This window comes from Xenopus tropicalis, chromosome 7 (genome assembly GCF_000004195.4).
Source record: "Xenopus tropicalis strain Nigerian chromosome 7, UCB_Xtro_10.0, whole genome shotgun sequence".
Lineage (NCBI taxonomy): Eukaryota > Metazoa > Chordata > Amphibia > Anura > Pipidae > Xenopus > Xenopus tropicalis.
Genome location: NC_030683.2, coordinates 10,519,401 through 10,591,489, shown reverse-complemented (window position 1 = coordinate 10,591,489; position 72,089 = coordinate 10,519,401). Strand labels below are relative to the sequence as shown.

At 37.1% G+C, this 72,089-nt stretch overlaps 3 protein-coding genes and 1 pseudogene across 3 annotated transcripts; 3 read left to right on the top strand and 1 right to left on the bottom strand.

Annotated features, from left to right (window-relative positions):
• Positions 1 to 34,125: 34,125 nt before the first annotated feature.
• LOC116412150 (olfactory receptor 1019-like) lies at positions 34,126 to 35,058 on the top strand. The gene has a single exon (XM_031905779.1). It carries the CDS (start codon positions 34,126 to 34,128, stop codon positions 35,056 to 35,058), a length of 933 nt encoding a protein of 310 aa, XP_031761639.1.
• A 7,548-nt stretch (positions 35,059 to 42,606) lies between these two features.
• LOC116412149 lies at positions 42,607 to 51,028 on the top strand (annotated as a pseudogene).
• A 6,146-nt stretch (positions 51,029 to 57,174) lies between these two features.
• LOC105945325 (olfactory receptor 8H1-like) lies at positions 57,175 to 58,116 on the top strand. The gene has a single exon (XM_012953033.2). It carries the CDS (start codon positions 57,175 to 57,177, stop codon positions 58,114 to 58,116), a length of 942 nt encoding a protein of 313 aa, XP_012808487.2.
• A 9,559-nt stretch (positions 58,117 to 67,675) lies between these two features.
• LOC116412148 (olfactory receptor 8H1-like) lies at positions 67,676 to 68,575 on the bottom strand (the record flags this gene model as incomplete). The annotated part of the gene is made up of 1 exon (XM_031905778.1): positions 67,676 to 68,575. A coding segment is annotated over one exon (900 nt), but the record flags the coding sequence as incomplete, so codon positions are not given.
• Between the last annotated feature and the right edge of the window lie 3,514 nt (positions 68,576 to 72,089).

The window sequence follows — 72,089 nt, the reverse complement described above, 5'->3', positions numbered from 1 at the left end:
TGAATTTTTTTAGGGTTTAGAAAAAATGATCAAATCCACAATATCTTGTGCTAAAAAATATGAATTGTGAAAAAGTAAAAACCCCAACCTTTAATAAATCTGACCCAGCGTATGTTATTCAAAACTAAATTTTCAAAATCAAGCCACATCTAGAAAGTTTAAGTGAAAAAAATGAGCAACCAAAAACTTCCATGCTTCTGTAGAAATCAATGGGAATACAACAAATGCATTTAAGCAAGTTGATGATTCAATATTTTCTTTAGTTTAAGAAAACGGTCACAATTTTACAATCTCCTTGAAAATTAATGGAGCTATCACTGCAGTTTTCACCAGCGATCAGCTCCTTCCATGTAATTATACTGGATCTCAATTAAGCCTTTTGAGTCAAATATGCAGAAAAAAAATTGGTCACACGTCAGTCATAGGCATAATAATTGGTCGTGCCAAAATAGACATGGCAGTGTCAAAAAAATCGTATCGTATGAATCGTATGAAAAATCGTATGAAATACGTATAAAATTTCGCTAATTTTCCAGTTTTGTAAATTTTCAGCTAACTGAAACAGGACAGATTCAGTGTATAGACACTTAATAATAATATTATAACAGTGATGAGTGGATCTGCCCCGTTTTGCTTCGCTGAAAAATTTAAAAAAATTGAAAGATTTGTGAAACAGGGAAAATTGCACGTGTCAAATCCTTTGTTCTCTAGAGGACAGCTCATTTAGCTGATTATCGTTTTTACACTAAGGGGCTGATTTACTAACCCACGAATCCGACCCGAATTGGAAAAGTTCCGACTTGAAAACGAACATTTTGCGACTTTTTTGTATGTTTTGCGATTTTTTCGGATTCTGTACGAATTTTTCGTTACCAATACGATTTTTGCGTAAAAACGCGAGTTTTTCGTATCCATTACGAAAGTTGCGTAAAAAGTTGCGCATTTTTCGTAGCGTTAAAACTTACGCGAAAAGTTGCGCATTTTCGTAGCGTTAAAACTTAACGCTACGAAAAAATGCGCAACTTTTCGCGTAAGTTTTAAACGCTACGCAAAATGCGCAACTTTTTTACGCAACTTTTCGTAATGGATAGGAACAACTCGCGTTTTTACGCAACAAACTCGTATTGGCATCCGAAAAATTCGTAAAGAATCCGAAAAAATCGAAAGGTACCGATCATTACGAAAAAAACGCAATCGGACTCCATTCGACCCGTTCGTGGGTAAGTAAATCAGCCCCTAAGAATATATATATATAGATAATGAGCTGATCATTGTGTATTCCCTGAAGAATTCCCTGTGTCACACTGGTTATATAAACTGTTATTTCCAAGAGAGACCGGCAGACTCTGTGCCCCTGCATGGAACAACTTTTTTGGAACACAAGGAGAAAATCTATCTGATTATGTATAATGGTATGATCAAAGGTAAAATGTAAGTGCAATGTAGGAGCACTGCAAGGTTAGAATTTAGGTAAGTAATGGAGGGCAGTGTGGGTTCAATAAGCTTTGCTTTGGTTACTATTCCCTGAAAGTAAAAGATAGACTTGTGTTGACTATTCTGTTGAAAATAACTTTAGTATTTCAATCTAAAGAACTGTAGGGCAAAACTATATTGACCTAACAGACAAAAGACAACATTTACTCATAAACATGGTCTCTGAGCTGGGATCAGTTCTTATGGACTGGATAAAAAGATCTGAGCACAGAAACAATAAGTGGTACCTGCCCATGCCTGGAACGTAAACTTGCAGGATCAGTTGGGTTAACAGCAATTATTACGATAATTTACTTTCACACACAGTAAAGAAAGACTTGAAAAATGGCCTCAGAAACAAAAGAAAATGTTTCAGAATTCATCATTGATGGGTTCTCAGATACTCCTGAGCTTCATATCTCTCTTTTTGTGATTTTGCTTGGAATCTATCTCATCATTCTGCTGGGAAATCTCATCATATTCTTAGTCATTTCATGCAATCCTCACTTACACACCCCCATGTACATATTCTTGCAGAACCTTTCACTCATAGACATTTCTTTTACGTCAACTGTTTTACCTAATTTGCTACATATTCTTCTAACACAACAAAATAACATTTCATTCTTGGGGTGTATGACTCAAATGTATGTTTTTGGGTCCTTGGCTGGCAGTGAATACTTTCTCCTGACGGCCATGGCATATGATCGTTATGTTGCCATCTGTGATCCCCTTCATTACATTGCCCGAATGAGCAGGAAACATTGTGCTGGGCTTATAACAGCATCATACACCATCAGTTTTGTTGAACCATTTCTCCTTGTTGTCCTTATGTCTAAACTATCATATTGTGCTTCCCATCTTAACCAATTTTTCTGTGATGTCCCACCATTGCTACAACTTTCCTGCAGCAGCACTTTTAGTGTGGAACTTTTCATTTACATTGAAGGGACATTTTTGATTTTCAGTTCCTTCTTCCCAACCCTAACCTCATACATATTTATCATCTCTGCTATCCTGAAAATACAATCCTCAGAGGGGAGACAAAAAGCCTTTTCTACCTGTGCTTCTCACCTGACCTGTGTGATAACCCTTTATGGGACAGTATTTTGCTTGTATATGAGACCCCAAAAAAGTAAATTTCTAAAAATACCGTTTTTTTCACTTCTATACATTGTCCTGGGCCCTGTGCTAAATCCTCTTATTTACACACTGAAAAATAGAGAATTTCAATCTTCCCTAATTAAAACAAGACATAGATGTTTAGTTTTTAGATAATTGTTAGCTTATACAAGTCCATAAACTTTGTTCTGAATGTTAAGGCCCTCAGTATACTGTGGGGCAAATTTACTAAAGGGTGAATTGTCTTTTTCAGGCACAAATACACCAAAAAGGTAGTTTGCAACACATTTGCCAATTTACCAAAAGGGGATAAAGAATTTTTGCTACTGAAAAAAGCTAAGCACCAGAGAATTTTCACATCTCTAGACGATTTTTTCACATAGGTGAAGAAGCGAAAATTTGGTAAATTATCAAAGGGCGAAATTTTCTCTTCATTCTCCTTTTCGGCAAAGTCTATTTTGCCTGGTTCTGACTTTCAAATTGATGAATGTAGATCTGCACAGTGACTGTATCAGTTATTATTTAGAATCCTGCATTCCAACAAAAACGTCATTTCTGGCATCAAATCACATGCATTTTTTCTTAGTTATGTTCTTTATACAAGTCGTAAATGTAAAACATATTTGACAAAATATTTTTCATACCTCCTGTATTAATGACTGCATTTCGTGCTCCCATAAAGATATTTTTTTAAATGCTCAAATTGTTACAAATTAATATCTTAACATGTTAATTGTTTGATTCATTATATTCATTAACATGTCTATACTGTTTGTCCAGGTATTAATGTACTCCCTGTGTTGCAATTAATGTTGTTGAACTGTAACAGTTATTTTTCTGCGTCTAACTTTGTCCTTTTGGCTCCATGGACATTTAGAAAAATTGGCCACTATAACTAAATTCAGTGACATTATAAATACAGATCTGTTCTGTGTATGGCCACTGATTTTTATTAACACTAGCTCACACATGCTAGCGAATTTACTCTGAAAGATAGTGCTAGAGAAAATTTGCTAGGAAAAGTGCACACTGGCAAAAATTCGCGTTTTAGTGAATAAGAGTATTCCTCACCAATTACCGCCTGATCTAGTTTCATGAAGTGTGGCGAAGCTTCCTGAGGCAAAACTTTGTCTTGGGAAATGTTCCCCTGTGAGCAAGGGGAGTCACATACTTTAGGCACCATTGATCTAAGTGAATGCAAGGTAAATATGACTCGACTGTCCTAAAACTGGTTGAGGTTTTTATTTACATAATGTTATAGATTGAAAAACGTAAGGGGATAAGAAAATCCAGACTAGAAATGAGAAATGCTGATAAATCTGTACATTGGAGAAAGAATAGTGATATCTGTAGTCAAAATCAACTGGACTTGCTGTGTTTTCCCTGAAGACATTTTGATTCGGAATGACTTGAGAAAGCCTGTTGCATATGAAACACTCAAAAAGTTATTCCCTGGAAAGGAACAAGTGTTTCTCATTGCTGTACTTCTCAAGTCAGAAATTTCCTTATAACATACTGTACCCAAGTTGCCGGGATAGAATCTCACAATGAACTGGGAGAACACTGTACAGTTCCTAATCACAGCAAACCTTCATCAAGCAAAGAGTACATACTAATAAAGCAACTAGATAATCTATACCAGTGATCGACGAGCCGCAAAGCTTTCCTAAAGTTGGCAATTTTGATAACATTTCCAAAAATCCTCTCAAAGCTTCCAGTTTGCAGCATTTTAACTCCCACGTATCATTTGGTACATTGAATAGAATATATCTTTATTGTCATTGTCACATAGTAAACAACGAGATTTAAAAGAAGCAAGCAACAACTCAAAGCAGTGGCATAGTAAAAGATAATATCAGTCTACTGTTACATATTTAAAGCCATAATTGCTCTTGGATAAAAGCTGTCATTGGGTACCCATCTCTTTCTACTCCAAAGTACCAAGCTGCTAAGTTTTCATAACATTTCCAAAAATCCCCTCAACACTTCCACTATGCAGCATCTTATTTTCTATATGTCATTAGGTACCAAGATAAAACACCCTAAATATGAACCCCAGTGGTCTACTGAACAGTTTGATGCCCACTGTACATAGGTTTATCAAAGCACATGGCATGGAGACCCCCCAAATATACCTTGTGCACACTAATTTCATGACCTTTACCTAATTCATAAACACATGGCAGTTTTATGTGGGATAGAAATTGCAGAAATGTAGGGTAACCCCTGAGAAACCATATACAGGTATTTTTGGAAAGTACACATTCTGACAAATCCAACATGGGTAAAGAGTCTTTTCAGCACCAAAGTACCAATCTTCAAATCTTTCTAAAAATTTGTGGTTTCTATGACATACTGTATCAGAAAAACGCCTAAAAATGTTGCAATTTGCCACATTTATCTCATACAATTTCTTACATACAAAAGCAAATAACCCCAAATAGGAACACCAGAGATCTACTGAACAGTTTGATGCCCTATATGCATAGATTTACCAAGCCATGTGGTTTTCACAAATGATGCTCCAGCTTGTGCAGTTTTTGCACCAGGTAGGTATATTATGTGCTATAAGACCCCCTAACAGTATGGTGACCCTATAAAATCATATATTTACCGAAAATACACATTCTGAAAAAACAAAAATGTGTAAATACATCTTTCTACTGCAAACAACCAAACTACAAAGCTACACTAAACAGAGCGGTTTTTATAACATTTCTGAAAATTGTCACAAAGCTTGCATTTTACGCCATTATGTACCCCCTTTTTGTAACATATCAACATAAAACATTTTAAATATGAACACTAGGGGTCTACTGAACAGTTTTAATGCCCCATATGCATAGATTTACCAAACTATATGGTGTACAGGGGCACCCAAATAAAAATAGTGCATATGAATTTTCACATAAGACGCTCGTGCAGTTTTTGCACCCGGTATGTGTGTATTATGTGCCATAAGACCCACTAACAATACAGAGACCCTAGAAAACTTATATTTTCTGATAAAACACATTCTGACAAAACAAAAATGGGTAAATACATCTTTCTACTGCAAACTGCAAATCTATGCTAAACAGAACATGTGTTGTGTGCAAGTAAGTGTGAGTGCTGTGAATGTGTGAAACCCCCCCAAAAAAACCCAAAATGTGTATGTATGCAGAAGTGTAATAAGTGTGTGATTGTGTGCTTGTGTGTGTATGTGGCACTAACCTGGGGACAAGAAGCTGGAGATCGCAGGAGGGACACAGGAGATTGCAGAGACAGCCGCAGCAGTCTTCTCAGTTGGATCTGGTGAGTGGGCGGTGCTGGAAGGGAGGAGGAAGAGAAGGAAATGGGCACGTAGAATCTGTCTCTGGCTTTTCGTTTGGGGCCTCTGGGCGACCGTTCATTCCCCCCATGTGAACGTTGTCTAGAGGGTTCGTTACCTTGCGCTCGTTCTCTGCACTCTGATTAAGTCACGAGCGCAGAGACCAAGCACAATATAAAGAAAACATAGCTCCTACATGCTTGGCGCCTAACAACTTTTTATAGCAGCACGTAGGAGCTACATCATTGGCAGGGAAGGGGTTTAAGTATTTAAGTGTTATGTAGAAATGGTAAAATGCAAATTACAACAAGTTTCATTTCAGGCTACAACACAACAAAAATAGGAAAGGCAACGAGGGTTAATTTTTATGCATAGCACTGTACATGATAACTGTGTATCCAAGGGCAGAAGATTTTATTTACAAAGAAATTATCAGGGTCATTCCAACCATGTAACCTTCTGTTAGCCAATGATCTACCACACATGTTTATGGGGTGGAATATAAAGTGTGATGCGTCCAACATTTATAGCACTAGGAAAGAGTATGGCAGTGAGTGTGAGAGGTCAAAATAAAGTCTGTTCCCTTTATACCTGACTAATAAGAATGTCAGGTTTGTACACAATGTCAAAAATGAATGAGAGCTGGTCTGAGCCCCCCCCCGTCAATACCAGAACATGCAATCAGCTGGAGAAATTAAGAGATCAAAGTCAAGGGTGGGAGAGACTCCCAAGCAGTAACAATAAACACTACAAGAAAAAAGCAGCTTTGCACTCAAAAACTCAATGTAATGGGTAATGACTTTCCAGTAAGATGGTTCATTACTGCCATTTGTTTTCTGGCCATTAGCGTCTTAAAGTCCATGATAAATTAAGTTTACAGAAATATCTTTTTCAGAGATTTTTCTCTAGGGAAGTATTTCTCATAGGGACAGCTCATTTAGCAGATTGTAGTTTTTACAGAACACCAAGAATATATGTATAGATGAGCTGATTATTGTGTATTCTCTGAAGAATTCCCTGTGTCACACTGGTTATATAAACTGGGTTCCTAAAGAGACCGGCAGACTCTGTGCCCCTGCATGGAACAACCTTCTGCTCCTCAGAATAAGCAAGGAGAAAATGCATCTGATTAAATGTAATTGTATGATCAGGTACCTGGCTTTGCAATGTAGGATCACTGCTAGGTTAGAATTTAGGTAAGTAATGGAGGGCAGGGCAGTCTAAGACAAAGGGGGACATTTACTAATCCACAAACATCCGAAAAGCATCCGAATGCGTTTTTTTCGTAATGATCGGTATTTTTTGCGATGAAAAAGGCCCGACAGTTCACGCAAGTCGTAACGACTACGAAAAAGAACTGTAGGTCAAAACTATATTGTCTTAATTTACAATATTTTCAAAAAAAATTGATATTTTAGAATGCTGCAATGATTATTAGTCACATAATACACATTTTTTACTTTTTCACACAATTTATTGTTTTTATTAAGTGAAGACATGATAGCTAATCAAGCAAAGAATATTTTTAAGCACTAAGGGGCTGATGTATGAATGCTTGAGTATTGTTGACTAAAATCAGCACAAACGCAACAGAAGCTGGCCCCAAATCCCAATGTTCTTTCTCAACTGTTCAATGCAGTAAAACTTCTTGATTCTCAGCTATTCGGCAGACTCTCTTGCTTGCATTGTGCTTTCCATGGGAAGGCATTTACTCATATACACTGTCTGAGCTGGGATCCATTCTTATGGACTGGATAAAAAGATCTGAGCACAGAAACAGTAGCCATGGTACCTGCCCATGCCTGGAACATAAACTTGCAGGACCAGTTGGGTTAACAACAATGTCCAATAGTATGTAAAAACAAAATATAATTGCTGGAATACAGATGGGGGCTACTTTATTAATGTAATTATATATTTACATGTTTGATATATTACAATAGTCTACTTTTATACACAGTAAGGAAGAAAAATGGCCTCAGGAACTAATGGAAATGTTTCAGGATTCATCATCCAAGGGTTCTCTGATACTCCTGAGCTTCATATCTCTCTTTTTGTGCTATTCCTTGGAATCTATCTCATCATTCTGCTGGGAAATCTCATCATATTCTTAGTCATTTCATGCAATCCTCACTTACACACCCCCATGTACATATTCTTGCAGAACCTTTCCCTCATAGACATTTCTTTCCCCTCAACTATTTTACCCAATTTGCTACATATTCTTCTCACACAACAAAATAACATTTCATTCTTGGGGTGTATGACTCAAATGTATGTTTTTTTGGCCTTGGCTGGCAGTGAGTACTTTCTCCTGACGGCCATGGCATATGATCGTTATGTTGCCATCTGTGATCCCCTTCATTACATTGCCCGAATGAGCAGGAAACACTGTGCTGGGCTTATAACTGCAGCATTCACTGTTGGGTTTGGGGAATCAGTCGGCCTTGTTGTCCTTATATCTAAACTATCATATTGTGCTTCCCATCTTATTAACCATTTTTTCTGTGATGTCACACCATTGCTAAAACTTTCCTGCAGCAGCACTTTTAGTGTGGAACTTTTCATTTACATTGTAGGGACATTTTTTACTTGCAGTTCCTTCCTCTTTACTCTGATTTCATACATATTTATCATCTCTGCTATCCTGAAAATACAATCCTCAGAGGGGAGACAAAAAGCCTTTTCTACCTGTGCTTCTCACCTGGCCTGTGTGATAACCCTTTATGGGACAGTATTTTGCTTGTATATGAGACCCCAAAAAAGTAAATTTCTAAAAAGAGACAAGTATTTCTCACTGCTGTACATTGCCCTGGGCCCTGTGCTAAATCCATTTATTTACACACTGAAAAATAGAGAATTCCAATCTTCCCTAAATAAAACAAGACAAAGATGTCTATTTTTTTATTTTTGATAATTGTTAGCTTATACAAAGGCAATGAAACTTTAGTTGGAATGTGAAGGCCCTCAATGCAATGTGGGGCAAATTTACTCAAGGGCGAATTGTGTTTTTCTGGAAAAATTACACCAAAAAGACAGTTCACAGCACATTCACTGGTTTACCAAAAGGTGAAAGAAAAATTTTGTTTCTGAAAAAGCGAAGCGCTAGAGAATTTTACACTTTCTCCAGGCAATTTTTTTCACCCAGGTGAAGAAGCAGAAATTTGATAATTTATCAAAGGGTTAGTCTGTCTTTTGGTTACATGGACATTTAGGAAGATAAATGGGCACTTTCACCAAGAGACATCATTAATAAATACCCACATCTGTCCTGTAAATAGCCACTGATTTTAATTAACACTCACATATGCTAGCAAATTTTCTCTAAATAATAGTGCCGCTAGAGTAATTTCACTAAGAAAAGTATGCACTGAAATTTTCATTTACACAATGTTCTAAACCGAAACAGCTTGAGGAGATAAGAAAAGCCAGACTACAAACCAGGAGAAACACTGATAAATTTGTACATCTTTGGATGAAGAATCGAGTTAGAGTTCTGTCTGTAGTCAAATCAACTGGACTTGCTGTGTTTTCCCTGAGGACATTTTGATAGTCATCCAACCGGCTTTCTCAATTCAGAATGACTTGAGAAAGCCAATTGTATACGAGACCCACCACAAGTTATTCCCTGGAAAGGAACAAGTATTTCTCACTGCTGTACATTGTCCTGGGCCCTTTGCTAAATCTTTTTATTTACACATTGGAAAATAAAAGATTGAAATTCTCTAATAGGATTACTTTTATTTACTGTATTTTGTATGTGTTAGCTAATGCCAATCAATAAAACTTTGATCCGAACAAGAATTTCCTCATCACACTTCTTAGTCAAAGGTGTACTTAAATTTTAATTTTAAATTCATTTTAATTCAACTTCAAAATCATGTAGATAGGGGTATTCTGAAACAATTTCATATTGGTCTTTACTTTTTGTCCTTTTTGAATTACCGTATATACTCGAGTATAAGCCGATCCAAATATAAGCCGAGGTACCTAATTTTACCTAAGAAAACTGGAAAAACTTATTGACTTGAGTATAAGCCTAGGGTGGGAAATGCAGCAGCTACTGCTAAGTTTTAATAATCAAAATAAATACCAATAAAATTACATTAATTGAGGCATCAGTGGGGTATATGTTTTTCAATATTTATTTAAAAGAAAAACAGTAAACTAGCTCTGTAAGTGGAGAAGAGGGTCAACAAAAACAATGAGTACTACCCCACGCTCATTGCACATTGGCAAACTGGCAGCAGACCCGGTCCCGAGGAGATGTAAGGGGAAATAAGTATTAGTATAGTAATAGCTGGTGGGAGCCTAGGCCAGGGCACTGGAGGGTCTGGTTGTGGGTGGCCTAATTTGCACACAAAGGAGAGAGGGTGCTAGTCTAGAGGGACCCATGGCACCCAACTCGAGTATAAGCCGAGGGTGACTTTTTCAGCACATTTTGGGTGATGAAAAACTAGGCTTATACTCGAGTATATACAGTATTTCCCAGCAGCAGCTCTCCAGTTTAAAAATTCAAGAGCTTTCTGGTTTATCTTAGCAACTAAGCAGATGTTAGAATCAGAAACTGGAATATGACCAGGCGTTTTACATCAGAAATCTCTTCATAAGTCAGAAATCTCTTTAATACATACTGTACCCAAGATTCTGGCATAGAATCTCACAATGAACTGGGAGAACACTGTACACCAAAAGTACATATTAAAAAAGCAACTAGATCTAGACCAGTGATCCCCAACCAGTGGCTCGGGGGCAACATGTTACTCACCAACCCCTTGGATGTTGCTCTCAGTGCCCCCCAAACCAGGTAGTTATTTTTGTATTCCTGACTTGGGGGCAAGTTTTGGTTGAATTAAAATTAGTTACTACCAAATAAACCCCTGTAAGCTGATAGGGTGCATAGAGGCTGCCTAATAGCCAATCACAGCCCTTATTTGGCACCTCCATGAACTTTTATGGTGCTTGTGTTGCTTTCCAAGTCTTTTTACATTTGACTGTGGCTCAGGAGTAAGAAAGGTTGGGGACCCCTGATCAAGACAATAGGGGACAACACTGCAACAACTGCATAAGAAGTAGAAAGGTTTAGAGGCCACAGCCACAGAATAGAAAAGGTGTTTAACCCATTTATTTTGGCTACAGTGTGTGTCATATACAGATAAGGCTTTGGGTGAATAAACCTTCCTTCCTCAGATCTGATGAAGGGAGGTGTATCCACCCAAAAGATATCTATTTTTTACACTCTGGCCACAATAAATGGGTTAAACACCTTTTCTATTCTATGTGTGTGGCCTCTACATCTTTCTACTGCTGATTTAATGCCACACCAGATACAGGTATATACAGTAGGGAGCACCTGAACCAACACCCAAACAATGTATTGCAGGCGGGAACCAGTTAACAAACTCAACCGCATAAGAAGCCTACCATATGGAACAATTAACATGATGTAGAGGTGCAACTTTCTAAATAAATATTTGAGAAACCCCCTTAAATAAAGACAGGAGAATCTGGTGGCATTTTTGCATGTCCATTGACCAATCAAAATTTTGACTATTAAGATTTTCATTTTACATTTTGTTTCACTACTCATCCAAGCAGCTTCTTCAGTTCACCTGAAGAAGCTGTTCAGATGAGTGGGTATTCTGAGACAATTTAATATTGGTCTTTTTTTATTTTTTGACATTTTTTCAATTATTTAATGCCCAGCACAGCTAAACATTTAGCATGTGGTTGCTAGGATTCAATTTGCCCTATCAACCAGGCAGACATTTGAATGAGAAACTGGAAGATGAACAGGGGTTTTACATTGCTAATAAAGAAAAAAGACTAGACTAGACTTCTCTTATATGTGTATAGAAAATTAACTGATACAGATCAGAGTTAAATCATGGGAAACATGGAAAAATGAAAAACTGAAGTGGTGTTGCAGGGAAAAGACCAAGAAACCAAGACTCAAAGTGACCACTAAAGCAATTTTTTTGGTCTAAATGATTTGGAACAGGGCCAACAAGGACACAAGATGGAACTGAGATGAGCAGAATGTCCTGCAGAGGAATCCAACAAAGGATCTGTGAATTCAGAGAACATTATCTTAACATATCTCAAATCCTTTTTTTACTTTTTAGGGTTAGTGCCAACTTGTAAACACACCCCACTATATTTCAAATTTCACTTCTTGTGTTTATTAAAACTTACATCCAATTCTGCTCACATCCCAATGTGGCAATCACCATACATATATTTTACCAGTCAGGTTCAGTTATAACATTGCAGGTATATACATAAACATAAAGGGTAAAAAGTAGTATAATACCTAAAATATTCCTATATAAAAATTGGTATATACAATAAGTGTGTACTGATATTGCACCAATATAGCAAAAATATTTAAAATTATATTTTTTTGATGTAGGTGAACATAAATAATATATAAACAGTGTAGTGAATAGTGAGACACCATTGCTCATAACTTATACAACCGTGAGCTGTAATATTTTTCCCTATTTTGTTGTATTTTGTATTAGTTATTGTTTAAATGACAATTATTAAATATACATCATATTCTTGATTTAGATCTATAATTACAAAAAAAAAAAGAAACTGGTTAAAGCCAAGAAGCATTTAACTAACCATAACCATACACAGAATTACATTTTCTTAAGGTAATATCCAAGTAATATAATTGATATATAAACTAAAAGCCCTACGCGTTTCGTGTCACCAGTAGATACTTAATGATTAGGTGTTTCTTACACACACACAAAAGGTGTAAGGTTTTTTTTGTTATATCCATAATGTAAAATAAATCTGAACATTTTAAACTAAAATAAATGGCTCCTGGTTTCAGCTACTTTACTAAAACTCACCCACATTCTATTCATTCCTATGGGATTTTTCAATGTAGTAGTTTAGTAGTATTCCAACTTCCAAGAAGTTAAAACCCACCATTTGATAAATACGCTTCTAAAAATCCCGTAGGAATGAATAGAACGTGGGTGAGTTTAAGTAATTTTATGTATTAAACTCACATTTTGATAAATTTGCCCCCATATCTTTTCTTATGTCTGCTCAGAAATTGCTATAAGTCAATGGGACTATTGGAAAACTGAAGTGTGCAAACATCAGCCAATATACCTAAACAATATGGAAAAAATCTGCTTAAAAAATGACCAAAATTAACTCCCTACAACAATGTACAAAGATGTGATGTTCTTGCCAGAAACAGTTGGCATTGTAATTGCCGGCAAAGATGGAGAGACTGAATTCATTTGTAACCAACAGTTTTTTTTTATTAGCTTATATCTCTAAATAAAAACATTGTACCCATTAAGTATGTTATGTTGAAATGACAAAATACAAATTACAACAAGTTTCATTTCAGGCTGCAACACAACAAAAATAGTAAAGGCAAAGGAGGTTAATTTTTATGCACAGCACTGTACATAACTGTTTATCCATGGGCTGAAGATTTTATTTACAAAGAAATGATCAGGGTAATTCCCATCATGTAACCTTCTGTTGGCCATTGATCTACCACACATGCTAATGGGGTGGAATATACAATGTGATGGGTCCAATATTTATAGCACTAGGAAAGAGTATGGCAGTGAGTGTGAGAGGTCAAAATAAAGTCTGTTCCCTTTATCCCTGACTAATGAGAATGTCAGGTGTGCACGCAATGTCAAAAATGAATAAGAGCTGGTCTGAGCCCCCAGTCAATACCAGAACATGCAATCAGCTTGAGAAATTAAGAGATCAAAGTAAAGGGTGGGAGAGGCTCCCGAGCAGTAACAATAAAAACTACAAGAAATAAGCAGCTTTGCACTCAAAAACTGGGCCAATGTAATGGGTGATGATCTTCCTATAAGTTGTTTCATGGCTGCCATTTGTTTTCTGGCCATTAGCATCTTAAAGTCCATGATAAACTGTTACGTTTACAGAAATATCTTTTTTAGAGCTTTTTCTCTAGAGAGGTATTTCTCATAGGGACAGCTCATTTAGCAGATTAGAGTTTTTACACCAAGAATATATGTATAGATAATGAGCTGATCATTGTGTATTCTCTGAGGAATTCCCTGTGTCTCACTGGTTATATAAACTGGGTTATTTCCTAAAGAGACCGGCAGACTCTGTGCCCCTGCATGGAACAACCTTCTGCTCCTCAGGCTGAGCAAAGACAAGATCTATCTGACTAATGTATTTGTATGATAAAAGGTACCTGGCTTTGCAATGTAGGAGCACTGCAAGATTAGAATTTAGGTAAGTAATGGAGGGCAGTGTGGGTTCATAAGAAGCTTTACCTTGGTTATGATTCCCTGAAAATAAAAGACTCGTGTTGGCTATTCTGTTAAAAATAACTTCTTTATTTCAAACTAAAGAACTGTAGGTCAAAACTATATTGACTTAATAGACAATTTGCAAAAAATCTATATTTTAGAATGCTGTAATGATTATTATTCACATTATACACGTTTTTCTTTTTCACACAATTTATTGTTTTTATTAAGTGAAGAAATGACAGCTAATCAAGCGAAGAACATTTTTAAGCACTAAGGGGCTGATTTATGAATGCTTGAGCATTGTTGACTAAAATCCACACAAAAGTAACAGAAGCTGGTACATTTCCTTATGTTCTTTCTCAATTGTTCTATGGAGTAAAAAATCTTGATTCTCAGCTACTCGTCAGACTCTTTTGCTTGCATTGTGCGTTCCTTGGGAAGGGCATTTACTCATATACACTGTCTGAGCTGGGATCAGTTCTCATGGACTGGATAAAAAGATCGGAGCACAGAAACGGTAGCACTGGTACCTGCCCATGCCTGGAACATAATCTTACATGATCAGTTGGGTTAACAGCAATGTCCAATAGTATGTAAAAACAAAATATAATTGCTGTAATACAGATGGGGGGCTACTTTATTAATATAATGATATATTTACATATTTGATTCGACTTTTATACACAAGGAAGACTTGAAAAATGGCCTCAGGAACTAATGGAAATGTTTCAGGATTCATCATCCAAGGGTTCTCTGATACTCCTGAGCTTCAAATCGCCTTTTTTGTGCTATTCCTTGGAATCTATCTCATCATTCTGCTGGGAAATCTCATCATATTCTTAGTCATTTCATGCAATCCTCACTTACACACCCCCATGTACATATTCTTGCTGAACCTTTCACTCATAGACATTTCTTTCTCCTCAAATATTTTACCTAATTTGCTACATATTCTTCTCACACAACAAAATAACATTTCATTCTTGGGGTGTATGACTCAAATATATGTTTTTGTGGCCTTGGCTTCCAGTGAGTACTTTCTCCTGACGGCCATGGCATATGATCGTTATGTTGCCATCTGTGATCCCCTTCATTACATTGCCCGAATGAGCAGGAAACACTGTGCTGGGCTTATAACTGCAGCATTCACTGTTGGGTTTGGTGGAACAGTCGGCATTGTTGTACTTGTATCTAAACTATCATATTGTGCTTCCCGTCTTATTAACCATTTTTTCTGTGATGTCACAGCATTGCTAAAACTTTCCTGCAGCAGCACTTTTAGTGTGGAACTTTACATTTTCATTTTAGGGGCATTGTTGATTGTCAATTCCTTCCTCCTTACTCTGGCCTCGTACATATTTATTATCTCTGCTATCCTGAAAATACAATCCTCAGAGGGGAGACAAAAAGCCTTTTCTACCTGTGCTTCTCACCTGGCCTGTGTGATAACCCTTTATGGGACAGCACTTTCCTTGTATGTGAGACCCACCACAAGTTATTCCCTGCAAAGAGACAAGTATTTCTCACTGCTGTACATTGTCCTGGGCCCTGTGCTAAATCCTCTTATTTACACACTGAAAAATAGAGAATTCCAATCTTCCCTAAATAAAACAAGACAAAGATGTTTATATTTTTTTCATTTTTGATAATTGTTAGCTTATACAAAGTCAATGAAACATTAGTCTGAATGTGAAGGCCCTTAATACACTATGGGGCACATATATTAAAGAGTGAATTGTCTTTTTCTGGTGAAAATGCACCAAGAAGACAGTTTACAGCACATTCACTGATTTACCAAAAGGCTAAGGAGAATTCTTGCTACTGAAAAATATCATAATAATGTTGTCATTGAACTGTAACAATATTATTTTTCTGCATCTAACTTTGTTCTTATTGCAGCTGATAAGAGAGTGGGTCTTCCTTTTGGTTCCATGGACATTTAGAAAAATAATTGGTCACTAAATTCATTGACATCCTAAATAAATACACACATCTGTCCTGTACATAGCCACTGATTTTTATTAACACTAGTTCATATACACTAGCGAGTTTGCTCTGAAAGATAAAGCCGAGAAAATTTGCTAGGAAAAGAACGCTCTGGCCAAAATTTGCCAGTGTTCTCTTGCTGAAGCAAAAACTAGCGTTTTAGTGAATAAGCGTATTCCTCACGAATTACCACCTGACGTAGTTGCATGAAGTGTGGCGAAGCTTCCTGAGGCGAAACTTCACTTCTTATTAAATGTGCCCCTGTGAGCGGAATCACATTCTTTAGGGACCATTGATCAAGGGTCCCCAACCTTTTGTACTCGTGAGCCACAGTCAAATGGAAAAAGACTTGGAGACCAACACAAGCATCATAAAAGTTCATGGAGGAGCCAAATAAGGGCTGTGATTGGCTATTAGGCAGCCTCTATGCACACTATCAGTTTTATTTGGTAGTGAATCTTGTTTTTATTCAACCAAAACTTGCCGCCAAGTCAGGAATTCAAAAATAACTCCCTGGTTTGGGGGCACTGAGAGCAACATCCAAATGGTTGGTGAGCAACATATTGCCCCGAGCCACTGGTTGGGGATCACTGAGCTAAAGTGAATGCAAGAAAATTATGACTCAATTGTCCTAAAATTAATTGGTTGAAGTTCTCTTTTAAATGTTATAGATTGAAACAACTTGAGGGGATAAGAAAATCCAGACTAAAAATCATGAGAAACACTGATAAATTTGCACGTCTTTGGAGGAAGAATTGAGTTAAAGTTCTGTCTGTAGTCAAATCAACTGGACTTGCTGCGTTTTTCTTGAAGACCTCTCACTAGTCATCCAACCAGCTTTCTCAATTCAGAATGAAATTGTATATGAAACCCACAAAATTTATTCCCTTGAAAGTAACAAGTATTCCTCACTGCTGTACATTTGTCCTCGGCCCTGTACTAAATCCCTTTATTTACACATAAAAAAACATTTTTAACCCTTTCCCTGCCAGCAACGTAGGTACTACGTTGTTTTCAAAAAAGCAATTGTGCCAACATAGTGCCTAGGTTATTGGTACTAATACGATTCTCTCTGCACTGGCAGCTTTTGCAACAAGCCAAGGGGGCTGGCAAGTCGGTCCTGCGATGCGATAGCATCACAGGATTGACCTACAAGCAGCACACGCAATTGCAATGTGTCTGCTGCTTCTCCAGCATCTTCCCCATGTTGGATTTGTCAATGTATACTTTTCAAAAATATATGGTTTTCTGGGTTTTTCTGTACAGTTAGTTATGGCACATAATATACGGTCATTGGGATATTTTTGCAGAAAATATTTTGGCAGCTGAGAAAATTCATATGCGCTATTTTAATTTGGGTGCCTCTGTACACCACATACTTTGGTAAATCTTTGCATATTGGGCATCAAACTGTTCAGTAGATGTCTGGCATTCATATTTAGGGTGATGTGTCATTATATGCAAGAAATGTTGTAAGATAAATGTGGCAAATTGCAACAACTTTAGGCCTTTTTCAGAAACGTCATAAAAAACCATTAAGTTTAGGAAAGCTTTCTAGATTGGTACTTTGATGCAAAATGTCTTCTTTACCCATGTTGCATTTGTCAGAATGTGTATTTTCAAAAAATATATGTTTTTTAGGGGTCATGCTACATTTCTGCCGCTTCTACCCCTCATAAAACTGCAATGTGTTTATGAAATAGGTAAAGGTAAGTCATGGAATTAGGGTGCACAAGGTATATTTGGGGGGTCTCCATGCCATGTGCTTTGATAAACCTATGTACAGTGGGCATCAAACTGTTCAGTAGACCTCTGGGGTTCATATTTAGGGATTTTTATCTTGGTACCTAATGACCTGTAGAAAATAAGATGCTGCATAGTGGAAGTTTTGAGGTGATTTTTGCAAATATCATAAAAATTGTCTAACTTGGGAAAGCTTTGGGGCTTGGTACTTTGGAGTAAAAAAAAAAAAAAAATGGGTACCCGTTTTAGATTCAGGGGAATGTGAGCTTACTATTTTGTAGAATTATCCCACATAAAGCATGTAAATGTGTTGGTTTTGCAGGAGCTGAAATGACAGACATGACAGAACATATGGGGGTATGTTCACATTGGGGCCCCTACATGCCACATACTTTGGTAAATCTATACATATTGGGTATTAAACTGTTCAGTGGACCCCTGGTGTTCAAATTCAGGGTGTTTTATCTTGGTGCCTAATGCTATGTAGGAGATAAGATGCTCCAAAATGGTAGCTTTGAGTTAATATTTGGACATTTCATCAAAATTGCCAAATTTAGGAAACCTTTGCAGTATGGTATTGTGGAGTAGAACGATATCGGTACCCATTTTAGGTTCGGGGGAATGTGTACTTTCCAAAAATATATGGCTTACTGGGGTGAATGTACTTTTTTGTAGCATTATCCCACATAAAATGATGTAAATTTGTTGATTTTGCAGGAGCTGAAATGACAGATCATATGGGGTTATGTTAACTTTGGGGCCCCTACATACCACATATTTAGGTAAACCTATGGTAAACCTATACATGTTGGGCATTTTTATCTTGTTACCTAATGCTATGTGGGAGCTAAGATACTTCAAAATTGGAAGTTTTGAGGGGATTTTTGGAAATGTCAAAGCTTCGCGGCTTGGTAGAAAGACATTGGAGTAGACTTTGGAGTAGAAAGACATGGGTACCCATTTTGAATTCAGGGGAATGTGTACTTTCCAAAAATATGACTTTCTGGGGAGAGCGTACTTTTTGTAGCTTTATCCCACACAAAATGATGTAAATGTGTTGATTTTGCAGAAGCTGAAATGACAGAAATGATAGATCATATGGGGGTATGCTCACATTGGGGCCCCTACATGCCACATACTTAGGTAAATCTATGCATATTGGGCATCAAACTGTTCAGTGGACCCTTGGTGTTCATATTTAGGGTGTTTTATCTGGTTACTTTATGACCTGTAGGAGATTTTAGAAAATCATTGCGACTTGATAGTTTGGAGTAGACAGACAGTTCTACCTATTCTGTATTCCCCAGAATCTGTTCTTTATAAAAATTTATAATTTTTTGGGACAAACCTTTCCAAATCAGTTGTAATTTCATGCATAACATATTTTTTGTTTCTGGTGTATGTGTTTATATTATGGAAAATATATATTTTTTTGTTCATTTTTTTTAGACATTTAGAAGCCTATATCTTGTTACAGAATTGTAATTACACAAATTCGACCATATTTCAAAATCTTAGGTTGTCCTGAAATAAACAATATATTGTTTTCCTGGATAAACTAAAAGTCCCCCAAGGAAAGACCCCTAAAGTGCTACAGTGCAAAATGTTGAACAACTGTGTAGTGGTATATGTTACAACATTACAAACTAGTGAGACCTTTACTGGGGCTGCAACAAGCTGTCAATCATGTAGAATTGAAGACCCAGATCTTACCTAAAGGGTGAAATAATCCCAAATACCACAGGTCCCTGCTCTCATGCTAAACAAGTCTAATTCCATTGGTCACATTGTGGTCTCAAAGGGGGCAATGCATTTGACAGAACTGGACTGTGTCTACCACAGTTGTCAATTAACACAACTATAATATGCCCATTTTTATTCAGTTTGGATGCAATTACATGGAAGTCCACATGGTGCTATTTTTGGTGTTTATCATGCCGGCGGCATCTGCCCCAGACACAGTGTGCTTGCCCCTATTGACACTGGGCATATAGGGAACCCTGGAGCTCCCACCTTGTTAGGATGTAACAATAGCTCCAAGGCACCCAAGCATCAATAAATTCAGCAGTGCTAAATAGGAATGAGACAGGTAGAACTGAGTGTCACTACATGGAACTGTAAGGAAAATTAAATTTATGGTTTCAATGCAGATTCATATCCTCATTTATTTGGCTTTTAAACTGTTAAAGAACTAACAATAACATTTTATGTATGGAAGTTGTATATAGTTATGTAGTTACATCATTATTATTTTGAAAAAAAACCAAAGTCCATCAAGTCCAACCCTTTTAAGCAAACCCAGCATGCACATAAAACAATACTGACCTATCTATATACTCACATACAGACCCATACTGACCTATCTATCCACTCACATACAGACCCACACTCACCTATCTATCCACTCACATACAGACCCACACTGACCTATCTATACACTCACATACAGACCCATACTGACCTATCCACTCACATACAGACCCACACTGACCTATCTATCCACTCACATACACACCCATACTGACCTATCTATCCACTCACATACAGACCCACACTGACCTATCTATCCACTCACATACAGACCCACACTGACCTATCTATACACTCACATACAGACCCACACTGACCTATCTATCCACTCACATACAGACCCACACTGACCTATCTATCCACTCACATACAGACCCATACTGACCTATCTATCCACTCACATACAGACCCACACTCACCTATCTATCCACTCACATACAGACCCATACTGACCTATCCACTCACATACAGACCCATACTGACCTATCTATCCACTCACATACAGACCCACACTGACCTATCTATTCTCTCACATACAGACCCATACTGACCTATCCACTCACATACAGACCCATACTGACCTATCTATCCACTCACATACAGACCCATACTGACCTATCTATCCACTCACATACAGACCCATACTGACCTATCTATCCACTCACATACAGACCCATACTGACCTATCTATCCACTCACATACAGACCCATACTGACCTATCTATCCACTCACATACAGACCCATACTGACCTATCTATCCACTCACATACAGACCCACACTGACCTATCTATACACTCACATACAGACCCACACTGACCTATCTATCCACTCACATACAGACCCATACTGACCTATCCACTCACATACAGACCCACACTAACCTATCTATCCACTCACATACATACCCATACTTGACCTATCTATCCACTCACATACAGACCCATACTGACCTATCATACTGACCTATCTATCCACTCACATACAGACCCACACTGACCTATCTATACACTCACATACAGACCCACACTGACCTATCTATCCACTCACATACAGACCCATACTGACCTATCTATCCACTCACATACAGACCCATACTGACCTATCTATCCACTCACATACAGACCCACACTGATCTATCTATCCACTCACATACAGACCCATACTGACCTATCTATACACTCACATACAGACCCATACTGACCTATCTATCCACTAAACCATGCATACCACAATAGCCTTGGATACTATGCTTGTTCAAGAACTCATCCAAGCAATTAACAGAATCTGCCTTCACAACTTAATTCGGAAGATCATTCCCCAACCTAGCTGTCCTCACCATGAAGAACCCCCTACAAAATGTCCCCTAGAAGGTCATTCCCCAACCTCATTGCCTTTACTGTGCAAAAAAACCATATGCTGCTTTACATGGAAGTACTGTCCATATGCCTCTGATGCACTGATCATTTTTGTTGGAGAAAAGACAACCCCCTATCTGTCTTTAATTCCCTCAAATGTACAAAGTAATCATGTCCCCTCACAATTGCATTTTTTCCAGAGAGAACAACCCCAACCCTGACAGTCTCACCTCATAGTTTAAATCTTCCATCCCCTTTACCAGTTTAGTTGCAGTCTCTGCACTCTCTCCAGCTCATTAATATCCTTCTTAGGGACTGGAGCCCAAAACTGCCCCCCATACTCAAGGTGAGGCCTTACCAGTGGCCTATAAAGGGGCAAAATTATGTTTTCATCCCTTGAGTCAATGTCCTTTTTTATACAAGACAGCACTTTATTTGCTTTAATGGCCACAGAATGACACTGCCTGGAATTAGACAAATTGTTTATATTATTTCTACCAATTTTGCTGCCCAGTTTTCAAATTTTGTCAAATCGCTCTGCAAAGCGGCAGCATCCTTTGTGGAACTTAGTTTTGCACAATTTAGTGTCATCAGCAAAAACAGAAACAGTACTTTCATGGCCCTTCTCAAGGTCATTAATAAACATTTTGTATGTGACTTCCACCCTCAGATGAATTAAATACTATTGTGGTGGTTGGTTGTCTCACTAAGATGGCTCATTTTATTCCCACAGTGTTCAAAAAGCAAATCCTTAGGCTCTTGGCTTACCTAAATAAATTATTGCTAACCAGTGGACGCCATTTATTTTGCATGTCCATTGATATTTTTTTAGCTAAATCATCTGATTACAACCCTTAAACCATTGGTCAGACTGAAAGGATGACATCAACCTTGGAACAATATATCCACACATTTTCTTACTGTCGACAGGATAATTGGGCCTCACTTCTTCCATTTGCTGAATATTCCTACAGTAACTCCATTTACTCCACTACTTTGCAAACACCATTTGTCTAGCTTTGTATTTTATTCTATAATAATGCTTCCTGGTATCTACCCAGAAGTCATGCAAGAATGATTATTTTTACAAAATATCGTTAAACTTCTCCAAATGTCAATTCAAAAAGCACAACCAAAATGGATATTTGAAAGAGACCCACAATTCGAGGTTAAAGATAAGCTTTTTTTGTCTACAATTATTTTCATCATAGTTATACCTTCTAAAAAGGCTTTTCTATTAAAATCCAGTAACTTTTGGACTGAATTTATTGTCAAGAAGTTAAAGTCCTTGATGGGGCAAAAATTCTAGATTCTAGAACATCTAGAACATCTCTAAAAGTTAAATAAAGAAACTGGCACATAAAAAAGGGGCAAGTGTCTTTATAAATCAATGGGAGGTATAACTAATGCATTCAGTATTTCAATACTTTTTTCATTAGCAATCAGTGTTTTCCATGTTATTATACAGGATCTCAATTTGAGTCTTTTTCTTAAATATTCTGAAAAAAAATTGGTTCAGGGAAAAATGTAGACCTGCCTTCCTGGGTAGATTCTCTAAGTTTCTAGACACATTTTAAAGAAGATGCTGGTTGTTGCTTCTCATACAGTATATAGACACTTAAAAATATTATAATGATCTATAATAGCTAGGATAAATCCACGGGCTGAAGAATGTGTCCACGAAGGAACTAGAGGGGTGATACTAACCATGTAATCTTCTGTTGGGCAGTTATCTACCACACATGCTAATGGGGTGGCATATATACTAAGAAAGACTATAGCAGTGAGTGTGAGAGGTCATAATAAAGTCTTTTCCCTTTTTGCCCCAGACAGATGAGAATGTCAGGTGTGTACACAATACCAAAATGAATGAGAGCTGCCTGGACCTCTATTCAATACCAGAACATGCAGCTGAATAAATTTAGAGCTCAAAGTCAAGGGCGAGAGTGACTGGGTTTACTTGGAAGGGTTGAACTTAATGGACTCTGGTCTTTTTTGTATGTAAGAGTTAAGTGTACAGAAACATTTTTAGAGCTTTTTCTCTAGAGAGATATTTACCATAGGGACAGCTCATTTCACAGATCATAGTTTTTACAGAGCAGTAAGAATATATGTATAGAAAATTAGCTGATTATTGAGTATTCTCTGAGGAATTCCCTTTGTCACACTGGTTATATAAACTGGGTTCCTAAAGAGACCGGCAGACTCTGTGCCCCTGCATGGAAGAACCTTCTGCTCCTCAGGCTGAGCAAAGACAAGATCTATCTGATAAATAAAATTTTATGATCAAAGGCTTTGCAATGTAGGAGCACTGCAAGGTTGGAATTAAGGTAAGTAATGGAGGGCAGTGTGGGTTCATAAGAAGCTTTGTTTGCTTATGACGTGTGTTGACTATTCTGTCAACCGTAACTTTAGTATTTTAAACAAAAGAACTGTAGGGCAAAACTTCATTGACCTAACAGACAATATTTGCAAAAAATGTATGGTTATGTTTTAGAATGATATAGTTATTATTCACACATTTTTTTTCTTTTTCATACAATCTATTGTTTTAATTAGGTGAAGAAATGACAGCTAATCAAGCAAACAATTTTTTGAAGCACTAGGGCTGATTTATGAATGCTTGAGCATTGTTGACTAAAATCAGCACAAAAGTAACAGAAGCTGGTACATTTCCTAATGTTCTTTCTCAACTGTTAAATGGAGTAAAACTTCTTGATCCTCTGCTACTCGTCAGACTCTATTGCTTGCATTGTGCCTTCCTTGTACTTTTTTGAGGGCGTTAGGAAGGGCATTTACTGATATACACTGTCTGAGTTGGGATCAGTTCTTATGGACTGGAAAAGGATCCTCTGAGCACAAAAACAGTAGAAGTGGTACCTGCCCATGCCGGGAACCTAAACTAGCAGGATCAGTTGGGTTAACGGCAATATCCAATGGTATGTATAAACTAACTGTTATTTCTGGAATACAGATGGGGCTACTTTATTAATAGAATTACATATTTTTTTTTGAAAGATTTTCTTTATTGCTTTTTCAATTTTTAAAAAATTAACAACAAGGAAACAAATAAAGAGGAGAAGAAAAGTGGAGAGGAAGGAGGGGGGGGGTTCTTGGGCTGCCTTGTTTTCCTTGATTGTACTCATGTTTGTTCTGCAATCCTGTTTCATGTTCATAATAAAAAGTCTTTGATTCCATTTATTTGTCCATTGCTCTTTATTTGTGTTCACATATTACTTGTCTTTGTCCGAGTTCCATGTTTCTGGGCCCTTTCTTTGTATCCAGTGTGCATTTTCAAAGTTGTTGTGTGTCTTTTATCCAGTTGTCCCATATTTTGTTAAATTTATCTGGGCATCCCCTAGCCTGGTATGTCAGCTTTTGACTAGGAAGGGTATCGTTTATTAGCTTTTTCCAGAAACCCAGAGTTGGGGGAGCCGTTGCTTTCCAGGTCATTAAGATTTCTTTTTTGGCAAAGTGTAGAATTTGGAGAAGACATAGCTCATCAGTTTTGTTCAATGATAGTCCTTCTGTGTACCCAAGTAGGCATAGTAATGAAGAGTGGACATTTGGAAGGTTAAGTACTGTGGTGCTGTGGTCCAGTAGTTCTGTCCAGAACTTTTGGATCTCTGTACAGTCCCAGAAGATGTGCATATAGTTCCCTTGTTCCAGGTTACATTTGGGGCAAACATCCGGGTATCCCGGGTATATTTGGGCCAGCCTGTGAGGTGTCAGATATACTCTGTTCAGAAATTTAGTGTGTATGTACCTGTCTCTGGAGGAGATGTTAGTGTCTGGTATTTGACTTAGAATTTCCTTCCAGTTAGTTTCATCTAATTGAGGGAAGTCCTGTTGCCACTTATTTACAAAATGTTTGAGTGGGTCAAAATCATTCTGCAGAAGGATAATGTATAACCAGCTAACCTGTTTGGTGAGGTCGGGGCGCCTCAGGTATTGTTCTAGCGTCGTTATTGTAATATCTGGGGCATCGCCCTGGAATTGGGTGTTTAGCGCATGTCTTAGTTGAAAACACCTGAACAACATACGATTATGCAGCCCAAAGTCTGTCTGCAGTTGTGCGAACTGCTTGAAACCTCTATTTGAGACTACATCCCCAAGGTGTTTCACTCCCGCCTCTGCCCAGGTACTAACGTCCGGAATTGCCCGTAGGTGAGGGAGGGTCTCATTACCCCATAGTACTGTCCATTTGGACCATTTCGATACCTTGTTGTACTCCCTTACCACTGTTTTTTGAAATATTACTACTGTTTTCATGGCCGGTGTGAGAGGGTATATGGATGAGGTACCTCTATGCAGTTGGTTTGCTAATGCCTCAAAGGAGGAAATCACCCCAGCCTCTAATACCACTGCTTGATTGTTTGGGTTGGGATTTAACCACCACCAGGCGAACACCAATTGACTTGCATAGTAGTACAGTTGAAAATTGGGCAAGGCGAGACCTCCTTTGCTAAGTGGAGCTTGTAGAATCTGCCACATATTTACATATTTGATATATTACTATAGTCTACTTTCATACACAGGAAGAAAGTAAAGAAAATGTTTCAGGATTCATTATCCAAGGGTTCTCTGATACTCCTGAGCTTCATATCTCTCTTTTTGTGCTATTCCTTGGAATCTATCTCATCATTCTGCTGGGAAATCTCATCATATTCTTAGTCATTTCATGCAATCCTCACTTACACACCCCCATGTACATATTCTTGCAGAACCTTTCACTCATAGACATTTCTTTCCCCTCAAATATTTTACCTAATTTGCTACATATTCTTCTCACTCAACAAAATAACATTTCATTCTTGGGGTGTATGACTCAAATGTATCTGTTTATGGCCTTGGCTTCCAGTGAATTCTTTCTCCTGACGGCCATGGCATATGATCGTTATGTTGCCATCTGTGATCCCCTTCATTACATTGCCCGAATGAGCAGGAAACACTGTGCTGGGCTTATAACTGCAGCATACACCATCAGTTTTGTTGAACCATTTGGCCCTGTTGTGCTTATATCTAAACTATCATATTGTGCTTCCCATCTTATTAACCATTTTTTCTGTGATCTCTCACCATTGCTAAAACTTTCCTGCAGCAGCACTTTTATTGCAGAATTTTTCATTTACATTGAAGGGACATTTTTGATTTTCAGTTCCTTCCTCCTTACTCTGACCTCATACATATTTATCATCTCTGCTATCCTGAAAATACAATCCTCAGAGGGGAGACAAAAAGCCTTTTCTACCTGTGCTTCTCACCTGGCCTGTGTGATAACCCTTTATGGGACAGTACTTTGCCTGTATATGAGACCCACCACAAGTTATTCCCTAAAAAGAGACAAGTATTTCTCACTGCTGTACATTGCCCTGGGCCCTGTGCTAAATCCTCTTATTTACACACTGAAAAATAGAGAATTTAAATCTTCTTTTAATAGGATTCATTTTATTTATTTTAGATAAGTATTAGATAATGCCAATCAATAAAACTTGGATATGAACAGGAATGTCCTCATCACACTTCTTTGTCAAAGGTGTACTTAAATTTTAATTTTAAATTCATTTTAATTCAGCTTTCAAAATGACGTAGACAGAGAAATTCTGAGACTATTTGATATTGGTCTTTGTTTTTTGTCATTTTTATTTAATGCCCAGCAGCTCTCAAGTCTAAAAATTCAACAGCTTTCTGGTTTATCCTAGAAACAAGGCAGGCCTTTCAATGAGAAACTGGAAGATGAACAGGGGTTTTACATCAGAAATCTCTTTATAAGCCAGAAAATCTCCTGTAAGTCAGAAATCTCCTTAGAACATACTGTAGCCAAGTTGCTGACATAGAATCTCACAATGGACTGGAAGTTCCTCCAGGTCCAAGAGAACATACTATAACAGCAACTAGATGAGTCTAGACAATAGGGGACAACACTGCAACAACTGCATAAGAAGTAGAAAGATGTTGAAGCTACACAGCATGAAAAGGTGTTTAACCCATTTGTTGTGGCCACAGAGTATCATAAACAGATCATCAGGATTTGGGTTCATCAGATCTGATGAAGGGAGGTGTATCCACCCAAAATGTTATCATCTGTTTTTGACACTCTGTGGCCACAATAAATTGGTTAAACATCTTTTCTGTGGTACATTTGTGGGGCTCCTACATCTTTATACTGCTGATTTGATCCCCACCAGATATATAGGGAGTGCCTGCACCACCACCAATACAACGTGTTGTGGGACGAGTCAACAAACTCAACCACATAAGAAGCCTACCAGGACAACCTTATGAGACCAATGATACAGAGGTGCAACTTTCTATACAAATACTTAGGAAACCCCTTTCACACACTATACGCATAAAGAGGGTCCATAAAGCACTGCAGCCAAGAGGTCCCCTGCATTAAAAGCCAGTGGTCAATATTTGTTGCATGACTAACTTTCCAGTAAATTAGGAGATTTTACAAACGCCAAGGAAACAATCCATTACATATGTGAATGCTGATCTATTGCTTCTACAAGACCTATAGTACTATATATTACAACATTACAAACTAGTGAAACCTTTACTGGGGCTGCTACAGGCCACATTTCTCTTTTATTTAAGCCATAAAGCCATAAGCCACCACTCAGGTGCTGTGAAAAGGACATTGCTTACTCTGCTCAGAAATTGATGAAAGTACGTGGCACTATTAGAAAACTGAGGTGTGTGAGTGCCATCCAACAAAACAATATGGAGAAAATCTGCTTGGCCAAAATCACCTCCTAACAGCATGTACTTACCACAAAAGAGTCAAGTTTGTAATTGCAGCCAATGATGGTTTTACCACATATTAACAGAGTGAATTCATTTGTAACAAACAGAATTTTCTTAATTAGCCTTTGTTTCTGAATAACAAATATTTAGTGAGGACGTGAATATTTATGTATAGCACTGTATATGATAACTAGGATATGTCCATGGGCTGAAGAATTTGTCCACAAAGGGACTATCAGGGTGATACTAACCATGTATCCTTCTGTTGACCAATTAAATACCAAAATGCTTATGGGGTGGCATATGTAGTGATTGAGCCAACATTTATAGCACTAAGAGACTATTACACTGAGTGAAAGGTCCAATAAAGCCTTTTCCCTTTTTGCCTCAGATTGGTGAGAATGTTAGGTGTGCACACAATACCAAAAATTAATGAAAGCTGTCTGAGCCCCCGTCAACACCACAACATGCAATCACTTGAATAAATTTAAAGATCAAAGCCAAAGGTGTGAGTGACTTTCAACACTACAAAAAACTAAAAAGAGAAGTTTGAGAATAAACTTCATGTTGGGTTGAAAAACGTGAAATCACCAAATGAAATCTGATCTGTTGTTGGCTCCGCCCACTTCTTCTAACCTTTGGACCACAGTTATATAGTAAAAACCATTATGCAAAGTTTGGGGACCCTGGTTTTAATACTGTCTGAATGGCAGCAATTTAAATTTCCCCATTGAAAGTCAGCGAGTGCCATCTGATTGGCCGTTGGTGGCTCCGCACACTTTTTCTAATCTGGAACTGTAGTTACCCAGTGACTACAGTGTGGTTCAAAAAGGAAATCAGGCTCTTGGATTACCTAAATAAATTATTGCTAACCAGTGGACACCATTTATTTTGCATGTCCATTGATGTTTTTTAACTAAACCATCTGATTACAACCCTTAAACCAATGGTCAGACTGGAAGGATGACATCAACCTTGGAACAATATACCCGCACATTTTCTTACTATCGACAGGATAATTGGGCCTCACTTCTTCCATTTGCTGAATTTTCCTACAGTAACTCCACTTACTCCGCTATTTTGCAAACACCATTTGTCTAACTTTGTATTTCATTCTATAATAATGCTTCCTGGTATCTACCCAGAAGTCATGCAAGAATGATTATTTTAACAAGAAATTATAAAACTTCTCCAAACATCCATTCAAAAAGCACAACCAAAATTGAGATTTGAAAGAGACCCAGAATTCGAGGTTGAAGATAAGCTTTGTTTACAATTATTTTCATCATAGCTATACCTGATAAAAAGATTTTTTGATTCAAAGGATTATCAACCCAGTAACTTTTGGACTGAATTTGCCTGTTTCTATGAAGATTCATCCAGTTTTTCATGCTGCTTCCAAAGTCCATTTTAACTGTCTCCACCTAATTTATTGTCAAGAAGTTAAAGTCCTTGATGGGGCAAAAATTCTAGATTCTAGAATTCATGGTAGGGGACTCCAAGGTTTTTCAGATGAGAGAATCTCCTGGAAGCCTAAAAGAAATGCATGCATCAGAGTGCACATTTGTGTTCCCAGCACATTTGGCACCAATATCCAGCCTATTAGGATGCTAAAGGGTACAGCCAATACTTGGCCTAATTTGAAATGGATCCTGTTCTCTTCTTTAGTCTGAGCCATGAGTTATTGCGTAATAGAAATCAATATAGGGTGACTAATAGTGATGAGCGAACCTGTCCCGTTACGCCCTAAAATTCGCAAAACGCATTTGTCGTGTAATGTTTTTCTTGCCTGCGTCTTTTTTGGCCGCCTGGGTTTTTTTTAATTCGACCGGGCCCAATACGCATCAATTGGACACGTGGCAAAATTGTTTTATGTGCAATGAATTTTTCCTCGTCAAATTTTCACCAAAGTTTCGCGAAACAATTTGCCAATGGCGAAATGCAGAAATTCACTGCGAATCCATGCCTGGCGAAAAAATTCACTCATCACTAGTGACTAATGTAATTTTAAGCACATTTAGCCACACATGCTATGTATGTTATGCTCCTACAGTCTGAGGTGTGATTCAGTCTGAGCCTGAGTTGTGAACAATGCAGAGTCTTATAGTAGTGATGAGCGAATCTGTTCCGTTTCGATTCGCCGAAAAATTTCGCGAATCTTTCAAAAGATCCGCGAAACAGCGAAAATGTCGTGCGACGAAAAAAAAAATGGACGCGCGGCTATTGTTTCGTCGCCCGCAGCTATTATTTCGTTGCGCAGCTATTGTTTCGTCGCCCGCGGCTATTGTTTTGTCGCATGGCTATTGTTTCGTCGCACGCGGCTATTATTTCGTCGCCTGTGGCTATTATTTTGTCACACGGCTATTGTTTCGTCGCACGCGGCTATTATTTTGTCGCGCGGCTATTATTTTGTCGCGCGGCTATTGTTTCGTCGCCCGCAGCTATTATTTTGTTGCGCGGCTATTGTTTTGTCGCATGGCTATTGTTTCGTCGCACGTGGCTATTATTTCGTCGCCTGCGGCTATTATTTTGTCACACGGCTATTGTTTCGTCGCACGCGGCTATTATTTCGTCGCCTGCGGCTATTATTTTGTCACACGGCTATTGTTTCGTCGCACGCGGCTATTATTTCGTTGCCCCGCGGCTGCTATTTTGTCGCCCGCGGCTATTGTTTTGTCGCCCGCGACTATTCTTTTTTGACGCCAGCAACAATTTTTGGACGTGCGGCGAATTTTTCCGCTGCAAAATTTTTCATCTGTTTCGCGAAACAATCTGCCAATGGCGAAACGCAGAAATTCGCCACAAATCCATGCCTGGCGAAACTTTTCGCCCATCACTATCTTATAGATATGAACAATGCAGGGGCTTATACATGTGAATAATCTAAGGTGTGAACAATACAGTGGGGCAGTTCATCTCAGTACTGAAACCTTTTAAAGCTTTCAAAAAGGAAAACAATCACAGCAGCTGGAGAGGTGGTTATAGAGTTGGTTATATAAACTCAAATTTTACAATCAAACAACATCTGTAAAAGTTAAATAAAAGAAATCAGCAACTAAAAAAGCGGCAAGTGTCTTTATAAATCAATGGGAAGTATAACTGATGGATTCAATACTTTAATCATTATTTCATTATTTTCAATGTTATTATACAGGATCTCAATTTTAATCTTTTTCTTAAAAAATTCTGAAAAAAAAATTTGGTTCAGGGAACAATGTAGACCTGCCTTCTGGGGTAGATTGTAAGAGTACCTGGTGGTCTAGCGGGGCGGAGGGGATGCCCGCCTCTCCATGCATGACGATGCGTGCGTCCTGCTCTTCTGGTGAGGGGAGGTGTGCACCTTCTTTTAAACCAGTGTGACGCGTGATGTCATTGCGCAAGGCGCAAACTTCAAATATTTAAATATTTAATCGCCCAACTTCGGTTTCGCTGGTTACTGTTTTCTGCTATTCTTAATATTGATTCGTGTTTTGACCCTTGCCTGACCCTGACCTTGCTGATTGCCGCCTGTACTGACCTTCTGCCTGGTACTGACTATGTTTTCAGGAATTCGACTTTGTACCTCGCTGCCTGTTCGGTTTTGACCTCGGCCTGTTCGTATAGTCTCTCCTCCCCAAACGTTGCGTAAACGCTAAACATTTGCCCTTGTCCTCTTACAATAAGTCCTTGCGGCACCCGAGTAGCGGAGGGCTCCTCCCGAAGTGAAAGGTGGTTGTTATAGGCAGAAGGGTGAGCTCAGACCGGGACCTTGGCTCTTGTTCTGAATTTTGGGATACCGTGCATGACATAGATTCTCTAAGTTTTTAGACACCTTTTAAAGAAGATGCTGGTTGTTTCTACTTATACAGTATTTAGACACTTAAAAATATTATAATGATCTATGATAACTAGGATATATCCATGGGCTGAAGAATGTTTCCATGAAGGAACCCTAGGGGCGATACTAACCATGTAATTTTCTGTTGGACAGTTATCTACCACACATGCTAATGGGGTGGCATATATACTAAGAAAGACTATAGCAGTGAGTGTGAGAGGTCATAATAGTCTTTTCCCTTTTTGCCCCAGACAGATGGGAATGTCAGGTGTGTACACAATACCAAAATGAATGAGAGCTCTATTCAATACCAGAACATGCAGCTGAATAAATTTAGAGCTCAAAGTCAAGGGCGAGAGTGACTGGGTTTACTTGGAAGGGTTGATCTTAATGGACTCTGGTCTTTTTTGTATGTAAGAGTTAAGTGTACAGAAACATTTTTTAGAGCTTTTTCTCTAGAGAGATATTTACCATAGGGACAACTCATTTCATAGATTATAGTTTTTACAGAGCACTAAGAATATATGTATAGAAAATGAGCTGATTAGTGAGTAGTCTCTGAGGAATTCCCTGTGTCACACTGGTTATATAAACTGGGTTCCTAAAGAGACCGGTGGACTCTGTGCCCCTGCATGGAAGAACCTTCTGCTCCTCAGGCTGAGCAAAGACAAGATCTATCTGATAAATATAATTGTATGATCAAAGGCTTTGCAATGTAGGAGCACTGCAAGGTTGGAATTTAGGTAAGTAATGGAGGGCAGTGTGGGTTCATAAGAAACTTTGCTTGGGTATGACGTGTGTTGACGATTCTGTCAACCATAACTTTAGTATTTTAAACTAAAGAACTGTAGGACAACATTTTATTGACCTAACAGACAATATTTTCAAAAAATGTAAGGTTATATTTTAGAACGATAGTAGTTGTTCACATATTTTTTTCGCACAATTTGTTTTAATTAACTGAAGACATCACAGCTTGTTATGGTTCCTGACCACAGACTAAGTATAGGGACCTGTGGGAGCTCTCCTGCCAGGACAAAGGTGTCTATACGGGAACAAGAAGGAGGCAACCACAATGGAAGTTCAAACATGTTCAATTTATTGTTATGTGCTCATAGTGTTTGTACTTTTTGTGTACGAGAAGATACGAATGAATTTATTATAATAATAGAACGAGCCCCCCTCAGCTCCAAGGATGGCCATTGCAGGACAGGAATGTAAGGAGTATACAAAAAGTAAGACATCTGTCAGTAAACAGATACGATTAAGTTATTTATCAAACCATATATTTTGTAATGTGCAAGCCGTGCAAGGGCACTATTTAGGAAAAATAAACTATTGTGGGATGTTCAAGCCTTGCTGTCACAAAATAGAGCTGCCTTTCTAAAATGGAGTATGATGTGCTAAGCTTCAAGGTATATCAAAGTATATGAATGTATGAATAAATATATCAATATGAGAATATAAGATATTATGTCAAACCTCACACAGCTAATCAAGCAAACAACATTTTTAAGCACTAAGGGGCGGATTTATGAATGCTTGAGTATTGTTGACTAAAATCAGCACAAAAGTAACAGAAGCTGGTACATTTCCTAATGTTCTTTCTCAACTGTTAAATGGAGTAAAACTTCTTGATTCTCAGCTTCTTGTCAGACTCTCTTGCTTGCATTGTGCCTTCCTTGTACTCTTAGGGTGGCAGAGAGGGCATTTACTCATATACACTGTCTGAGCTGGGATCAGTTTTTATGGACTGGAAAAGGCTCCTCTGAGCACAAAAACAGTAGCCATGGTACCTGCCCATGCCTGGAACCTAAACTTGCAGGATCAGTTGGGTTAACAGCAATGTCCAATAGTATGTAAAAACAATATAATTTCTGGAATACAGATGGGGGCTACTTTAGTAAAAGATTATATATTTACATATTTGATAAATTACTAGAGTCTACTTTCATACACAAGAAGGAAGACTTGAAAAATGGTCTCAGAAAGTAAAGAAAATGTCTCAGGATTCATCATCCAAGGGTTCTCTGATACTCCTGAGCTTCATATCTCTCTTTTTGTGCTATTCCTTGGCATCTATCTCATCATTCTGCTGGGAAATCTCATCGTATTCTTAGTCATTTCATGCAATCCTCACTTACACACCCCCATGTACATATTCTTGCTGAACCTTTCACTCATAGACATTTCTTCCACCTCAAATGTTTTACCTAATTTGCTGCATATTCTTCTCACTCAACAAAATAACATTTCATTCTTGGGGTGTATGACTCAAATGTATGTTTTTGTGACCTTGGCTGCCAGTGAATTCTTTCTCCTGACGGCCATGGCATATGATCGTTATGTTGCCATCTGTGATCCCCTTCATTACATTGCCCGAATGAGCAGGAAACACTGTGCTGGGCTTATAACTGCAGCATTCACTGTTGGTTTTGTTGAACCTGTCGGCCATCTTGTTCTTGTACCTAAACTATCATATTGTGCTTCCCGTCTTATTAACCATTTTTTCTGTGATGTCACACCATTGCTAAAACTTTCCTGCAGCAGCACTTTTAGTGTGGAACTTTTAATTTACATTGAAGGGACTTTGGTGGTTTTCAGTTCCTTCCTCCCTACTCTGATCTCATACATATTTATCATCTCTGCTATCCTGAAAATACAATCCTCAGAGGGGAGACAAAAAGCCTTTTCTACCTGTGCTTCTCACCTGGCCTGTGTGATAACCCTTTATGGGACAGTTATTTGCCTGTATTTGAGACCCACCACAAGTTATAATATAAAAAGAGACAAGTATTTCTCACTGCTGTACATTGCCCTGGGCCCTCTGCTAAATCCTCTTATTTACACACTGAAAAATAGAGAATTTAAATCTTCTTTTAAAAAGATTACTTTTATTTATTTTAGATAAGTATTAGATAATGCCAATCAGTAAAACTTGGATATGAACAGGAATATACTTTTCACACTTCTTGTCAAAGGTGTACCTGTAAGGGCTCTGGCACACGGGGGAGATTAGTCGCCCGCGACAAAACTCCCTGTTCGCGGGCGACTAATCTCCCCGAGTTGCCTACCCCTGCCATCCCACCGGCGAACATGTAAGTCGCCGGCTGGATGGCAGACGCGGCGGCGCAATTTCTATTTCCTGAAATCGCCCCGCCGCGTGTGCCATCCCGCCGGCGACTTACATGTTCGCCGGCGGGATGGCGGGTCATGGCAACTCGGGGAGATTAGTCGCCCGCGAACAGGGAGTTTTGTCGCGGGCGACTAATCTCCCCCGTGTGCCAGAGCCCTAAGTCATCTTATGTGGTCTGTTTTCTGAAGTGCCCATGTTGCCTGGGGTACATAGGACAGACCATTAGGGAGGTAAAACTGAGGATACAGGAGCATAGGGGGAACATAAAAATAAGATCAAAATGGATACATACATAGATACCCCTGTTTCCTGGCATTTTGCATTGTGTAAACACAATTCTACACAGCTAAAAAGGTGCATCCTAGAGGAGGTACCACAAAGCAAGAGAGGGGGTGATAGAAAAGTTAGATTGCTACAGCAGGAAGGGAAATGGATTAAACGATTATCCACTATGATACCTAATGGTATGAATGATTATTGGAGCCTTCAACCATATTTATAAATAATGCTGACCATTGTATTATTATTAATATCTGTTTGCAAGTACAGAAGTGTGAATTCGCTGCACCCCTTGATTTTGCAACTTCTAGCGGAGGTTAATGTAGCCATTTTGAAATCTTAGTGAAGATAAATGTAAAAGTTAAGTATTAATGTATTGCCTGATGAGAATATTTTTTAGGGACAGCTTTTATAATAATAAAATGTATAAGTTTGCAAGCCTCTGAGAATGGTAGGAGTTAATATGAGATAAAATAACTTAGTGTTTGCTGTAACCCCTGATGTGCATAGGTAGCTGTTTAATATTAATTTTGTACTTTTTTGATGTCTTTGGTCTAGGTACACATGAATTATGGACTCTGGATGTGCATTAATGCATTCGATGAACTTTGTATAAGGGTTATTACGGTTGTACACCATGGACATTAATGTGTTAATTGTACTGTGACTTGTGTATAAAAGGTTTTTACATTGCACACTAGTGATGAGTGAATTTTTTCGCCAGGCATGGATTCGCAGCAAATTTCCACAACAATTTCCAAAACTTCTGTGAAAAGTCACTGCAGAAAAATTTGTTGCGTGGAGTTTGTTTGTTGCGTGTCAAATTGGGTACGTAAAAAAAAGGGTGCAGTCTCGTCAAAATTAGACAAATTGACGACAAAAAATATATGCGGGTGACAAAAAAAATAGCTGCGGACGACAAAAAAAATGTGTTTCACGAATTTTCTTGCCGTTTTGCAAATTTTATGGCGAAGCGAAACTGGACAGATTCGCTCATCACTATTGCACACAAAGGATACTATGCTGTGAACTGAAGGGGGTGGGTATAACTGTTTACATTTTCAAAATAAAAGCACTTTTTTTGCAGCAATTTTGCATTGTGTCCCCCCGATATAAATTTTGTGAATGAAAATTAATTGATCTGTAGTGTCAGAATCTAGCTAGAAATTTTGAGGAATGACTTGAAACTCTGGTGACTGAGACCTATGAAAGGACATTGCTTACTTAATCTTTTCTTATGTTTGCTCAGAAATTGATGAAAGTACTTGGCACTATTAGAAAACTGAGGTGTGTGTGAGTGCCATCCAACAAAACAATATGGAGAAGATCTGCTTGGAAACGTTGGCCAAAATCACCTCCTAACAGCATGTACTTACCACAAAAGAGTCAAGATTGAAATTGCAGCCAATGATGGGTTTACCACATATTAACAGAACATAATTTTCTTAATTAGCCTTTGTGTCTGAATAACAAATATTTTGTACTTTTCTTTTTCATTTCAGGATGTAACACAACAAAATGTAGGAAAGGTAAAGAAGGTGAATGCTGATGCATAGCACTGTACATGATAACTAGGATGTGTCCATGGGCTGAAGAATTTGTCCACAAAGGAAATACAGTATCAGGGTGATACTAACCATGTAACCTTCTGTTGACCAATTATCTACCACATGTTCTAGTCGGGTGGCATTTATAGTAATTGGGCAAACATTTATAGCACTTAGAAATAGTTACATAGTTACATAGGGTTGAAAAATGAGTCCATCAAGTTCAACCCTTCCAAGTAAACCCAGCACACACAACCCACACCTACCAATCTATACACTCACATACATAAACTATATATACAACCACTAATACTAACTGTAGATATTAGTATCACAATAGCCTTGGATATTCAGCTTGTTCAAGAACTCATCCAGGCCCCTCTTATAGGCATTAACAGAATCTGCCATTACCCCATCACTAGGAAGGGCATTCCCCAACCTCACTGCCCTCACCGTGAGGAACCCCCTACGCTGCTTCAAATGGAAGCTCCGTTCCTCTAATCTAAAGGGGTGACCTCTGGTGCGTTGATTGTTTTTATGGCAAAAAAAAAGAACACCCCCATCTGCCTATAATCCCCTCTAATGTACTTGTACAGAGTAATCATGTCCCCTCGCAAGCGCCTCTTTTCCAGAGAAAACAACCTCAACCCTGACAGTCTCACCTCATAGTTTAACCCTTCCATCCCCTTTACCAGTTTAGTTGCAGTCTCTGCACTCTCTCCAGCTCATTAATATCCTTCTTAAGGACTGGAGCCCAAAATTGCCCCCCATACTCAAGGTGAGGCCTTACCAGGGACCTATAAAGGGGCAAAATTATGTTTCATCCCTTGAGTCAATGCCCTTTTTATACAAGACAGCACTTTATTTGCTTTAGTAGCCACAGAATGACACTGCCTGGAATTAGACAACTTGTTATCAACAAAAACCCCCAGATCCTTCTCCATTAAGGATACCCCCAACACACTACCATTCAGTAGATAGTTTGCGTTTATATTATTTCTACCAAAGGGCAGAACTTTGCACTTATCAACATTGAACCTCATTTCCCAGTTTGCTGCCCAGTTTTCCAGTTTTGTCAAATTGCTTTGCAATTGAACTGGCAGCATCCTGCATGGAACTTATAGTTTTGTACAATTTAGTGTCGTCGGCAAAAACAGAAACAGTACTGTCTATGCCCACCTCCAGGTCATTAAGAAGCAAAGGACCAAGGACTGATCCCTGCGGTACCCACTAACAACACTGGTCCAATTAGAAAATGGTCCGTTTACCCCCACTCTAGGTTCTAGGCCAATATTCCTCAATTTGATCATTAACCTTCTGTGAGGTACTGTATCAAACGCTTTAGCAAAGTCCAAGTAGATGACATCAACTGCCATTCCAGCATCGAGGTTCCTGCTCACCTCCTCATAAAAGGAGACAAAATTAGTCTGACAAGATGTATTCAAGTAACCCTATCCCTTATTACCCCTTCCAAAAGCTTTCCTACTACTGATGTCAGACTAAATAATCCTTAAAAATAGCCTTTTTAAATAATCCCTTAGAGCTGTCTCTGCAGCATTATCTCAAAGGAGACCATGTTGTGATCAATGATCCCTAAATGCCCCCCCCTCAAATGAAAGAGATGAGTTCAGTATTATTAGATATGACCAGGTCCAAAATAGTCATTCCTAGTAGATTCTTGAACCGCCTGAAATAAAAAGTTGTCATTTAGCATATTTACAAACCTACTAGCTTTTTCTGACTTAGCCACCCCATTACTCCAGTCAATGTCCGGATAACTAAAGTCCCCCATAATAACAACTTGACCTTGTTGTGAAGCCTCCTCCATTTGCAATAGTAGCTGGGCCTCATCCCACTCACTTTTATGGGGGGGTTTATAGCATACACCAATTATCATTTTCTTTGTGACCTTCAGCCCTGCTGAAATTTCTACCCAAAGAGATTCAACATTTTCATTGGTAATGTCTTTATTACATGGCTTTAAATCTGACTTTACATAAAGACAAACCCCTCCACCCTTTTTAATCTCTGTCCCTCCTAAAAAGCGTGTCACCATTTAAATTCACGGCCCAGTCGCATTGTTCATCCCACCAGGTTCATCATAATTTTCAATACATGCAATAGCCTGCAGCTCCCCTGATTTACCCGACAAGCTTCACGCATTAGCCAGCATGCAGCACAGATTATTACTTCTCCCTCTGATATTTACATTAGCTAACGGAGAGTTAAAGCTATGGCAAATATTAGTCTGTTTCCCTTGTAACAACGGAAGCTCCTTATCTAATAAACTATATGCCCCCCTCACTCCTTCCCCACGACCCTTTGCTAGTCTCACTGCCCCATCTACACTAGCTTTCCCATAAAACTCTAGCTCACCCCCCTTGTCTAGTTTAAACACTCCTCCAGCCTCTTAACCATTCTCTCCCCTAGCACAGTGGACCCCCTTCATGGCTGTATAGATTGTTTCCCAAAAAAAAGTCAGCCCAGTGCTCTAGGAACCCAAACCTTTCCTTCCTACACCAAGACTTTAGCCACGCATTTATCTCCCAAAGCTCCTGCTGCCTCCCTAAACTTGCATGTGGCACCGGAGTGAGTTTGAGAGGTCAAAATAAAGTATTTTCCCTTTTTGCCCCAGATTAATGGTGTGTACACAATACCAAAAATGAATGAAAGCTGGATGAGCCCAAGTCAACACCAGAACATGCAATCAATAAATTTAGAGATCAAAGTCAAAGGTGAGAGTGACTTTCAAGCAGTAACAATCAACACTACAAGAAATAAGCAGATTTGCACTTAAACTAGGCCAGTGTAATAGGTGATACTGTTTCTGTAAGATATTTCATGTTTTCACTCTAATGTGTGCATTACCATCATTAAGTCCTTGATATGATGTAAAGTGTACAAAACTTTTTTTAGAGCTTTTTCCCTAGAGAGATATTTACCATAAGGACAGTGCATTTCACAGATTATAGTTTTTACAGAGCACTAAGAATAGATGTATAGATAATGAGCTAATTATTGTGTATTCTCAGAAGAATTCCCTGTGTCACACTGGTTATATAAACTGGGTTCCTAAAGAGACCGGCAGACTCTGTGCCCCTGCATGGAAGAACCTTCTGCTCCTCAGGCTGAGCAAAGACAAGATCTATCTGACTAATGTATTTGTATGATAAAAGGTTCCTGGCTTTGGTAATGTAGGATCACTGCAAGGTGAAAATTTAGGTAAGTAATGGAGGGCAGTGTGGGTTCATAAGAAACTTTGCCTTGGTTACTTTTCCCTGAAAATTAAAGACTTGTCTTGAGTATTCTGCTAAAATTACATTTGGTGGGGCATTAACTAAAGTTCAGATTTTTTTTTTTTTTCGTGATTCTAAAGTTTTGTTGCCCTAAAACTCAGTCTCTGCAGAAAAAGTTGTGATTTTGCTACACTTATGATGAGACAAACCGGCTGAAATTCAGAATCTAAAACACTCCATGTAAACCCTGTCGAGATCATGTAGAAGTCAACGGCAGATCTTTCTTTGAAAAACTCTCCCCAACATTTTCCCACACTTTCATTCTCGATTCAGACTTTTTAGTAAATGTCGGACATTCGTGGAAACTAGTTCATTCAAATTTAAAAAGAAAAAAATGAGATAAAAAATGAGTTTTATTTAGTAAATCTGCCTCCAGGGATTTTGAAAGATTGTATTGACCGAACAGCCTTTTATTTTAGAATTATGTAATAATCACTCATCACATTTGCTACACATTATATTTTCTTATTTTTTACATAATTTGCCATTTCAGTATATAAAAGAAATGATAGCTAATCAAGCAAAGAATATTTTTTGGGTGCAAGTTTATGTGTGTATGTACAGTTTGTGGGGCCTATTCATCAAAGTACCAGTTCGAATCCCGAATCATGATACCGAAGCTTGAATGAATCCGAAACTTTCATACTCGTTGTGACAAATACGATTTTGTCACATAATTTATGACGCACAGCATGAAAAAGTTGTGCAAAATAACGAAAAAATCAGCAAAAAACAAAAAATGTTGTATTCGGTAAATAGGCCCCTGTGTGTAGGTAGATTATTTTTGATAAAATATGTGTTTAGAAATTCTGTTTAGATTTGGTAAAAAAATAATAAATGGGGGTACCGTTTTTGGGTTTCTTGCACCAAATACCGATATTGCCGTTTTTTGCACGTGAAGTGAGTGCCCTCCATTTATGTATATTTACTAAAAAAATAAAAAAAAGGACAAATCGGTCACAAATTCTATTGGGTACAGTTTTGCTACACTTTTCTGACATGAGCCCCAGGTTTTAGAATGGAACCTGTTGAACAAATGCAAAACTGTTATAGCGTATAAATATCTTTCAGCTACAGACAGAGCTGTTTATGCCTGAAATTGTCCTAAATAACTGTGCAGAAATAAGAACTAAGGGTTTGCATAAATTAACTACAAAATATAAATATAAAGTATTGTGGTAGAATGGCCCAACAAATTAGAGAAAAGGTGAGATTTCCCTTCAAGTTCTCCATAGTGGGAGATGTAACCTTTAGGGGAGAGGTTGATAAATGGAGAAGGTTTACTCTGTTTAAAAGGTTGTGCTGTCTGGCCCTGGAAGCTATAGGGTTCTGGATAGAACAAGCGGATCAGGCGATCCATTCCAGTAGTCCAGCTCACCTATTGGAGCTTACTTTCCACAGGAAGCCTGTCCTGTGGAAAAGGTATTTAATGGTATAGAACAGGGGTCCCCAACCACCGGGCCGTGGACTGCATGGGACTGGGCCGCCGACGTTACCACGAGCGGCAAGCAGCGCCCAATTCAGGACGTGAATGATCGCGCAGTGCAACTAAAGGTGAAACTGAACACGCCGTACACACAAGACCGCGCATTCATGTTCCCATCATCTCACTGTGCTTTTACTAGAATGTCGCTTGGCATATGGCCCCTCCCCCGGTCCGTGGAAACATTTTCCTGGTAGTAACCGGTCCTTGGTGCCAAAAAGGTTGGGGACCCCTGGTATAGAAAGGTGTGAGACAGGCTCTCAGAGCAGGAAGGATACCTCTCAGTGTTAGGACTCCCAGAGGGGCTGGGGGTGCTTCCTGCCACTGCCAGAAGCAGAGGGAGCCCAGAATTGAGAAAGTTGCCAAGAGACTGAGGATCTAAGGAGCTGAAAGCTCCTGCCCTAAGAACATAAACTAACCGGACCAGTTGGGTAACCAGCAATGTGCAATAGTGTTTAAAACAAAACATTTACTGAAATGCAGTTAACAGACAAGGGCTACTTTATTTATGCAATTATATACTTACATACGTGATACGTGAATTCTTTCAGGATTCATCATCCAAGGGTTCTCTGATACTCCTGAGCTTCATATCTCTCTTTTTGTGCTATTCCTTGGAATCTATCTCATCATTCTGCTGGGAAATCTCATCATATTCTTAGTCATTTCATGCAATCCTCACTTACACACCCCCATGTACATATTCTTGCTGAACCTTTCAATCATAGACATTTCTTTCTCCTCAACTATCTTACCTAATTTGCTACATATTCTTCTCACACAACAAAATAACATTTCATTCTTGGGGTGTATGACTCAAATGTATGTTTTTGTGGCCTTGGCTTCCAGTGAGTACTTTCTCCTGACGGCCATGGCATATGATCGTTATGTTGCCATCTGTGATCCCCTTCATTACATTGCCCGAATGAGCAGGAAACACTGTGCTGGGCTTATAACTGCAGCATCCACTGGTGGGTTTATTGTCCCTGTCAGCATAGTTACCCTTATACCTAAACTATCATATTGTGCTTCCCGTCTTATTAACCATTTTTTCTGTGATGTCACACCATTGCTAAAACTTTCCTGCAGCAGCACTTTTAGTGTGGAACTTTTAATTACCTTGTAGGGATATTGCTGGGTTTCGGTTCCTTCCTCCTTACTCTGACCTCATACATATTTATCATCTCTGCTATCCTGAAAATACAATCCTCAGAGGGGAGACAAAAAGCCTTTTCTACCTGTGCTTCTCACCTGGCCTGTGTGATAACCCTTTATGGGACAGCTGTTAGCCTGTATGTAAGACCCTTCACAAGTTATTCCCCAAAACGAGACAAGTATTTCTCACTGCTGTACATTGCCCTGGGCCCTGTGCTAAATCCTCTTATTTACACACTGAAAAATAGAGAATTTCAATCTACCTTTAAGAAAATGAGGCAAAGACTTTTAGCCTTTTTATTTTGTGTAAGTGTTAGCTAAAAAAGTCAAAATTTCAGCCTGGACAAGGTAGTTTTTCAGTACAGGTATAGGACCCATTATACAGAATGCTCGGGACCAAGGGTATTCTGTATAAGAAGTCTTTCCATAATTTGGATCTCCATACCTTAAATCTACTAAAAAAGCAATAAAACATTAAATAAACCCAATAGGGCTGTTCTGCCCCAATAAGGGGTAATTATATCTTAGTTGGGATCAAGTACAGGTACTGTTTTATTATTACAGAGAAAAGGGAATCATTTAACCATTAAATAAACCCAATAGGGCTGTTCTGCCCCCAATAAGGGGTAATTATATCTTAGTTGGGATCAAGTACAGGTACTGTTTTATTATTACAGAGAAAAGGGAATCATTTAACCATTAAATAAACCCAATAGGGCTGTTCTGCCCCAATAAGGGGTAATTATATCTTAGTTGGGATCAAGTACAGGTACTGTTTTATTATTACAGAGAAAAGGGAATCATTTAACCATTAAATAAACCCAATAGGGCTGTTCTGCCCCCAATAAGGGGTAATTATATCTTAGTTGGGATCAAGTACAGGTACTGTTTTATTATTACAGAGAAAAGGGAATCATTTAACCATTAAATAAACCCAATAGGGCTGTTCTGCCCCCAATAAGGGGTAATTATATCTTAGTTGGGATCAAGTACAGGTACTGTTTTATTATTACAGAGAAAAGGGAATCATTTAACCATGAAATAAACCCAATAGGGCTGTTCTGCCCCCAATAAGGGGTAATTATATCTTAGTTGGGATCAAGTACAGGTACTGTTTAATTATTACAGAGAAAAAAGAAATCAGTTTTAAAATTCTGAATTATTTGATTAAAATAGAGTGTATGGGAGACGGGTTTTCCATAATTTGGAGCTTTCTGGATAACGGGTTTCCAGATAAGGGACTTGTAAATTGTTCGTGTGCACTGTGAATACAAGAAAAATATAGCTTGTATGTTCTGTACATTGTCCTGGGTCCTTTGCTAAATTCTCTCATTTACACACTGAAAAATACAGACTTTAAATATTCTTTTAATAAACTGAGTAAAAGAATCGTACCAGTCACTTACTATATTAGGCCAAGGAGAAGCAGTCCCATAGTTTAGGAAACATTGCCCTAGGGGAATGCAAGAAAGACAAGCCTGGGTTGTGCTTCATTTAATGGACTGGTCTCACAATAAAGTTGAAGTTCTATACATTAACGTACGATACACTTTCTCCTTTCTCTGGTACAAATTGTGTTTTCTTCTAAACTCTTATATTGTTTATATAAATAAGTGATACAAAGGTTTTTAGCAATTAACCTTTGGCTAGGTCATGTATTGTCAAGAGATATTTTTGGAGTTGCTGGATGAACTCATTAAATTTTTAATGTTAACAAAATATTTTAATGTACTAAAGGGCGTTAAGACAATTGAATTCAAAACTTCCTGTAGCCATAGAGGAACAGGTTGAATGTTCAATAGTAATTACCGTGTTTTCCCGAAAATAAGACACTGTCTTATATTTTTTTAAGCTCCAAAAAATGCACTAGGTCTTATTTTCAGGGGATGTCTTATTTTTCCATGAAGAAGAATACAGTACACATTTATTCCATTGTTTGGGCAAGATTTATCGCCCAGCCCTATGTGGGTGTCTTATTTTCGGGGGGTGCCTTATTTTCTGAGGGGGGTGGAAAATTGGGGGGGTGCCTTACTTTCGGAGGATGTCCTATTTTCGGGAAAACAGGGTAGCATCTTTGGTTTTACCTCAAAATGTATGGACTAATATGTGATATGTGATATGAGTTTGATCATTTCCCTAAGGGACCAAACTGTAAATTATACCCTTAAAAACTGTGTTTAGTGATGTCATTGGTTATAATCGGAGCTTAGTGATGTGATTTCTGTCACATGACTCACTAAAATTTGTATATTGTAAAAAATAAAGTAACCCTGTTGTAAAATATGAGGCTATTAGAAGTCACCAAGGAGTTCCATGACCTGTAAAAAATATATGGTCATCGAACTTGGTGACTTATAATATCTTTAAAATTTTATAATAAGGGGTATTTTATTCTATATATATATATATATATATATATATATATATATATATATATATTGTATTAACAATTTAGTTCCACTTAATAAAGGGTATGTTTTAGATATGAGTGTTTATTAAATAAATGCAATATATTACCTAATTAAATACTTGTTCTGTTGGCACAAAAAAATTCATTCTTCATTCACGATTCAAATATTGAGTATCTTTATGTGCCCTTGTAGCTAATCCTGTCTCCTGATGGCCATGGCCTATGATTGTTGTGTTTACATCTATTAACCTCTTCATTATATCACCCAAATTAGCATGAAACGTTTCTTTATATAAAGTGAATGGGGCACAGGAACAACTCACAAGCTCTTGTCCATCTTTGGTTCCTGTGCGGAGAAAGAAAACCCATCCTAAACCCAAAAGGCTCCTGTCCTGAAGATCTGAGCTCAGAAACAGCAGCGGTTACCTGGCCATGACTGTAACATTCACTAACAGGCCCGGCAGGTTACCGGCAATGTCCAATAGTATATTTTTTGTTCGTTCTTTTTCAAATCTTTGGATAATTGACTACTTTTCATGGAAATTAGTGATGAGTGAATTTGTCCCGTTTCGCTTTGCCAAAAAATGTGCAATTTGTCACGTGCTGCGGAAAAAATGTTTTTTTGCCAGTAGTACGAATATTTTGTCGCCTGCCAAATTTTTGAAATCTAAATTTTTGCGCCTGTTTCACAAATAAATCTGCCAATGGTAAAACATTGAAATTCGCTCCAAATCCACACCTGGTGAATTATTTCGCTCATCACCAGAAGAAATCAGTTTATTTGAGGTTTCTAAAAATACACAACCCAGAAAAGTCTGAATGTTAGAAAACCTATTTTTTTGCAATTTATTTTGCAATAACACAGCAACAAATCAGAATTAAAAAAATACACCATCTAAACCCTGTCGAGATTATGTAGTCAAAGTCAAAGGCAGATGTCCTTTTTGTGCAACAACCCGAAAAAGTTGTGATTTTCGTGGTTTTGTTTGTACTTTTTCAGTTTGATAAATGCCTGCTATACATGGAAAAGAGTTAATTTGTGGTTTCTAAAAACTAAACACCAATGAAAATCTAAATGTTAAAAAATCCCACCCTAAGACAGGGGTGTCCATTTCAGTATACAACACAAATCATAAAAGGAATCCCTCTGGGCACTACCTACATACAGTACATGCCCTCACTACACTGGGCTCTTGTGGACTGCCAGTAACAAAACAGATATGTTGGGGTCACCCCTGTACTCATAATACTTCTTTGGTGGACTATTCAGCTTCCGGGCTTTATTCTTAATTCTTCACTCAGGGCTCGATTTATTAACACTTTTTATTCATGGTTCTAGAAAAAAAAAATCCGTAAAAAAACATGAATGTGAATATACTAGGGAATAATCTTAAGAACCACCAATAGAAAACAAGAACAATCCTTGAAATGTCACCAGAGAAAAGCTGGAGAATTTCAATAGAAGACATTGATAATGTCTCTATCAACTGTATTTATTTACATAGCCTCGTTGAAAATGAATGGAACGATTTGACTCTTGCCAGCATGCAAAATGGGAATATTCTGCAGCAATTTTTATTTTGAGTAAGCATTCAAGAAGAAAAGTTGCACGAGTTTTGTTGTGGTTATTTTTTTCAACTCGGCTTTTTTTCCCCACAAACTCAAATTTGTCTTTTTACCGTTTTCCATATTATTGATGTGTTCTTATTCTATCACGTAATGTTCTATTTGTTTTCCCAATATTTTGTAGTCCACATGGGCACAGTAATCAATATGTTACATTCTTTCTGGACATATTTGCTTGCCTTGCATGGAAACAATGTCCCCAAGCCCTGTCTCTTTTTTTTCTTTCATTTTTTTTTAGTTATGCAATGATTTTTAGTTAAACTTTTTAAAATCATCTGCTTTTGTGAATATTACTCTAGGGGGCTGATTTACTAACCCACGAATCCGACCCGAATTGGAAAAGTTCCGACTTGAAAACGAACATTTTGCGACTTTTTCATATTTTTTGCGATTTTTTCGGCGTCTTTACGAATTTTTCGTTACCAATACGATTTTTGCGTAAAAACGCGAGTTTTTCGTAGCCATTACGAAAGTTGCGTAAAATCGCCCGATTTTTTCGTAGCGTTAAAACTTACGCGAAAAGTTGCGCCTTTTTCGTAGCGTTGAAACTTAAAAGGTGCAAAGTTTCGCGTAAGTTTTAACGCTACGAAAAAAGCGCAACTTTTTGCGCAAGTTTTAACGCTACGAAAAATCGCCAGATTTTACGCAACTTTCGTAATGGCTACGAAAAACTCGTGTTTTTACGCAAAAATCGTATTGGTAACGAAAAATTCGTAAAGACGCCGAAAAAATCGCAAAAAATACGAAAAAATCGCAAAATACCGATCATTACGAAAAAAACGCAATCGGACTCATTTCGACCCGTTCGTGGGTTAGTAAATGTGCCCCTAGGTTGTGTTGGAATTATTTTCTTAAGGACTTCATTACATTACAAAATTCTCTAATGTTTTTTAAAAAAATCAAATTTATTTTGCCATAGGATTATATGTTATGGAAAACACTATTCGAATCACGTTCCATTTAATTTTTTATGTAAAATATCCCTTCTTTCTGTTTTGTGGTTTTTTTGTAATATATTTTTTAATAGTGTTTCTTTTTAACCCCTTTCTTTCTTCTGTACAATTTTTCTTTACCCTACACATTTGACCAAAAGGAATGTTCTGTATCCATCGTGGGTGATGATTGCTAGTTAGGATTACATAGTTATTATTTTTTTGAACACTGTAAAGTTGCATTTTTTTATATCTATAGATATATAATATATCTATAATATAACTTTAATATCTTAAAAAAATATATTTTCTGTACTATTTTGTACTAAGTTATAGACAGTTCTACATCATTTTATTTCAGAGACTATATCAAATTCTTTAGCTCATTTTCAAATCCCTTCCATATAAGGTGAGTACATGATGGCAAAAAATAAATGCATTTTGGTCTGTGCCCCCTGTCAACATTAAAACATGCATTCAGCTGAACTAATTTTAAAATTTTAAAAAGCAGGAATGTTTTCTTATTCAAAAATGTAATGAAAATGTGAATACCTGCAATTGTTAACTTAAGCATGAAAAGTGAAGAAGCCACAAAAAAATCCTACGACAGCTTCCACTGGCTTTACCATGACCTCTCGAACTTTTAGATGGCGTATTTAAGGTTTCAAATGGTTTTGACATATAATAAACGGTGAAAAGTTCACATTTTTTAAATTAAAAACAGATTTTTAGTATAATACAAAAATACAATTTTGATAAATCAGCCTCTTTGGGTGAAACTTTTGTGACATTTTGACACATAAAATTTGCATTCGCGTAAAAAAAAAAGGGGCAGTCACATCAAAATAAGTACATATTCGCTCATCACTAAATACAATAACAGCATCTGTAATAAAATGTTACATTTAGCTTTTTCCCTAGAGAAGTATTTTACCACATTTCACAATTTATATATTTATAGAGTAATAAGAATACGTGTTTAGAAAATTAGCTAATGATGTTGTATTCTCTATAGAATATTTTTTCTTACACTGCTTATATAAACTGTGTTATTTCCTAAAGAGACCGGCAGACTCTGTGCCCCTGCATGGAAGAACCTTCTGCTCCTCAGGCTGAGCAAAGACAAGATCTATCTGACTAATGTATTTGTATGATAAAAGGGTCTTGGCTTTGCTAGGAGAATCATAAAAGGCACCAGGCCTTGCAGTGTAGGAGAATTGCTTGGTTAGAATTTAGGTAAGTAATGGGGGGCAGTGTGGGTTCATAAGAAGCTTTTTCTTGATTACTATTAAATAAGTAAGTAAATGATTGATTTGTATTGACTATTCTGTTGGCATTTTAACACTAAAAAACTTTAAGACAAAATTGTATTAATTTAACACATTTAATGAATGCGAAAAGAAAAATATGATGGAGAAGAAATCTATGGTACAATTTAGAATTATCTAATAATTAATATCCACATTTCCTTCACATGATTTTTGTTTTCTTCACACACCTTGTTGAAATATTGACAGATAATCATTGCCATTTTGACAAAATGTGTAATAAAACCATCACAAAATGTCCTTTTTAGAATTGAGTGGAGTGAAAGTTCTGCAAAGCATATTGTTTAACAGCTTCTCCTCTGATTCTTCTGCCCACGTTGGGCCTTCCTCGTAGTTTTCATGGTGCCGGTGGGGGAGTTACTCAAATACACGGAGCTGTGATAAATTCTCACAAAATGCAGTGGTACCTGCCCATGTCTGCAACATTCACTAACAGGATCAGCCAGGTTACCAGAAATATTCAATACTGGGCCAGATTCAATTCAGTGAGGAAAAGGTTTATGACTTTAACACTCTATAAAAGACCATGGGAATAAAGTGAATTTGCAGAAAAGTTTTTGCTCCACAAATTAAAGCTCATCCATGAGTTTTCACGTGATAAACCATAAGATAACTTTTATATAAAATCACAATATAATTTGTGAAATACAGATGCTGAATACTTAATTTATATCATTATTTATTTACATATTTGATAAATTTGTTACTATAGTTTACTTTCATACACAGGAAGGAAGACTTGAACAAATGGTCTCAGAAAGTAAAGAAAATGTTTCAGGATTCATCATCCAAGGGTTCTCTGATACTCCTGAGCTTCAAATCTCTCTTTTTGTGCTATTCCTTGTAATCTATCTCATCATTCTGCTGGGAAATCTCATCATATTCTTAGTCATTTCATGCAATCCTCACTTACACACCCCCATGTACATATTCTTGCTGAACCTTTCACTCATAGACATTTCTTCCACCTCAAATATTTTACCTAATTTGCTACATATTCTTCTCACACAACAAAATAACATTTCATTCTTGGGGTGTATGACTCAAATGTATGTTTTTGCATCCTTGGCTGACAGTGAATACTTTCTCCTGACGGCCATGGCATATGATCGTTATGTTGCCATCTGTGATCCCCTTCATTACATTGCCCGAATGAGCAGGAAACACTGTGCTGGGCTTATAACTGCAGCATTCACTGTTGGTTTTCTTGATCCTGTCAGCATAGTTACCCTTATATCTAAACTATCATATTGTGCTTCCCATTTTATTGACCATTTTTTCTGTGATCTCTTACCATTGCTAAAACTTTCCTGCAGCAGCACTTTTAGTGCAGAACTTTTCATTTATATTGAAGGGACTTTGCTGGTTTTCAGTTCCTTCCTCCCTACTCTGGCCTCATACATATTTATCGTCTCTGCTATCCTGAAAATACAATCCTCAGAGGGGAGACAAAAAGCCTTTTCTACCTGTGCTTCTCACCTGGCCTGTGTGATAACCCTTTATGGGACAGCAATTTTTTTGTATTTGAAACCCACAACAAGTTATTCTCTGAAAAAGGACAAGTATTTCTCACTGCTGTACATTGTCCTGGGCCCTCTGCTAAATCCTTTTATTTACACACTGAAAAATAGAGAATTTCAAGCTTCCTTTACTAAAGTGAGGCAAAGACTTTTAGCTTTTTTACTTTAGATAAGGTTGGCTAAAAAAGTCAAAATTTCAACATGAACAAGGTAGTTTTGCAGTACATTGTACGTGTGCACTGTGAATACAAGAAAATCTTGCTTGTTTGTTCTGTACACTGTCCTGGGTCCTTTGCTAAATTCTCTCATTTACACACTGAAAAATACAGACTTTAATTCTTCTTTTAATAAATTGAGGCAAAGAATTGTACCAGTCACTGACTTTATTAGGCCAAGGAGAACCAGTCCCATAGTTTAGGAAACATTGGCATAGAAGAAAGACATGCCTAGATTGTGTTTATCTTAATGGCCTGGTCTTAAAAAAAAGTTGAAGTTCTATGCATTAACATATGATACACTTTCTCCTTTCTCTGGTACAAATTGTGTTTGCTGCTGAACCTCTAATATTGTTTATATAAATAAGTGGCTGTGTTGCCATGGGATGTAAGGGCGCATGTATAATCTAGGTGAAAAGGGCTACTGACTACATGTCTACATAGTAGATAATACAGTCATATAAAAAAGTTTGGGAACCCCTCTTAATTATTTGGAGTATTGTTTATCATTGGCTGAGCTTTCAAAAAAGTTAAATGGATTAACAAAAAATATGCAATATGCATCATAACAACATTAGACAGGTGCATACATTTGGGCACCCCAATAGAGATACTTAGTTGAGCCTTCTTTTGCAAATGTAACAGCCTCTAGACCTCCTATAGCCTTTGTTGAGTGTCTTTATTCTAGATGGCTGTATTTTTGACCATTCGTCCATACAAAATCTCTCCAGTTCAGTTAAATGTGATGGCTGCTGAGCATGGACAGCCTTCTTCAAATAATCCCATAGTTTTTCGATGATATTATATATGAAGTCTGGGTACTGTAACAGCCGTTCCGGAATGTTGTACTTGTCCCTCTGCAGAAATGCCTTTGTAGATTTCCAACTCTGTTTAGGGTCATTGCCTTGTTGGTGTATCCAACCCCTGTGTAACTTCTACTTTGTGACTGATGCTTGAACATTTTCCTGAAGAATTTGTTGATATTGGGTTGAATTCATCTTATCATCTCATCAACTTTAACAAGGGCCCCAGTCTGTGAACTAGCCACAACCCCACAGCATGATGGAACCTCCACCAAATTTGAAAGTAGGTAGCAGGTGGTTTTTCCTTGGAATGCAGTGTTCTTCTTCCGCCATGAAAAGTGCTTTTTGTTATGACCAAATAATTCAATTTTTGTCTCATCAGTCCAAAGCACTGTTTGTTTGTGAGTGCAGAAAGGGCTTCTTTCTCATCACCCTGCCATCTTTGTGTAAATTGCACTGAATTGTAGAATGATGTACAGATACACCCTCTGCACTAAGATGTTCTTGCAGGTCTTTGGAGGTGATCTTTGCCTTGTCTATAACTATTCTCACAATCCTCCGCATATGCCGCTTCTGTATTTTTCTTGGCCAGCCAGATCTGGGTTTTACAGCAACTGTGCCTGTGGCCTTCCATTTCCTAATTACATTCCTTACAGTTAAAACTGACAGTTTAAACCTTTAAGATAGCTTTTTGTAGCCTTCCCCTAAACCATGATACTGAACAATCTTTGTTTTGAGATCTTTTGACAGTTGCTTTGAGGATCCCTTGCTGTCATTCTTCAGAGGAGAGTCAAAAAGAAGCACAACTTGCAACTGGTCATACCTTTTCTCGTGATTGGGCAGACCTGCCTATGAAGTTTAAGCCTTAATAAGCCAATCCAACCAATTTGGTGTTGGCAGTAATAACTATCGAGCAGTTACATGCATTCAAATTAACAAAATTGCAAGGGTACCCACATTTTTTCACAGACAGTTTTTCACATTCGATTTAATTTCATACAACTAAATACTGCTTCACTAAAAATATTTCTTCAGAAAAAACCCCAGTACTCAGATGTTCCTGGGAAATGAAAGACATACCACTGTTAGCTTTTTGTTGAAAATGCAGTCAATTATTATGCAGACTGAGAGGGGTTCCCAAACTTTTTCATATGACTGTAGATATGCTCCATAATATACAAAGGTTTTTAGTCTTTGTCTAGGCCATGTATTGTCAAGAGATATTTTTGGAGTATTTCTGTCACATGACTCATAAAACTTGTATATTCTAATAAATAAAGTACCCCCTCTTGTAAAATATTAGGATATTAGAAATCACCTTGGAGTTCTATGACCTGTATAGTATTTATATGTATATGGCCACGAAACTCCTCGGTGACTTATAATATTACTATATTTTATAATAGGAGGTACTTAATTCACTATATATTATAAGGAACTCCTCGGTGGCTTATAATAATATTATTATTATTAACATTTATTTATAAAGCGCCAACATATTCCGCAGCGCTGTACAATAAGTGGGTTTCATACACTGGACATACAGAGTAACATATAAAACAATAAATAACCAATACAATATCCTTATATGTTACAATAGGGGGTACTTTATTCACTTTATATTATAAGGAACTCCTCGGGGGCTTATAATATCCCTATATGTTACAATAGGGGGTACTTTATTCACTTTATATTATAAGGAACTCCTCGGGGGCTTATAATATCCCTATATGTTACAATAGGGGGTACTTTATTCACTATATATTATAAGGAACTCCTCTGTGACTTATAATATCCTTATATTTTAAAATAGGGGGTACTTTATTCACTATATATTATAAGGAACTCCTCGGTGGCTTATAATATCCCTATATGTTACAATAGGAGGTACTTAATTCACTATATATTATAAGGAACTCCTCGGTGGCTTATAATATTATTATTATTATTATTAACATTTATTTATAAAGCGCCAACATATTCCGCAGCGCTGTACAATAAGTGGGTTTCATACACTGGACATACAGAGTAACATATAAAACAATAAATAACCAATACAATATCCCTATATGTTACAATAGGGGGCACTTTATTCACTATATATTATAAGGAACTCCTCGGGGGCTTATAATATCCCTATATGTTACAATAGGGGGCACTTTATTCACTATATATTATAAGGAACTCCTCGGGGACTTATAATATCCCTATATGTTACAATAGGGGGTACTTTATTCACTATATATTATAAGGAACTCCTCGGTGGCTTATAATATCCCTATATGTTACAATAGGGGTACTTTATTCACTATATATTATAAGGAACTCCTCGGGGGCTTATAATATCCCGGCTATTGTTTCTTCGCACGCGGCTATTATTTCGTCGCCCGCGACTATTCTTTTTTGACGCCGGCGACAATTTTTGGATGTGCCGCGAATCCATGGCTGGCGAAACTTTTCGCCCATCACTATTCGCCGCGAATCTAACGCTGGCGAATTTTTTTCGCTCATCCCTAATTACATCTTGTTCTGTACAATTTTTCTTAACCCTACACATTTGACCAAAAGGAATGTTCTGTATCCATCGTGGGTGATGATTGCTAGTAGGGATTACATAGTTATTAGTTTTTTTTTACACTGTAAACTTGTATTTTTAATGTAAACTTTATTATCTTTTCTGAACTTCAAGTTAAAGGCAGTTCTAAATTTAAATCGTTTTGATTCAGAGACTCTACAAAATTCTTTAGCTCATTTTCATATCCCTTCCACATAAGGTGAGTACATGATGGCAAAAAATGAGTGCAATCTGGTCAATGCCCCCTGTCAACATTAGAACACTCAATCAGCTGAAGAACTTTCACGATTTAGGGGCAGATTTATCAGAATTCGGTTTTGTTTAATTTCAGAGATGTTTCAACCATGACTCACATTTTTAAAAAGCTTGAATATTTACTTATTTGTCAAAAATGTGAATACCGGCAATTGTGAACTTTACATCACTTTAATAGTGTTAATGACTCCCCCCCAAAATTAGAAATAGAGTAAAATAATTCCTAGGACAGCTTCCATTGCCTTTTACATGACCTTTGAAACTTTTAAATGACGTATTTCAGATTTCACAAAGTTTTGACGTATAATAAATGGTGAAAAGTTCACATTTTTAAATTAAAAACTGATTTTTAGCATAATACAAATCTTGGGGAAAAAATACAACCTATTGGGCTGATTTATCCAAAATCAAGTTTGCTTTTTTTTTTCAATTTAATAAAGAAAGAAAAAATGAAAAAGTCGCCAGAAAAAACTCGGCAGGTAAAAGCTGACCAATAGCATCGCAGCATCCTTAATAAAACTGTTTAGCGTCTTCCTGAGCTTTTTCCCTGGGGAAGTATTTTACCTCATTTCACAATTTATAGAGTAATAAGAAATTAGCTAATAATTGTGTATTCTCTGAGGAATTCCCTGTGTCACACTGGTTATATAAACTGGGTTCCTAAAGAGACCGGCAGACTCTGTGCCCCTGCATGGAACAACCTTCTGCCCCTCAGGCTGAGCAAAGACAAGATCTATCTGACTAATGTATTTGTATGATAAAAGGCACCTGGCTTTGCTATGTAGGAGAATGGCAAGGTTAGTATTTAGGTAAGTAATGGGGGGCAGTGTGGGTTCATAAGAAGCTTTGTCTTGATTACTATTGAGAAGTAAATGATAGATTTGTATTGACTATTTTGTTAGTATTTTACTTTAAAGTGGACCTGTCACCCAGACATAAAAAGCTGTATAATAAAAACCCTTTTCAAATTAAACAAGAAACCCAAATTCATTTTTATATTAACACATCCAAACCCATTATAAAGGCATTTAAACATCCCAGCTGTCAATCATATATTGCCTGCCCCGCCTCTATGCCTTAGCAGACAAGTACTTTAACTTTCAATTCAGCTCTCACTTTCCCCCTCCCCCCTAACCATCTTATTGTGTAGCCAGTGCATGGGCCTGGGCATCTGCTCCCCCATTCTGGCACATACACAAGATTTTGGGGTGATACAAAGCTTGCCTTAATAACAGTGTCCACAAAATGGCACCTGCCTATTTGCTGTGATTGTGTAAGTCCCAAACAAGATTTATATTACTTATATAGTTTAAGTGAAGTTTATTTTGCTTAACAAACACAATATAAAAGGATTTCAAATTATTTCTTAGGGTGACAGGTCCTCTTTAAGACAGAATTGTAATGATTTAACAGATTTATTAAATGCAAAGAGAAAAATATGATGTAGAAGAAATCTATGGTTTAGTTTAGAATTCAGTAATAATTATTATTCACATTTGCTACTCGTGATTTTTGTTTTCTTCACACGCCTTGTTGAAATATTGACTGATAATCAAGCGAAGTACATTTCAAAAGTTTATGTGTGCGTTGCGATTGCAGTAAATATATATATATATAAATGGACACAAACCATTTTTAGAAAAACTATTTAGCATTTTTGTTACTTTTATTTAAATATTTAAATTGCATTTATAAATAAAATGGATCCCTTATGTGTACCATTTTGCTGTTTATTTCTGACATGAGCAGCAGGTTTCTGTCCCACACAGCCCAAACTGTCTCACCTCATATGATTATCTTTTAGCTGTAGACAGAGCTGGTTATGCCTGGAATTCTCCTGTGCATAAGTAGTATAGAGTTGCCATTTTAACAAAATGTGTAATAAAACTATCACAAAATGTTCTTTTTAGATCTTTTGAATGTTCTTCAAACCATATTGTTTCACAGCTTCTCCACTGACTCTTCTGCCCTTTCTTGTAGTTTTCATGGTGCCGGTGGGGGAGTTACTCAAATACACTGAGCTGTGATAAATTCTCACAGAAGGGATAAGGCTCCTGCCCTGAAGATCTGAGCTCAGAAGCTGAAGCAGTGGTACCTGCCCATGTCTGCAACATTCACTAACAGGATCAGTCGGGTTACCAGCAATATTCAATATTGGGCCAGATTCAGTTCAGTGAGGAAAAGGTTTGTCACATGAAAATTCATGGACAAGATTTAATTTGAAATGCAATTCAATTAAGAAAAACCTGGAAAAAACTGGAATTGAATCTGTAGAAACATTTTTGCTCCTCAAATTAAAGCTTATCCATGAGTTTTTATGTGATAAACCACAAGATAACATTTCCTCAGTGAATTAAATCTGGACTATTATATAAAAACAAAATAGAATTTGTGGAATACAGATGCCGGATACTCAATATAAATAATTATATATTTGATATATTATTGAGGAAGGAAGACTTGTAGAATGGCCTCAGAAAGGCAAATAAATGTTTCAGGATTCATCATCCAAGGGTTCTCTGATACTCCTGAGCTTCATATCTCTCTTTTTGTGCTATTCCTTGGAATCTATCTCATCATTCTGCTGGGAAATCTCATCATATTCTTAGTCATTTCATGCAATCCTCACTTACACACCCCCATGTACATATTCTTGCAGAACCTTTCACTCATAGACATTTCTTCCACCTCAAATATTTTACCTAATTTGCTACATATTCTTCTCACACAACAAAATAACATTTCATTCTTGGGGTGTATGACTCAAATGTATGTTTTTTCATCCTTGGCTGCCAGTGAATACTTTCTCCTGACGGCCATGGCATATGATCGTTATGTTGCCATCTGTGATCCCCTTCATTACATTGCCCGAATGAGCAGGAAACACTGTGCTGGGCTTATAACTGCAGCATTCACTGTTGGGTTTGTTGAACCTGTCAACTTTATTGTACTTATATCTAAACTATCATATTGTGCTTCCCATCTTATTAACCATTTCTTCTGTGATATCTCACCATTGCTAAAACTTTCCTGCAGCAGCACTTTTAGTGTGGAACTTTCCATTTACATTGATGGGATTTTGGTGGTTTTCAGTTCCTTCCTCCCTACTCTGATCTCATACATATTTATCATCTCTGCTATCCTGAAAATACAATCCTCAGAGGGGAGACAAAAAGCCTTTTCTACCTGTGCTTCTCACCTGGCCTGTGTGATAACCCTTTATGGGACAGCAATTTGCCTGTATATGAGACCCACAAAAAGTTATTCCCTGAAAAAGGACAAGTATTTTTCCCTGCTGTACATTGCCCTGGGCCCTGTGCTAAATCCTCTTATTTACACACTGAAAAATAGAGAATTTCAAGCTTCCTTTAATAAAGTGAGGGAAAGACTTTTAGCTTTTTTATTTTGAAATATAGCTTGTATGTTCTGTACATTGTCCTGGGTCCTTTGCTAAATTCTCTCATTTACACACTGACAAATACAGACTTTAATTCTTCTTTTAATAAACGGAGGCAAAGAATCGTACCAGTCACTTACTATATTAGGCCAAGGAGAAGCAGTCCCATAGTTTAGGAAACATTGCCCTAGGGGAATGCAAGAAAGACAAGCCTGGGTTGTGCTTCATTTAATGGACTGGTCTCACCAAAAGAGGTGGAGTTCTATACATTAACATACGATACACTTTCTCCTTTCTCTGGTACAAATTGTGTTTCCTTCTAAACTCTTATATTGTTTATATAAATAAGTAGAAATATAAGTAGCTAAATAAGTATAAATCGCCATGGGATGTAAGGGTGTATGTGTAATCAAGGAGAAAAGGGCTGCTGGCTACATGTCTATATAGCAGATAATAGTTACGCTCCATAAAATACAAAGGTTTTTAGCAGTTATCCTTTGGCTAGGTCATGTATTGTCAAGAGATATTTTTGGAGTTATTGGATGAACTCAATAAATTTTAAATGTGAACAAATTATTTTATGTTACTAATGGGTGTTTAAAACAATTAAATTAAAAACTTCCTGTAGCCATAGAGGAGCACGTTGAATGTTCAATAGTAATTGACATCTTAGGTTTAACCTCAAAATGTATGGACTGATATGTGGAGTTTGATCATTTCACTAAGGGACCAAACTGTAAATGATATCCTTATAAATGGTATTAAATGATGTTATTGGTTATAATCGGAGCTTAGTGATGTAGTTTCTGTCACATGACTCACTAAAACTTGTATATTATAATTAATAAGTACCCCCTTTTGTAAAATATGAGGATATTAAAAGTCACTTCGGAGTTACATGGCCTGTAAAAAATATGTGGTAATGGAACTCCTCGGGGACATATAATATCCCTATATGTTACAATAGGGGGTACTTTATTCACTATATATTATAAGGAACTCCTCGGGGACATATAATATCCCTATATGTTACAATAGGGGGTACTTTATTCACTATATATTATAAGGAACTCCTCGGGGACATATAATATCCCTATATGTTACAATAGGGGGCACTTTATTCACTATATATTATAAGGAACTCCTCGGGGACATATAATATCCCTATATGTTACAATAGGGGGTACTTTATTCACTATATATTATAAGGAACTCCTCGGGGACTTATAATATCCCTATATGTTACAATAGGGGGTACTTTATTCACTATATATTATAAGGAACTCCTCGGGGGCTTATAATATCCCTATATGTTACAATATGGGGCACTTTATTCACTATATATTATAAGGAACTCCTCGGGGACATATAATATCCCTATATGTTACAATAGGGGGTACTTTATTCACTATATATTATAAGGAACTCCTCGGGGACATATAATATCCCTATATGTTACAATAGGGGGCACTTTATTCACTATATATTATAAGGAACTCCTCGGGGACATATAATATCCCTATATGTTACAATAGGGGGTACTTTATTCACTATATATTATAAGGAACTCCTCGGGGACTTATAATATCCCTATATGTTACAATAGGGGGTACTTTATTCACTATATATTATAAGGAACTCCTCGGGGGCTTATAATATCCCTATATGTTACAATATGGGGCACTTTATTCACTATATATTATAAGGAACTCCTCGGGGACATATAATATCCCTATATGTTACAATAGGGGGTACTTTATTCACTATATATTATAAGGAACTCCTCGGGGGCTTATAATATCCCTATATGTTACAATATGGGGCACTTTATTCACTATATATTATAAGGAACTCCTCTGTGGCTTATAATATCCCTATATGTTACAATAGGGGGTACTTTATTCACTATATATTATAAGGAACTCCTCGGGGGCTTATAATATCCCTATATGTTACAATATGGGGCACTTTATTCACTATATATTATAAGGAACTCCTCTGTGGCTTATAATATCCCTATATGTTACAATAGGGGGTACTTTATTTACTATATATTATAAGGAACTCCTTTGTGGCTTATAATATCCCTATATGTTACAATAGGGGGTACTTTATTCACTATATATTATAAGGAACTCCTCGGGGGCTTATAATATCCCTATATGTTACAATAGGGGGCACTTTATTCACTATATATTATAAGGAACTCCTCTGTGGCTTATAATATCCCTATATTTTACAATAGGGGGTACTTTATTCACTATATACACTTTACTGTAGTTGAACTTTGTTTGAGTTCAACTTAATAAAGGGTATGTTTTACATATGAGTGTTTATTAAATAAATGCAATATATTACCCAATTAAATACTTGTTCTCTTTGCACACAAAAAAAATCATTCTTCATTCATGATTTAAATCTTGAGTATCTTTATGTGCCCTTGTAGCTAATCCTGTCTCCTGATGGCCATGGCCTATGATTGTTGTGTTTACATCTATTAACCCCTTCATTATATCACCCAAATTAGCATGAAACGTTTCTTTATATAAAGTGAATGGGGCACAGGAACAACTCACAAGCTCTTGTCCATCTTTGGCTCCTGTGCGGAGAAAGAAAACCCACCCTAAACCCAAAAGGCTCCTGTCCTGAAGATCTGAGCTCAGAAACAGCAGCGGTTACCTGGCCATGACTGTAACATTCACTAACAGGCCCGGCAGGTTACCGGCAATTTCCAGTAATATATTTTTTTATTGTGCTTTTTCAAATCTTTGGATAATTTACTGCCTTTCATTGCAATTAGTGATGAGTGAATTTGTCCCATTTTACTTTGCTGAAAAATGTGCGAATTGGGAAAATGTTTTTTGACGCACGTCAATTTTTTGTCGTGGGCACCAACATTTGGTCATGTGACAAATTTTTTCATTGCAAATTTTTGCACCTGTTTCGTAAATAAATCTGCCAATGGTAAAATGTGGAAATTCGCCATGAATCCACGCCTGGTGGCTTATTTCGCTCATCACTAATGTAAATCAGTTTATTTGTGGTTTCTAAAAACTAAAAATACACAACCTATAAAAGCATGAATTATGTAGAAGTCAACGGCAGATGTCCTTTTTGTGCAAGAACCTGAAAAAGTTGTGATTTTCGTGTTTTGTTTGTTTTAATCTCTTGATAAATGACTACTATACATGGAAATAGGTTTATTTGTGGTTTCTAAAAACTAAAAACCAATTAAAATCTAAATGTTAGAAAATCACACCTTAAGGCAGGGGTGTCCATTTCAGTATACAACAAACAAATCATGAAAGGAATCCCTCTGGGCACTACCTGCATACACGCCCTCACTTCTGCCCCTTGTGGACTACAAGTAACAAAAAATGTTGGGGTCACCCCTGTATGATACTTCTTTGGTGGACTGTTAAGCTTCTGGGCTTTACTCTTAATTCTTCACTCAGGGCCCGGTTTATTAACACTTTTTTTCATGATTTGAGAAGAAAAAGCAGTAAAAAAAACCTGAATGTGAGTATACTAGGGAATATTCTTAAGAACCACCAATAGTTGAGATTTATTAAAGAAAAACTCCATGAAATGTCAGCAGAGAAAAGCTGGAGAGTTTCAATAGAAGACAATGACAATGTCTCGAACAACTGAATTTATTTACTTTCCCAGTTATTAAAACAATAAAGGTTTTAGCCTCATTAAAAATGAATGGAACAATTTGATTCTTGACAGAATGCAAAATGGGAATATTCTGGAGCAATTTTTTTAAACAAGCTCACATTTAAGAAGAAAAGTTGCACAAGTTTTGTTGTGGTTAGGTTTTTCATGTCCGCCTTTTTATCCTCAAACTCAAATTTTGATAAATCTGCTGCCATGTGTCTTTTTACCATTTTCCATATTATTGATGTGTTCTTATTCTATCACGTAATGTTCTATTTGTTTTCCCAATATTTTGTAGTCACATGGGCACAGTGAACAATATGTTACATTCAGGGGCTGATTTACTAATCCCCGAATCCGAATCCCGAATGGGAAAAAATCGAATTGGAAACGAACATTTTGCGACTTTTTCGTATTTTTTTGCGTTTTTTTTCATCGGCGTCTCGACTTTTTCATGAATTGTCGCGACTTTTTCGTAGCCGTTACGACTTGCGCCAATTGTCATGACTTTTTCGTAGCCGTTACGACTTTTTCGTATTGAGCGCTAGGAAACGGCAGGCAAACCTTTCTGATTTTTTCGCAACAGCTACGGAAAAGTCGCGACAATTCGCGCAAGTCGTAACGGCTACGAAAAAGTTGCAACGGCGACGAAAAAAATCGCAAAATACCGATCATTACGAAAAAACGCATTCGGACGCTTTCGGTTCGTTCCTGGATTAGTAAATCGGCCCGTCAGTGTTGTATAATTAATACATTTATTTTATATAATTCGTTTTTCTTTACTGACACAAACTTTCTCTTTCTGGCCATATTTGCTTGCCTTGCATGGAAAAAATGTGCCCAAGCCCTATCTTTCTTTTTTTTTGTTTTGCAATGATTTTTAGTTAAACTTTTTAAAATTTATCTCCCCTTTTGCATATTGCTCTAGGTTGTGTTGGGATAATTTTTTAAGGTCTTCATCACATTGCGAAATTCTCTAATGTTTTTTAATAATTTGACTAATTTCTTTTGCCATAGGATTACTGTATATTTTGTGAAAAACAATATTTGAATCTCGATCTATTTAATTTTTTTCTATAAAAGATCCCTTCTTTCAATTTTGTGGGTTTTTTGTAATTTCTTTTTTAATATTGTTTCTTTTCAACCCCTTTCTTTCTTCTGTACAATTTTTCTTTACCCTACACATTAGACCAAAAGGAATGTTCTGTATCCATCGTGGGTGATGATTGATAGTAAGGATTATATAGTTATTCATTTTTTTGTACACTGTAAACTTGCATTTTTTACATCAACTTTATTATCTAAAAAAAAATATATTTTCTGTACTTTTCTGTACAAGTTATAGACAGTTCTACATCATTTTGATTCAGAGACTGTACAAAGTGTTCAAATCCTTTCCATGTAAGGTGAGTACATGATGGCAAAAAATGAATGCATTCTGGTAAGAGCCCCCTGTCAACATTAAAACATGCATTCAGCTGAAGAACTTTAAAGATTAGGGGGCAGATTTAGAATTTTAGAATTTCAGAGGTTTAATCACCTTTAAACTTACATTTTTAAAAGCATCAATGTTTTCTTATTAAAAAAGGTGAAACTTCAGCGACATTTCAACACAAAAATTTGCTTTCAAGTAAAAACAAAAGGATTTTCAGTTTTTTTTTAACTGAAGAAGCCACTCGGATGAGTGGTGAAATGTTTTCAAGAAAAATTTAGAAAAGTCCAGTAGTTTAAGACTTAATTCTACTAGAGACTGTATATCATGACCTGGATGAAAGATAATCTTTATGGACAAAGATACTCAAGATTTGAATCATGAATGAAGAATCAAAAGGGTTTTTTTTGTGCAAAGAGAACAAGTATTTAATTAGGTAATATATTGCATTTATTTAATAAACACTCATATGTAGAACATACCTTTTATTAAGTGGATCTAAAACTAAATTGTGGGCTCTCTCTGATATAGTTAGTACAGTATGGTATATATCCTTATAATATATAGTGAATAAAGTACCCCCTATTGTAACTTATAGGGATATTATAAGCCGCAGAGGAGTTTCTTATAATATATAGTAAATAAAGTACCCCCTATTGTAACATATAGGGATATTATAAGCCCCAGAGGAGTTCCTTATAATATATAGTGAATAAAGTACCCCCTATTGTAACATATAGGGATATTATAAGCCCCCGAGGAGTTCCTTATAATATATAGTGAATAAAGTACCCCCTATTGTAACATATAGGGATATTATAAGTCCCCGAGGAGTTCCTTATAATATATAGTGAATAAAGTGCCCCCTATTGTAACATATAGGGATATTATAAGCCCCTGAGGAGTTCCTTATAATATATAGTGAATAAAGTACCCCCTATTGTAACATATAGGGATATTATAAGCCCCCGAGGAGTTCCTTATAATATATAGTGAATAAAGTACCCCCTATTGTAACATATAGGGATATTATAAGTCCCCGAGGAGTTCCTTATAATATATAGTGAATAAAGTGCCCCCTATTGTAACATATAGGGATATTATAAGTCCCAGAGAAGTTTTTTATAGTATATAGTGAATAAAGTGCCCCCTATTGTAACATATAGAGATATTATAAGTCCCCGAGGAGTTCCAATACCAACACAAAAATTTGCTTTCAAGTAAAAACAAAAGGATTTTCAGTTTTTTTTTAACTGAAGAAGCCACTCGGATGAGTGGTGAAATGTTTTCAAGAAAAATTTAGAAAAGTCCAGTAGTTTAAGACTTAATTCTACTAGAGACTGTATATCATGACCTGGATGAAAGATAATCTTCATGGACAAAGATACTCAAGATTTGAATCATGAATGAAGAATCAAAAGGGTTTTTTTTGTGCAAAGAGAACAAGTATTTTATTAGGTAATATATTGCATTTATTTATTAAACACTCATATGTAAAACATACCTTTTATTAAGTGGATCTAAAACTAAATTGTGGGCTCTCTCTGATATAGTTAGTACAGTATTGTATATATCCTTATAATATATAGAAGTTATGGTTGCGTCAAAAAAGTTGTGGTCTCATCCAAAAAAGTTGCAGTCATGTCAAATAAGTCACGGTTGCATCAAATAAGTCATTTTCACCATTTCTCAGTTTCACGAATTTTTGGGCAAAAGCGAAATGGGAAAGATTTGCTTATCACTACTAAAGAGAGAAGGATTTCTCTTGTGAAAGACTTCAAAAGCTGCCAGGTTCCGGGAGCGAGAGTATTCTGGAAGGAACCTGCAGGCCAGTCACCCCATTCCATAAGTCCAACTCACATTGCAGTGAGAATGTTAGGAAGGTCTCTGTGAGCAGGACATGGGGTAGGGGGGTTACTGTGTAAGGAACTCCCAGAGGGACGGGGGTGCTGTCTGCCTCTACAAGGAGCAATCTGACCAAGTGACAGAGAGGCTGAGGGGCCATTTACTCACTGTTGGATTTTTTTTTCCCCCCAATTTGGATTTTTAGGGATAAAAGTTGCAGGGAAAAAAAGTACTTTTCCCAGATTTACTCTGTGTCAAAAAGGCTAAAATTCTGAATCCGACAATTTTCCAAACTTGCCAGGATCATGTGGAAGTCAATGGCAAATGCCCCTTCCCTGAAAGATCCTTCTTTTGCTTCGAAACTTTAGAGGTTTCTGATTTTTGATGCAGTTTTTTTGTGAAAAAAGTACTACTTTACATACGACAAGGCGGACTCTTTGGCACTTCTCTGTGACTTTTTACACACATGCGTTTTAAGTTTAAATTTTCAAGTAAATGCCAGACATATGAAGAAATGAGCTTATTTGGGAGTTTGTGTGTCACTCACATTCTAGTCATCCCTATGGGATTTTTTTAGAAGGAATAGGAATGAATAGAATGTGGGTGAGTTTTTATTGAAGTTCTGAACTCAAATGTGGATAAATCTGCCCCATAGCGCTGTATATAAGCTGTAACTAGTGAAATGCGGTTAAATATCTCTCCAAGGAAAATGCTCTAGAGAAAAATATTTTCTGTTAATAGAATGGTTTAGTTTAAAACACGTTGGTATGCTATTTGCTACAAAATGTGTCTTTCCTTTAGTGGCAATAACATTTTCACTGAATATTCACATACATGCAGTGGGATAACTAGATACCCATGGGCACCCTGCACCCAACTCCACTGGTTCCTCCTGCCCCTGCCACCCATTAGATGTGCGAGGGGGTTTGGGAATTGAGGATGCAAAGAAGACCATGGGGGCTCCAAAACATGTATCATAAAAAATGGTTAGTCCCCAGCCCCCCATACAGGCTCCCTATGTCTGCAAACTGCATTATCACAGGATCTGCTCCATGCTAATCACTACACAAATCTATCTTTTACCCTCAGGGAAAATCAAGCAAGGCGACAGCCCAATCACATCTGCTCAATTCTATTATTTATCTCAAAACTATGCACAAAAGTGATATTAACAATTGGCGAGGAAACTTTTTATGACCTAGATGGTCTTTTTCTCAAATGCCCCTTAACATGTTTTTTTGTCCAGTAATCACATCTTATATCCAGTGACTGAATAGTTTGCCATTTCTGGAATCTGCAACAATTTCCAATTTTTTAGCACTTACTTGGCTTTATATAAAATCTTAGTTCTTCCATGGGGTTTCAGGGGTCTGATTTGTAGACTTTTTGGAATCAAGGTTTATTGGATCTTTGTGTTACTCAGCAATGTGTGAGCAGAGGGACAGTATGAAGATGTTAACAATATCCCTTTAAAGGCCCAAAAGAGTTATATTTCATATAATTTATCACCAATGTGTGAATGTACAGGTATAAAACTAATTATCCAGAATGTTAAGGACCTGGGGTTTTCCAGTATAGGAATCAATCTATAATTTGGATTACCATTCCTTAAGTCTGCTAACAATAGGATTGTTCTGCCCCCAATAAGGGGTAATTATATCTTAGTTGGGATCAAGTACAGGTACTGTTTTATTATTACAGAGAAAAGGGAATCATTTAACCATGAAATAAACCCAATAGGGCTGTTCTGCCCCAATAAGGGGTAATTATATCTTAGTTGGGATCAAGTACAGGTACTGTTTTATTATTACAGAGAAAAGGGAATCATTTAACCATGAAATAAACCCAATAGGGCTGTTCTGCCCCCAATAAGGGGTAATTATATCTTAGTTGGGATCAAGTACAGGTACTGTTTTATTATTACAGAGAAAAGGGAATCATTTAACCATTAAATAAACCCAATAGGACTGTTCTGCCCCCAATAAGGGGTAATTATATCTTAGTTGGGATCAAGTACAGGTACTGTTTTATTATTACAGAGAAAAGGGAATCATTTAACCATGAAATAAACCCAATAGGGCTGTCCTGCCCCCAATAAGGGGTAATTATATCTTAGTTGGGATCAAGTACAGGTAGTGTTTCATTATTACAGAGAAAAGGGGATTCATTTTTTAAAATTATAATTGTCTTTTGAAATGGAGTCAGTAGGAGATGTTCCTACTGTAATTTGGAGCATTTTGGATAATGTTTTTTTGGATAAGGGATGCCATACCGGTACAGGTCTCTAATACCAGAGATTCAAGGAATTCTAATATTTTACTACCTTTTCTTATTAGTACTAGAGTCCGAATCAATTATGTAAATGTTATTTGCTTGACAAAAGTTCTAGATGGATCCAGACTCCTACTCCTTTATACGTTTGGAGTTTAAATGTTCTTCTCTCCATGAGTGGTACCAATCTGTAAAATTATTTAATGGAAACGCTGAATCAATTAATAAGGTTGGAACAAGCAAGCCATATTTTTCTTGAAGTTCATCTATACAAGTGGTTCCTAAAAGTGTGTCCCCTCACTCACAGTGTCCTGAGAACTATCTTCTCGAGATTGAAATTGTATTGACTTTATTAGCTAACACTTATCTAAAATAAAAAAGTCTTTGCCTCACTTTACTAAAGGAAGATTGAATTTCTCTATTTTTCAGTGTGTAAATAAGAGGATTTAGCACAGGGCCCAGGACAATGTACAGCAGTGAGAAATACTTGTCTCTTTTTATGGAATAACTTGTAGCAGGTCTCATATACAGGCCTATTGCTGTTACATAAAGGGTTATCACACAGGCCAGGTGAGAAGCACAGGTAGAAAAGGCTTTTTGTCTCCCCTCTGAGGATTGTATTTTCAGGATAGCAGAGATGATAAATATGTATGAGGTCAGAGTAAGGAGGAAGGAACTGAAACCCAGAAATGTCCCTTCAATGTAAATGAAGAGTTCCACACTAAAAGTGCTGCTGCAGGAAAGTTGTAACAATGGTGTGATATCACAGAAAAAATTGTTAATAAGATGGGAAGCACAATATGATAGTTTAGACATAAGAACAAGATAGGCGACAGGGTCAACAAACCCAACAGTGAATGCTGCAGTTATAAGCCCAGCACAGTGTTTCCTGCTCATTCGGGCAATGTAATGAAGGGGATCACAGATGGCAACATAACGATCATATGCCATGGCCGTCAGGAGAAAGTATTCACTGGCAGCCAAGGCCACAAAAACATACATTTGAGTCATACACCCCAAGAATGAAATGTTATTTTGTTGTGTGAGAAGAATATGTAGCAAATTAGGTAAAATATTTGAGGAGAAAGAAATGTCTATGAGTGAAAGGTTCTGCAAGAATATGTACATGGGGGTGTGTAAGTGAGGATTGCATGAAATGACTAAGAATATGATGAGATTTCCCAGCAGAATGATGAGATAGATTCCAAGGAATAGCACAAAAAGAGAGATTTGAAGCTCAGGAGTATCAGAGAACCCTTGGATGATGAATCCTGAAACATTTTCTTTACTTCCTGAGGCCATGTGTTCAAGTATTCCTTCCTGTGTAGGAAAGTAAACTATAGTAACAAATTTATCAAATACAGTATGTAAATATATAATTATATAAATTGAGTATCCAGCATCTGTATTCCACAAATTATATTGTGATTTTATATAAAAGTTATCTTGTGGTTTATCACGTGAAACTCATGGATGAGCTTTAATTTGAGAAGCAAAAACATTTCTGCAAATTCAGTTTCTTCCCATGGACTTTTATAGAGTGTTCATGTCATAAACCATGAGGTTTTTCTGAATTGAATTTCAGTTCAAATTTAATCTTGTCCATGAATTTTCATGTGACAAACCTTTTCCTCACTGAATTAAATTTGACCCAAAATTGAATATTTCTAGTAACCTATTTCAGACATGGGTAGGTACCACTGCTTCAACTTCTGAGCTCAGATCTTCAGGGCAGGAGCCTTATCTTTTCTGTGAGAATTTACACAGCTCAGTGTATATGAGTAACTCCCCCACCAGCACCCTGACAACTATACAAGGAAGGCCCAATGTGGGCAGAAGAATCAGTGGAGAAGCTGTTAAACAATATGCTTTGCAGAACTTTCACTCCATTCAAAAGATCTAAACAGAACATTTTGTGATGGTTTTATTACACATTTTGTCAAAATGGCAATGATTATCTGTCAATATTTCAACAAGGTTTGTCAAGAAAACAAAAATCATGTGTAGGAAATGTGAATAATAATTATTAGATAATTCTAAATTGTACCATAGATTTTCTCTCCATCATATTTTTCGTTTTGCATTTATTAAATCTGTTAAATCAATACAATTCTGTCTTAAAGTTCTTTAGTGTTAAAATGCTAACAGAATAGTCAATACAAATCTATCATTTACTTACTTAGATAATAGTAATCAAGACAAAGCTTCTTCATACAAATACATTAGTCAGATAGATCTTGTCTTTGCTCAGCCTGAGGAGCAGAAGGTTCTTCCATGCAGGGGCACAGAGTCTGCCGGTCTCTTTAGGAACTAACACAGTTTATATAAGAAGTGTAAGAAAAAGTATTCTATAGAGAATACAACCTCATTAGCTAATTTTCTAAACACATATTCTTATTACTCTATAAATCTGTAATTTGTGAAATGTGGTTAAGTTCTACTCTAGGGAAAAAGCTCTGGAAGAAGTAAATGTAACATTTTATTACAGATGCTGTTATAGTATTTAGTGATGAGCCAATCTGTCCTGTTTCACTTCACCGGAAAATTCTCAAAACTCATGACACAGTACTTATTTTGATGTGACTGTCCCTTTTTATGACGGGAATGCAAATTTTTGTGTCGAAATGTCGCTAAAGTTTCACCCAAAGAGGCTGATTTATCAAAGGTTGTATTTTTGTCCATGATTTGTATTATGCTAAAAATCTGTTTTTGATTTAAAAATGTGAACTTTTCACCATTTATTATATGTCAAAACCATGTGAAACTTGAATGTAAAAATATGCCATTTAAAAGTTTCAGAGGTCATGTTAAATGCTATGGAAACTGTCGTAGGATTGTATTGTGGCTCCTTCACTTTAAGGTATTCTTTTTATTCAAATTTTTGGGGGGAGCTTTTTATTCTATTAAAGTGATGTAAAATTCAAAATTGCAGGTATTCACATTTTTGCCACATTTTTTAATAAGAAAACATTCACACTTTTTACAAATGTTAGTTTAGTGGTAATAAAATCTCTGAAATTCTAAATCTTTAAAGTTCTTAATGAATGTTTTAATGTTGACAGGGGGATCTGACCAGAATGCATTCATATTTTGCCATCATGTACTCACCTTATATGGAAGGGATTTGAAAATGTACTAAAGAATTTTGTACAGTCTCTGATTCAAAAAGATTTAAATGTAGAACTGTCTATAACACAAGTTTATAATGTAAAATAAGAACTATGTAGCAATCATCACCCACGATGGATACAGAACATTCCTTTTGGTCAAATGTGTAGGGTAAAGAGAATTTGTACAAAAAAAAGAAAGGGGTTAAAAAGAAACGCTATTAAAAAATAAATAACACAAAACCCACAAAATAAAAAGAAGGGATCTTTTACAGAAAAAAATGAAAAAGAACGAGATTCAAATAGTGTTTTCCATAACATATAATCCTATGGCAAAACAAATGAGTCAAATTATTAAAAAACATTGGAGAATTCTGTAATGGGATGAAGAAAATAATCCCAACACAACCTAGAGTAGGGAGAAAAAGGAAAGCTTTTAAGAAATATAAGTCAGAGGGGACAGTAGCTGCGTTTAATGATTATAAATAGTGATGGGCGAAATGTTTCGCCAGGCATGGATTCGCGGCAAATTTCCGCATTTCGCCATTGGCGGATTGTTGCGCGAAACGGATGAAAAATTCGCCGCACGTCCAAAAATTGTCGCGGGCGTCAAAAAAGAATTGTCGCGGGCGTCAAAAGAATAGCCGCGTGTCAAAAGAATAGCTGCGCAACGAAATAATAGCCGCGCGACGAAATAATAGCCGCGGGCGACGAAACAATAGCCGCGCGACAAAATAATAGCTGCGGGCGACGAAACAATAGCCGCGCGACAAAATAATAGCCGCGGGCGACAAATTTTTTTTGTCGCACGAAATTTCGCCGTTTCGCAAATTTTTCGCCGTTTCGCGGATCTTTTTAAAGATTCGCAAATTTTTCGGCGAAGCGAAATGGAACAAATTCGCTCATCACTAATTATAAAAACTATAACAAATGTTGTAAAACAGCAATCCGGAACGCAAAGATAGAAAATGAGGAGCGCATCGCGGCCGAGGCCAAGACTAACCCCAAAAAGTTTTTTAAGTATATTAATAGTAAAAAGATGCAGGTTGAGGGTGTGGCCCCATTGAGTTATAATAACAATATGGTTACAGCGGATATAGAAAAGGCAGATGTGCTTAACCAGTTCTTTTCTTCTGTGTATACAGTAGAGGAGCCAGTGGGCCAAGTCCCACCCAATAGCTGCACTGTTGCCTCAGCTCCAACTACACAGTGGTTGGCACAGGATATGGTGCTTAAAGGGTTACACACGATAAATGTAAACAAGGCACCTGGGCCAGATGGAATACACCCTCGGGAACTGAGAGAGCTAGGGGCAGAATTACAGTGGCCCTTGTTTCTGATATTCTCAGACTCTCTTTCATCAGGTATGGTACCTAGGGATTGGAAGAAGGCGAATGTCATTCCCATATTTAAAAAGGGAGTAAGATCTCAGCCTGGCAATTATAGGCCTGTAAGTTTGACATCCGTGGTGGGCAAGTTATTTGAAGGCTTGTTAAGGGATCACATTCACAATTATGTAGTGGAGAATGGCATTATGAGCAGTAATCAGCATGGCTTTATGAAGGACAGGTCATGTCAGACCAATTTAATTGCTTTTTATGATGAGGTAAGTAAGAAGCTGGACAGTGGGGGGGCAGTAGATATAATCTATTTGGATTTTGCCAAAGCAT

Excerpts from the sequence above, each read along its gene's own strand:
- LOC105945325 (XM_012953033.2), top strand. The coding sequence starts at position 57,175 with ATGGCCTCAGAAAGGCAAATAAATGTTTCAGGATTCATCATCCAAGGG.
- LOC116412150 (XM_031905779.1), top strand. The coding sequence starts at position 34,126 with ATGGTCTCAGAAAGTAAAGAAAATGTCTCAGGATTCATCATCCAAGGG.